This window comes from Triturus cristatus, chromosome 5_2 (genome assembly GCF_964204655.1).
Source record: "Triturus cristatus chromosome 5_2, aTriCri1.1, whole genome shotgun sequence".
NCBI lineage: Eukaryota > Metazoa > Chordata > Amphibia > Caudata > Salamandridae > Triturus > Triturus cristatus.
Window position 1 is genome coordinate 627,944,023 of NC_140588.1, and position 72,089 is coordinate 628,016,111.

Below are 72,089 nucleotides of genomic sequence, written 5' to 3' on the forward strand. Positions count from 1 at the left end.
CTAAGTTTCTTGAACCCACCCTACGTTCAAAGAAACATTTCTTGAATCATTATGATGTCACTAGTTGTCATGTATCAGTGTTGCCTCTGCATTCATCGCTTTAGAAGAGTATTCTATAAAAATGATGTCATTAAATGAAACACACTGCTGTTTATGTTGACAGAATGAATGCATTAAGTAATGCAATATATTGGAGAAATGTACAATAAGACTTGATATCACTATTTGAAAAGCTTCCAAAACATATGCCTGTTTCAGATATGTGTTACAGACGTTGATTACATTGATAATGAGTTAGCAAAATAGGGATTGAGGCCCCAAGGACTCAGACACATAATTTGTGCCTAATACAATTAAAAATGTTTAGTTTTATGCAAATAGCAGGTAAATGTCCCCATTTTGTTTAATAACTTGCAGTAGTTTTGCTTCATAGACACTGCACACATTTTGCAGTACTCTCAAGAGTCCAACAATATTAAGAATCCAGTAGCTAGTGTAGACAATGCATTTGATATGTTGTATGTCATGCAAGTGACCATTCAGGCATCCAAGGTTCTACAGCATTAATTAACTTGGAAGATCAACTTACTTGAAGTCAGTTCGGTTGACTTTATTTGTTCCTTCAAATCTGTCAGTAGTGCTCAAATTATGCAATTCCAGTCCCTGTGCAAACTTCTGTTAGAGTTACTAGGGGTTAGAGTTACTAGTTGTGAGATAATTACCAAACCACTTAGTTTTCCCCTGATAGTTTCAAGGAGGTTATTCAATCAATTAATCAATCAAATAGCATTTGAGTAGCACCGCATTGTCACCCCTAGGGGTTTCTGGGCGTTGAGCGAGCAACGGGTCTTGAAATTCTTTCTGAAATGCTCCAGGGAGGGTGCTGTTAGGAGATGGAGATTCAGGTCTTTCCAGGTCTTGGCAGTGAAGTAGGAAAAGGATTGGACCCCGCTGCAGCTTCGTCCGGTGTGGGCTGTGCGCACGGGTAAGCTTGGTGGAGCAGGGGTGTCATGCGGGTCGATGGAAATTCAGTTGATGGTTAAAGTAGACTTGTCCTAGATTGTGTACGGCTTTGTAGGCATGTGAAAGGATTTTGAAATAGCATCTCTTCTGGGGAGAGGATGTGGCCTAACAGATAGGGCAGTCGACATTGATGCTGGGAAATCAGCTTCAAGTCTTGGCAGGGACGCTCAACATCCTGTGATTTTGGGCAAATCACTTAATCTCTCCATACCTAACAAAAATAATGTATTTGTCCATCTGTAACGCAACTGGTGCTCATGTACAGCGTTCTGATACCTTCGCGTCTAGTTTGCACTATATAAAAAATATTTTCTCTTTTGGATGGGAAGCCAGTGGAAGTCTCTGAGGTAGGGGTGATGCGGGTCCTTTTTTTGGGGATGTTCAGGATGAGTCTGGCTGGAGCATTCTATAAGGTCTGGAGTCGTCTGAGGAGCTGGGCGGAGATGCCATTGTAGAGAGTGTTAGCGTAGTAGAGGCAGCTGAGTGACAGTTTTTCTGCTGTCGGTTGGGATCCATCTTAAGATTGAGTGGAGAGTGCAAAGAGTATAGAGCAGGCAGATGCAACTGCGTTGATTTGCCGTTTCATGTTCAGTACGCTGTCGAGCATTATGCCTATGGTGTGGTGTGGAGTCAAACAGGTCAAACCTATCAGAATGTATTTAGGGAAATAGTCCATAAAAAAAAAACATTCAGAATTTGGAGTGTAACATTGCAATTCTGCATGATATGCCTCATTTTGAAGTTGAAAACTCAAAATGTGAGGTATTTTCCACAAACACTGAATACCTCTTCCTAGAGTAATGCTATCTAGCATGCATGGTAAATACCCCAACCTATTCCACCCAAACTTAAAATAAGGGCTTATGTTTATGTATCCCTCTCCCAGATGTGGCAGGTCTCAGATGTCTATAGCCCCCTCTTTCAACATTACTTGCATAAAAACACTATCATGTAGAATGCCCACCAGGAAACATTCTTAATTTACCTGTTATACTCCAGTGTTCCTTTTGAAGTTGGTCACCTGCAATCAGCTCAGACTATCTTCAACCTCTTGCTTTTTGGCTTGTACAGGCTCAAAATCTCCTACCCATCCAAAGAGGTGCATGTTGCACTCACTTTGCCTGTACAGCCCTCAACTTCCACTGGTAATACGTCCCAGGACTGGATCAGTTTTTTCTCCCTGAGGTACTTACTCCTTTCTATATGTTGTGCTGTGCTTTCCATGGCAGCATATTTAACCACATCTCTTTTTTGGGTTATTACCTGTGTGTTGATTTCCAGCCCATAGCTATCCTTTGTTTGGCCAATAGTACATTGAAATCTACACATTTACAGCAATATTTCTATTTTTGAGGGTGCTCAATTGGTCTACAAGTGATGTTTAACCTTAATATATTTTTTCTTCTACAGTGATAAATGCTGTTATTTCCTCCCAACAATAGTTGGGCATGCCCACAGCATGTGATAAACATCAGATTCTTGATAGTTAGACCTTTGAACTACCCACTGTCGGCAATGAGTATATTTGGCTTACCTGCCATTTCTAAACATTTTGTGGTGTAGTTAAGTATTAGTGTCTAGGCGTTGTCTTCTAGGTCTCTTCCTATATATACTCGTGCAGTTCTTCCCACAGCATGATTGACAGATATACTACTCCATGTATTGGAGTTTCTATGCCTCTGTACTCTACAGCGTGTATAATGCCCTAACAATCTTTAGCATACATCAGAAACTGCCCTCCTGGATTATCATTATTCAGCATCAGTTTGAGAAATTGTTCTAACATACCAGCAGTATACAGCATTCCCATTGTGGCCACTCCTGCAGATGTCCCAGCTGTGAATGTTCAAGGTCCACCAGTTACTCTAAGCCAAAGAAGCCTAGGATTGTGACACTCAGGGAATATTTTGCTCTTGAGCCCATCTGTTTAATACCATGCTGGTGCACAATCTCCTGTCTAGGTGTTTGCATTTTCGTTTTCTGTCCCTGAGTTTGGAGGTATGCCAGTTTGCTTGTTTGGCGGGTCTTCTGGGTTTCGCGGGCTTGATGGATCAATTCTGTTTGCGCAGTCTGTGATCCAGGTGGAGAAGTTCTTAACGGCCTGCCTGGGGTTAGATGAGGGGTCGCACATTTTTCAGAGAAAAAGCCTCTTTTTCACAACCAACTAGTCCATGCTAAGAATAGACCCAGGGAGCTCTTCAACATTGTTAAAAAACAAACCACCTGTGCATCCCTACACAAAATAATAGCCACCAATGAATGCTGCTAAGAAATTGCCAGATCCTTCACAGATAAAGCCGCAAAAATTTATCGATCTTTCATCCAAGTCTCAAATCCACCTACCCTCCTAACCTGCCCCTCTGTGATCACTTATGACCAAATGGAAATAAATTATACTAAGGATAACTATGATTTCACCCAACTTAAAAACTGCCACTTGGTCTGATTTTAAACTCATATCTGAAAAAGAAGTCTTCAATATAAGTGCGAACTTAAAGCCTACTTCCCACACTACGGACTCCCTACCATCCACAATAGTACAAAATCTCAATCACATCATTGTCCCTTTCTGGACAAAAATCATTTGCTCATCTCTCCCCTCAGGCTGTGTCCCGGACTCCCTCCAACTTGGACAAATCACACCCATACTCAAAAAAACAGGGGCAGACCCTAACGATCTCAATAAGCTCAGACCTATCTCCAGTCTCCAAAACTATGGAGAAGTGAGTTCTCTAACAACTAAACAAAGATATAGGTGATTTCAACATCCTTGATCCCTTCCAATCAGGATTCAGAAAACGCTGTAGCACTGAAACTGCCATGCTCAGTATTTCAGGAGAAACAAACTTTGCATCGTGGTCATTACACTGCAATGCCATTACTACGCAAGTCATTACATCGACTTACAGTAGATGGCGCACTAACATTAGGAATAGTATAGTTTACTATTCCAACGCCTTCCCTACTGTTGCCTAGGCTGGAGTTGGAATAGTAAATTATACATTTCTAATGTCAGTGAGCCATCTACTGCAAGTCAATGCAATGACTTGCGTCGTAATGGCATTGCGCGGTAACAACTCGGTGGTTGTAACAACTGCGTTGTAATGCCACGCGATGTAATGACTTGCGTTGTAACGACTCATATTCGTATTTCAGATGATATCCAGAGAGCCTTAGATGAAGGTGAAGCATGTCTTCTCATCTTTTTTGACCTATCAGGGACTTTCAACACTGTAAATCACTCAGCTTTACTTGAGGCACTTAAGATGGGCTCTAATTTTAATGGTTCACATCTTACCTTCCACACCGATCGCAACAAATTGAAATCAACTCTTGTATCTCCAAGTCCATACAAGTCACTCTTGGTGTACCCCCAAAGCTCCATTCTCTCCCCTCCCCTCTTCAGTCTCTTCATGGAACCTCTTACAATCATTCTGAAGCAAGCAGGAGTCAAATATTACCTATTTGCAGATGACACACACCTCTAGTACAAAATCAAATCACCCAGTGACACCTTACACCATAATGCCACACTAACCAAGATACAAACTTGGTTTAATCTGAACCAAAGTTGAACCCAAACAAAACTAAATTAATACTGTATCTCTCCCAAAAGTAACCACCTACCAATCCAAGACTGGCTCAAAAACCTGGATGCCCAAAATTGCTCCCTCGTCCTTTTCGACTCAGTAAAGTCCTTAGGCATCACCCTGGACAAGAAATTGTCAACGAAGGATCACATCAAAAACTTTGCCAAATGAGCGCTTTACTCACTAAAACACCGCAGGATAATTAAACCTTTCATTCCCCCTGACTATTTCAAGACAATAGTACAATCCGTAGTCCTCTCTTAACTAGACTACGGGAATGCCATCATCACAGGAATGCTGAAAACTCAACTAGCCCCCCTATGTTTAGTACTAAACATGGCAGCCCGGCTCATAACAGGTGTTAAACGGTTTGAACACACACATCAGCCCTCAAGTCCCTCAACTGGCTTCCCATTGAAGGAAGATATATTTATAAGTCTGCCTGCATTACACACAAAGCCCTTCATACACATTCTCCCAACTACCTAAACAGCAAACTTATGAAATCAGGAAGATCCAGAACTCTGTGAAGCTCCAACCTACTTCTTTTCATTCCTCCCACACTGAAAAAGGAAAACCACCCAGACTTGCTCTTTTTCTGGAAATGTACAAAGGATTTGGAATGTACTCCCTAGAGACCTCAGATGCAACCCCCCTTCCCCTGCTTTAAAAGAGACCTGCAACTCCTTCTCTTCAACAAATACTTTGTTCTATGCTTCAATATCCCATTCTCTTCAGAACTCGACTGTCAGTGATTGTTGGTTATTTTTAATTGTTTCAACTATCTAACAAATCATTCAGCCCGTAATTTATGCTGTCTTAAAAGTATACTGTTATTTTATGCATCCTATGTTATGCTACACTATGCTATTTTCTTTCTTTTATGTAAAGCACTCTGACACCCCCGGGTTTAGCTAGTTCTATATAAATATATATATGTGATCAAGGCCTTCTTGAGGCCGAAACGCGTCATGGCGGTGTACGACACACTTTTGGATTAAAAGTTTATGCACTGATTCGACTGGGTCCGCTTCGTCCTTTCTGCAAGCTTGAATGGTGGGACGAAGTTCCTGCCCATATATATATTCACTGAAAAAACCATAGGTTTCACACAGGTTATAGTTAGGTGGATATTTCACTCGTAAAAAAACAATGAAATTCCCCCGTTATAGTTAGTTCAGATAACTAAAACTCGCGCGCTCGCAATCCACTGCTCATGACGTCACATATAACATCACTCATGACACGGTCAGTGGCATCACTCATGACATCACTGATGACATCATCCTTGTGATAGAGTGGTGGTCGCGCGAGTTATAGTTATCTGAAATTACTATAACGGGGGAATTTCATTGGTTTTTCACGAGTGAAATATCCACCTAACTATAACCTGTGTGAAACCTATGGTTTTTTAAGTGAATTTGCAAGGTTTTTTAAATGCTAATTCCTAACTATAACGTGTGTGAAACCTATGGTTTTTTAAGTGAATTTGTACGGTTTTTTAAATGCTAAGTTATGTATTTATTTATTTATTTTTTTCAAGGTTTTTCACCATGCGCGCATTGGGCGCACTGTGTGCTGCGCACACCGTGCGCGCACCCCGCGATTTTTTTAAACAAAAATAAAATGTTTTTTTGCCCCTTGGGGTTCCTTCTGGAACCCCCTGACAAAGGCTAGGGGGTCAGGAACTCTCTTCCCTGCCCCCTTTTCACGTTTTCCACCTTTTTTCCCGCTTTCCTTTTCAGTGCGAGAGACAAAATGGCAGTGACACTTCCTGATTTCAACCGATTCGAATGTTAACTGACATCTAACAACCAATCAGAATTTCGCTTGCGCACGGCACCGTGCACGCACGGTGCGCGCGTATAGATATTTATATGCTTTTAAATGCTATTTTCTCAGGAAATACTGAACAGATTGACACCAGACCTGCAAAAGGCACTTCCCTGACCTGAGGACTACCTCTCTGCCAAATTTCAAGTAATTCTGTTCAGCCGTTCGGGCTGTACCTTCGACTAAAGGTCCTATGGAAAAATGCATGGGGAAAACGTGTTTTGGGACCCCCCTTTTTTCTCGGCCCCCGCTTGACAAATCACCCCGAGACTTTCAGGGTAGGAGCCGAGCAGAGCACCCTATTTGTTTTGAAAATTTCGCGAGGATTTGTCAACCGGCGCCAAAGTTATTCAAAATAGAATTTTGAGATTTCCTTTGGAAACACGATCCTAACTATAACTATCTACTGGCGACCACCAGTAGATAATATATATAAGTATATTCACTGAAAAAACCATAGGTTTCACACATGTTATAGTTAGGAATTAGCATTTAAAAACCTTGCAAATTCAGTTAAAAAACAATAGGTTTCACACATGTTATAGTTAGCTAGACATTTCCCTCGTAAAAAACCAATGAAATTCCCCCGTTATAGTTAGTAAAGGGAACTATAACTCTCGCGACCGCAATCCACTGCTGATGACGTCAGATATTACATCACTGTATTTATTCACTTATTTACCCATTTTTCTTTCCTTTAACCTTTAGCTATACATATTTAATAAATATTTATTTTACAGAAAGACACATGTCATCAGTGATGTAATATCTGACGTCATCAGCAGTGGATTGCGGTCGCGTGAGTTATAGTTCCCTTTACTAACTATAACGGGGGAATTTCATTGGTTTTTTACGAGGGAAATGTCCAGCTAACTATAACATGTGTGAAACCTATGGTTTTTTAAGTGAATTTGCAAGGTTTTTTAAATGCTAATTCCTAACTATAACATGTGTGAAACCTATGGTTTTTTCAGTGAATTTGTACGGTTTTTTTAATGCTAAGTTATGTATTTATTATTTTTTTTAATTTTTTTTTTAAAGGTTTTTCACCGTGCGCGTACCGTGCGCGCACGGTGCGTTTCGCGCACCGTGCGCCCACGTTACGCCGTACGCGTAATTTTACCGTTTCTACCGTGCGCGCACGGTAAGCGCACTCCGCGATTTTTCGTAAAATATTAAAAACATTTATGGCCCTTGGGGGTCCTTTGGGGACCCCCTGACAATGGCTAGGGGGTCAGGAACTGTCCACCCTGCCCCCTTTTCATGTTCTTCACCTTTATTTTTCACCTCCCTCGGACTGCGAGAGACAAAATGGCGGCCGACACTTCCTGGTTTCGACCGATTCGAATGTTTACTAAGATCTAACAACCAATCAGAATTGCGCTCGCGCACGGCAGGGTGCGCTTACCGTACGCGCACGGTGCGCGCCTATAGATATATATATGCTTTTAAATGCTATTTTCTCAGAAAATACTGAACAGATTTACACCAGACCTGCAAAAGGCACATCCCTGACCTGAGGACTACCTCCCTGCCAAATTTCAAGGTTTTCTGTTCAGCCGTTCGGGCTGCAGCGCGGACTAAAGGTCCTATGGGAAAATGCATGGGGAAAACGCGTTTTGGGACCCCCCCTTTTTCTCAGCCCCCGCTTGACGAATTCACCCGAGACTTTCAGGGAAGGAGCGGAGCGGAGCACCCCACCTATTTTGAAAATCGACGCAAAAGTTATTCCAAATAGAATGTTGCGGATTTCCTATGGAAACACGGTCCTAACTATAACTATCTACTGGTGACCGCCAGTAGATAAAATATACATATATATATATATATTCAGTGAAAAAACCATAGGTTTCACACACGTTATAGTTAGCTGGACATTTTACTCGTAAAAAACCAGTGAAATTGCCCCGTTATAGTTAGTTCAGCTAACTATAACTCGCGCGCCCGCAATGCACTGCTGATGACGTCACATATTACATCACTCATGACATGGTCAGTGACATCACTCATGACATCACTGATGACATCTCAAATGACATCACTGATGACATCATCCAGTGAATGTGTGTTTTTCTGAAAATTAAATATGTTTTATACATGTATATCTCAAGGTCGATGGAAGAATAAATGGGTATATAAGTGTCTAAATGGATGATTTGTTTTTGAAAAATTGATTGTGTAACTGACTGATTAAGTGTATCATAGTGAATACATGACTTAGTGAGTAATGTTTAAACATATAAATATCTGTGACAGTCTCTCACTTTGTGTATAAGTGGCTGCATGGGTTGGTGAGTAGCTACATGGGTGTCTATATAGGTTATTAGTTGTTTTTTTGAGTATCAGTCTGAGTGTCTGCATGGTTCGGTGGGGGGTATTACGTAGTGCATAGGTGCATGAATGAGTGACTCACTGTTTGTATGTGTTGAACACAGCATGTCTGCAGGACTGTATGGGTGGATGAGTGTGTGTATGGGTGTGTTAGTGAGTGAATGACTGTCTCAATAGTGTCTTCAGGAGTAACTACATATGTTTTAAACTAGTATATGTGACTATTGTTGTATATAAGTGAGTATATGTGAGAGGGAGAGATTGAAAGAGTTCCTGTATGAATAAGTATGTGTTTCTATAAGTGATTGTTTAAAAGACTAAGTATGTGTAAGTTTCTGTAGAAGCAAGTGTGGTGGTGTGTGTATAACTGTATATGCAGGTGAATGCATGTTTGATTCTTTGTTAGCATGAGTGACTATGTGTGTGAGTAACTCTATGGATGAGTGGCATAATGTAACAGGATGTGTAGGTGTATGAGTACATATGATGAGTGAGTACATGTATGAGTGACTGTATAGGACTGTTGGTGAATGAGTGGATGTGTATGTGGATCTTAGAATTACTGAAGAGGTTGTTGTAACTGTTATTGGTATGTCCTTTTTTTTAAAAAATTTTAGTCTCTATTTTTGAATGTGTGTGTCAAAGGTTATATTAGGGTGAGAGGAGGTCTGCCACTTTATCACAAGGATGATGTCATCAGTGATGTCATCAGTGATGTCATTTGAGATGTCATCAGTGATGTCATGAGTGATGTCACTGACCATGTCATGAGTGATGTAATATGTGACGTCATCAGCAGTGCATTGCGGGCGCGCGAGTTATAGTTAGCTGAACTAACTATAACGGGGCAATTTCACTGGTTTTTTACGAGTAAAATGTCCAGCTAACTATAACGTGTGTGAAACCTATGGTTTTTTCACTGAATTTCTAAGGTTTTTTAAATGCTAATTCCTAACTATAACGTGTGTGAAACCTATGGTTTTTTCAGTGAATTTGCAAGGTTTTTTAAATGCTAATTCCTAACTATAACGTGTGTGAAACCTATGGTTTTTTCAGTGAATTTGCAAGGTTTTTTAAATGCTAATTCCTAACTATAACGTGTGTGAAACCCATGGTTTTTACAGTGAATTTGCAAGGTTTTTTAAATGCTAATCTCTAAATATTTCGTTTTTGAAACCTATGTTTTTTTCTGAGAATTTGTATGGTAAGTTATGTATTTTTAATTAAAGATATTTTTTTTATTTAAATAAAATTACTTTATATTCATTTATATATTATCTGTATTTTTTTATAAATTATTTTTTTAAATAATTCAATTTGGATATTTATTTTTTATAATTTTTTAAATTCTTTAATGTCCTCTTTTTTTTTTTATTTATAATTTCTTGGGGTGCGCGCTCTGAGCGCGCTCCTAGTACTATTTCGTATGTTTTTTATGAATTCCGGCGTACGTTATTTACGTACGCAAATATACTTGTTGGTGCGCGTTGGGAGCGCGCACCCAGTACGTATGCGTACGTACGTACGCATGCGTACGTACGTACGCATGCGTCCTACGCCCTCGACGCGGTTTACTTCCGCATACGCTAAAATTACGCGCAATAACGGTCGCGTATACGCGTGTTAAACGTATGCGCGCTAGGTGCGCGTATATGACGTATGCACCTGCGCGTTTACGCGTTCGTGCATACGTCATCACGGGGTGCGCGCTCGGAGCTTGCGCAGTGCGCGCACCTCGGGTTTATACATAATAAAACAACATTTCTTATTGGTTATCATTACTTTCAGTTTCTAATTGTTTCAATACCACACCCAATCCCCTCATGGCAAGTCATGTGATCAAGAATCATCACTTTTGATTGGTTTGAAGTACTTTCTGTTCCAGATTCTTCCCAAACCACACCTACTCCCCTCATTATTAGTTCTGATTCCTTTGGAGAAGGAGCTATTCTGTTGTTGAGAGACAATGGCTGAACAGCAACCTACTTCAGACAGTGAGCAGGACACTCTTGAGAGGCAGAGGAACAGGAAGCAGAAAGACAGCTTTATATGGCAGTTTTTCACTTTTCCCAAGAATGAGAAAAAGGTAAATGCACCAAAAGTTACTTGTTTACTTTGTGGCAAAGTCTTATCTCGTGGGAATCCTAATAAGAAATATTCTTTTAGCATTCACACTATGTTAAGACATGTTGACAAAATGCACCCAGTATCTTTTCGTCGAGCTTCTGAAGAAAACTCTTCACCTGCTCAGCCGACGACATCAGCAGCAGCTCAGCCGAGCACATCTTCGGCAGCTCAGGGGAGCACTTCAGCTGCGGTGGTGCCTTCACCTGTTTCTTTACCTCTTGTTGGTCCACCTTGTTTGGCGAGGTTGTCTACACGGTGCACTGATTGCGGTTCACTTATTTCTGTGGGGGAGACCAGTCTTGATCTCCTTCAGAGAAAATTTGATGCACATTCATGCACTAGGCCATAGATTTTTTTTTCATTTTTTGCGTTTTTCTCTTCCTGTTTCCCTCCATTAACTCAAGGGCTCTTTTAAGAGCCACTTATAAACTTAACCAAAATTTTTTTTTTTTTTTAATTTTTTTTTAAATTTTTTTGAGGTGCGCGCACCCTGCGCGCACCCAAGTTTTTTTTTTTTTTGTTTTTTTTTTTTTTGAGAGACTCCCCCTTTTTCCTACTAATGCAACTGTGAAATCACCAGAGCAAAATGCAACAAATCTCTTCCTGTAATTCCTATTTGCACACAGAGTCATGTTTTCACATTAGTCACAAAACGAAAAATCTTTGCCAATTTGAATGCACACTTACTGCTCTTTTTTGTTGGCAAGTGAAAATCACTTTTACAGACTGACACATTATGAATCCACTTTTCACATTTTTTTAAATGCACATGTCCAGACTGCATTTTCAGACCACAAACCATGTGTATGCTGGCTGACTGCCTACACTCCAGCAAGGGCAACCAGCCTTAGTGATGCTGAATGTATTTGTATTACAGACTGAAACCTCAAAACCCCACAGCACATTATCAGAGCCAGGGCCTTTGTTCTCTACACCTCTCTCCACTCAGCAGAACCAGATAATGGCAATCTTTCCCTCTATTGTTCCACACATATAGATGTTAATTTCAAATCACACTGCTTCCCCCTTTTTTACAAATGTAATCACACATTTCTATTGCTTGAAAACCAACCCTTTTCCAAAAGTACCCTTCCCCCAACTTGACTTCTGCCTAGTACCCTTCCCCCAACTTGACTTCTGCCTGCTACCATGGCAACAGCTCATGGAACACTGCTGTGTGGAGTTAGGTCAGAAGTTCGCCACACAATGTTTCAATTCCACAGAGCAAGAGTGCTTGACTTTTCAAACCTTACAGCAAATCCATAGTACTGTTCTTTGGTAACACATTTTTCTGAACCAATACAAAACATGCTTCTATTAATTTACACATACAGCCTAGTTTTTAGTGTAGAATGGTATGAAACAGCCAATCAGTTCTTTTTTTTTTATAAAAAATATGTATGCCTCCCATTCCCAAACTGTCTTTCATTTCTTTTTACCATTCTACTGAATTACACCTCCTGAGTGCATCCAGATCTCCTTTGAAGATGTTCACAGTGTGGATTGTAGGACACAGCTATGTCTTCTGGAGTGAAAAATTTGCAGAGAAAAGAGGTATGGTGAGAGACCTTGCTTTGCCAAATGTAGACATCAAGTGGATTGGTCAGAGAGGGTTAAAGTGGCACCAATTAATGCCTTTGGTGAAAACCTTTCTACATCTCCCACAGCCTAACCTTATTATTGTGCACTGTGGTGGTAATGATCTAGGCACTTTAACTGGGGTAGGTTTGGAAATGCTTATTAAGGACACCTTTGTGCAATTGATGTCGCTTTTTCCTCAATCTGCCTTTGTATATTCTAACATATGCCAAAGGCAAAAGTGGAACTGGTCCAACCAATTTTGTCCGCAGATTGACAAAGCAAGGAAGCACGTCAACAAATCTGTTTCTGCTTTCCTCCGTGACTATGGTATGGGTTCCATTTACCACAACAACTTGCGTTACGACATGCAAGACATTTATAGAGGAGATGGTGTGCACTTCAATGATGAAGGGAACAGAGTCTTCCTCTTGAACCTCAGACTCTGCGTCGGTACTTACTTGTAGGTACCGAAAAACAAACAATAAACACAAGGGCTCTTTTTAGAGCCACCTTATATCTAAACACTTAAATGCAATTTTTAAAAAAAAATTTTTTTTATTTTTTTTTTCCGGGTGCGCGCAGGGTGCGCGCACTCGGCGATATTTTTTTTCAAAATATTATTCTTTTTTTTTGCCCTACAAGGTCCTACTTTGACCCCCTTACAATGCCTACTGGGTCTATTTCTTCCCACTCTTCCCCCTTTTCAAGTGCTCCCCCTTTGTTTATCACCCCCTCTTTATGCGATAGACAAAATGGCGGCCGCCGCTTCCTGACTTCCACCGATTCGAATGTTTACTAAGATCTAACAACCAATCAGAATTGCGCTCGCGCACGGCAAGGTGCGCGCACCCAGCGCGCACTCTGCGCGCATACAGATATATATATTGATTCAAAGGCTATTTTCTCAGAATCTACTGAACAGATTTACACCAAACCTACAAAAGGCACTTCCTTGACCTAGGGACTACCTCTCTGCCAAATTTTGAGTAATTCTGTTCAGCCGTTCGGGCTGTAGCTCGTTCTAAAGGTCCTATGGAAAAATGCATGGGAAAAACGCGTTTTGGGACCCCCCTTTTATCTCAGCCCCCGCTTGACGGATCCCCCCGAGACTTTCAGGGTAGGAGCGGAGCGTAGCGCCCCACCTATTTTGAGAAATTCGCGAGGATTCGTCGACCGGCGCCAAAGTTATTCAAAATAGAATGTTGAGGTTTTCCTATGGAAACGTGGTCCTAACTATAACTACCTACTGGCGACCGCCAGTAGGTAATATATATATATATATATATATATATATCCGTAAATTAATCCTTTGCTTGTAAAAGATTACGCCGAGCCCCAATTTTGATGATAACAGCGTGATTTATTCGATCAGGTTTGTGGCAAACAACACCCGACGCGTTTCGAAACCCTCCGGTTTCTTGGTCACGGGTCGATATGATGTTGACACTCGTCACATGATATAGGACACAATTTGAAAAAATAAACAAAGGACTACATTGCTGCCAGGTTCACATAGCTCGCATAAGCGCCATCTTGGAATAGTAAAATGTTACAGGATTTCAATGAATAATTCACAGCAAAACACAATTCAACACATTTAGTTGGACAGTCAATTGATGTGTAAATTAAATAAAATTACCAGTGTAAATTTATCGAATTGTCCAATGGTTACCAAACAAAATTGATACATAATTACCTCATCGTAATTGTATTTGTCATATCAATGGACCCAAGTGGGTATGCAATGATCTATAGTTGATTTAACAGCCCAAGTGGGCAAACAATAATCGAATTTTCCAATGGTTACAAAACATAGATAATGAACGACTTCACATCTAATTGGGACTGGTCGTGTCAATGAACCCCGTGAGTATGCTGTGAACTGTGATGAATTTAACAGCCCAAGTGGGCCATCTGACATGGAACCTATAAGATTTATTACCACCTTTAGTAACCAAGCGAATGACGTTAGAAGATGTCTGAAAAAGTATTGGAATGTATTAAAGGTTGACAGTACCTTTGAAAAGAGTTTTAAAAGCTATCCCAGTATTACATTCCGACGATGTCCAGCACTGAAAGATCTCTTATGTAAAAGTATGTTAACTGATGAGAAGGATCCCTATTTTAAAATTCAGGGATTCTATAAATGTGCTTCTTGTAAAGCCTGTAAGAACAGTTTGAATTGTAAACAGATAGTTTTGTCAAAATCATTGAAACCATTTGTCATTTCTAAACATTTAAGCTGCAAGTCAGATTTCTGTGTCTATGCCCTAATATGCCCTTGTGAACTGGTTTATATTGGTAGTACCATCAACCAGGTGAAATTGCGCATTTTAGAACATATGCGGGCAATAACAAATGAAGATAAACAGTATCCAATCGCACGGCATTTTAAGGAATGCCACAATAAAGATACCAGCCTATTGAGGTATTGTGCCCTAGATAGAATTCCTTTATCCGAACGGGGAGGGAATAGAATACAAGATTTGCGCAGGCTGGAATCTAGATTGATTATAAAATATGACACGGTACATCCGGTGGGCATTAACAAAGATGAGGAACTGTCAGTCCATCTTGGTTGACAAAATTCTTTCTGGTTTTTTCTGAAGTTTATGAACTGTTATGTAAAAAAAGTGTAAATAGAATTATGATGAAGTCACGTTGCCTCCTGAGATATGATGTTTTAAATGTCTTTTAAAAAAACAAAATTTTTGGTATATACTATACTATTTTATTGATACACATTTATTATTCTTTATAGGAGACGGAGCTTTTGCCAGAGGTTGAGAAATATGCAGCGTTAGCAATCTGTTGAAATAGGAACTAAAGGATTGATTGACAATTGTTGGCCCACTTGGGCTGTTAAATTCATCACAGTTCACAGCATACTCACGGGGTTCATTGACACGACCAGTCCCAATTAGATGTGAAGTCGTTCATTATCTATGTTTTGTAACCATTGGAAAATTCGATTATTGTTTGCCCACTTGGGCTGTTAAATCAACTATAGATCATTGCATACCCACTTGGGTCCATTGATATGACAAATACAATTACGATGAGGTAATTATGTATCAATTTTGTTTGGTAACCATTGGACAATTCGATAAATTTACACTGGTAATTTTATTTAATTTACACATCAATTGACTGTCCAACTAAATGTGTTGAATTGTGTTTTGCTGTGAATTATTCATTGAAATCCTGTAACATTTTACTATTCCAAGATGGCGCTTATGCGAGCTATGTGAACCTGGCAGCAATGTAGTCCTTTGTTTATTTTTTCAAATTGTGTCCTATATCATGTGACGAGTGTCAACATCATATCGACCCGTGACCAAGAAACCGGAGGGTTTCGAAACGCGTCGGGTGTTGTTTGCCACAAACCTGATCGAATAAATCACGCTGTTATCATCAAAATTGGGGCTCGGCGTAATCTTTTACAAGCAAAGGATTAATTTACGGAGTAATAAGGGTCGCGCCCTTGCCGGCAGCCCGCCACCATCCTGAGGCAGAGGATACCGCGAAACATGGTTTGAACTTTTTTATATATATATATATATATATATATATTCACTGAAAAAACCATGGGTTTCACACACGTTATAGTTAGGAATTAGCATTTAAAAAACCTTAGAAATTCAGTGAAAAAACCATAGGTTTCACACATGTTATAGTTAGCTGGACATTTTACTCGTAAAAAACCAATGAAATTGCCCCGTTATAGTTAGTTCAGCTAACTATAACTCGCGCGCCCGCAATGCACTGCTGATGACGTCACATATTACATCACTCATGACATGGTCAGTGACATCACTCATGACATCACTGATGACATCTCAAATGACATCACTGATGACCTCACTGATGACATCATCCTTGTGATAGAGAGGCAGACCTCCTCTCACCCTAATATAACCTTTGATACACACATTCAAAAATAGAGACTAAAATTTTCAAAACAATGGACATACCAATACCAGTTACAACAACCAATTCAGTAATTCTAAGATCCACATAAACATCCACTCATTCACCAACAGTCCAATACAGTCACTCATACATGTACTCACTCAACACATGTACTCATACACCTATACATCCTGTTACACAATGCCACTCATCCACAGAGTTACTCACACACATAGTCACTCATGCTAATAAAGAATCAAAGATACATTTACTAGCATATACAGTTATACACACACCACCACACTTACTTCTACAGAAACTTACACATACTTAGTCTTTTAAACAATCACTTATAGAAACACATACTTATTCATACAGGAACTCTTTCAATCTCTCACATATACTCACATATATACACCAATAGTCACATATACTAGTTTTAAACATATGTAGTTACTCATAAAGACACTATTGAGACAGTCATTCACTCACTAACACACCCATACACACACTCATCCACCCATACAGTCCTGCACACATGCTGTGTTCAACACACACAAAGAGTGAATCATTCATTCATGCACCTATGCACTACATAATACCCCCCACCGAACCATACAGACACTCAGACTGATACTCAAAAAACAACTAATAACCTATATAGACACCCATGTAGCTACTCACCAACCCATGCAACCACTTATACACAAAGTGAGAGACTGATACAGATATTTTCATATTTAAACATTACACAGTAAGCCATGTATTCACTATGATACACTTAATCAGTCAGTTACACAATAAATTTTTCAAAAACAAAGCATCCATTTAGACACTTATATACCCATTTATTCTTCCATTGACCTTGAGATATACATATATAAAACATATTTAATTTTCAGAAAAACACACATTCACTGGATGATGTCATCAGTGAGGTCATCAGTGATGTCATTTGAGATGTCATCAGTGATGTCATGAGTGATGTCACTGACCATGTCATGAGTGATGTAATATGTGACGTCATCAGCAGTGCATTGCGGGCGCGCGAGTTATAGTTAGCTGAACTAACTATAACGGGGCAATTTCATTGGTTTTTTACGAGTAAAATGTCCAGCTAACTATAACATGTGTGAAACCTATGGTTTTTTCACTGAATTTCTAAGGTTTTTTAAATGCTAATTCCTAACTATAACGTGTGTGAAACCCATGGTTTTTTCAGTGAATTTGTACGGTTTTTTAAATGCTAATTCCTAACTATAACGTGTTTGAAACCCATGGTTTTTTCAGTGAATTTGCAAGGTTTTTAAAATGCTAATTTTTTTTTTATTCTTCAATTTTTTCTAACATATTTTTAATTTAATTTTCTTACCTTTTATAAAGACTATGCTTAAATTTTTAAAATTCTTTAATATGTTTTTTTTATATATTTTTTAAAATAAACATGTAAAATTTATTTCCAGTTTTTTTTTTTTTTTTAATTTTTTTTTAGTACGCGTACCGTAAGCTCACGGTAAGCGTACGGTTTACGCAACGTCCGTAATCTTTCTACGCTGCTTGCGTATAGTTACGCACTTTGCGTAGCCGCGCGTACTGCGCGTGGGACGCGTGCGCGCTTACGCCAAGCGCGCACGTTACGCGGAAGTGTCGGGGAGTGACTGTTATGCGCATGCGCGCAAGCGCGTGTCTTTTTTACGCGCATGCGTACTTTTTGCCGTAAGCGTACCGTAAGCGTACCGTAAGCGTACGGTAGGTCATGTGATCATGAAACACAACTTTTGATTGGTTGAAACTACTTTCAGTTCTAGAACTCTCCTACACCACACCCATTCCCCTCATTTCTGCTTGTGATCCCTTGGGAGAAGGAGCTGGTTTGTCTTTGTGATACGATGGCAGAACAGCAGAGCCCTTCTGAGAGTGAGGCTAGCATCAGCAGCACTGTCTTGAGGCAGAGAGCGAGGAAACAAAAGCCTTCTTATGTTTGGGATTATTTTACTTTTCCTGAAGGCCAGCAAAAGATGAATGCACCCTTAGTTACTTGCAGGCTGTGTCAGCGTGTACTTTCTAGAGGTAATCCTGACAGGAAGTATTCCTTTGGGAATCACACCATGAAGAGACACCTCCAGGATGTACACAGAAGGACACATGGTCATCTTTTTGGAGGTAACTCTTCAGAAAGACGAGCCAGTACATCCACAGCAGCTCAGCCTGGACCATCATCTGCAGGGCTGACTCCTTCTTCTGCAGGTCAGGTGAGCCCTTCATCTGTGGGGGGAGAATCTCCTTTTGCTGGCCCTCTGGAAATTAACCCTCGGTTTGCGAGGGTTGAAGTACGGTGCGCCACTTGTCACGATCTAATTACTTATAGGGAGACCAGTGTTTCCCTGGTGAACAGTAAAATAGATCAGCACACTTGTCGTACCGTCTAATATTCCCAATCTTTCTTTCCTCTGTCCCTGCATGAACACAACGGTTCTTTTAAGAGCCAACCTTATCTTTCATCTTTTTTTTACATATTTTTTTAAAAACTTTTTTTTATTTTTTTTTACCGTACGCGTACGGTGCGCGTACTTTTTTTTTTTTTTTTTTAAAAAACACTAAAAATCATTTATGACATTACATTGACCTTGAGAGACTACAATTATTATTATTGACTTACCATACTCACTGAAAAAATATTTATTCATTTTTAAAAAAATAGTTTTAAAAATGTTTGTAGTTTTCGTAAATTTTCTATATCTATCTGGAAAAAAAGGAAAAAGTATTAATATTTTAAAAACTTTTTATAATACAGTACACATATTTACATTTTTTCCCAAAAAATATTTTTGCCTTATTTTTGCTGTTTTCAGAATATATTGCATTTCACTATAAATTGTGAAAGCAATTGCATTCATCATTTTACAGCGGGCAAAAAAAAATACCAATCACAAAGATTGTATTAAAAAAGCCCTGATTCTTTTTTTACTTAAACTTAACATTATAGAAATGCATAATATTGTAAAAAAATATCATCTAATACCAATACTTATTCCTTTAAAATACCATCTGATATGTTTGTTTCAGAAGTATAATCACAATATTATATCTCAAATAACTCCAAAAAACATCTGATTTCATTTCCTTTAGGCCAAATAGTAATTTTAAATTTTTGTTTGGATTAAATTACCAACGGTAATCCAATAAAATTCTAAAGTTTAATTTGTCCAGATCTCACAGATTCTCTGTAACATTTTGGTTCATGAAAATTTTTTGATTAATTTATTTAGTCCACAATAGAATTGGTTACTTTTCCACATGGCCAAATAGTAATTTTTTAAATCATTTTTGAAAAAATTTCCAATGGCAGTCCAATAACATTCCAAAATATAAAATGTGCAGAAGTTACCGATAATCTCAAAATTATTGGTTTTTCAAAATTTCATTAAAAATTAAAAAAGTCCACATTACAATTGGTTATCTTTCCATTAGGCCAAATGATAATTTTAAAAAAAAGTTTTTTACAAAATTGCAATGGTAATCCAGTAAAATGGTAAAATTGTTTTGTCCAGATCTTGCCAAGTCTCTCTAAAATTTAGGTTTCAGGAAGATTAGATATGAATTTGCTAAATCAAAAGGCAAACGTTGTTTGAAAATCAATTGAGAATCATTACACAGTGTCCAGCCTTTTTCACATTTAAGATAAACTGTGTAATGTCCAGAAGTAACAGTAGGTCCATCATGGAAAATTATTGCAACAGTTACAAAAGTTTTTCCTGAAATTGATAATTGCTGTCCTGTAAACTTCTTTATTAAAGTATCCAATTTTGAACCATCAGCTCTACATCGTTGCATCATTAAAATTACATACTGTCCGTATTCCTTTAAAATTAATGTTGAAAACATGTCAGAATTACACTCACCACATTTCATGCTATGATTAGCATCTTTAACTAATTTTGCAAAAGTGACTGTTTTACTCTCTGGCAATGTCAAATAAATAAACCTTTCATTATCAACAATAGAGCCACTTATATTATAACAATTATCACAACTATGTTCCCATTTATAAGAGAGACCAAAAAAAATGTCAATGGGAACTCCTTCTTCTTCCACTACCTGAAGAAAATACATCAAAAATTCATGTGCATCTTGCTGTTCATTTTGAGAAAACTGTGTTCGTCCTGAACATACATCTAAAAGTTTTCTAATGTCAGTAGCACTTTCTATTTGAGTTTTATCTTTACTCAGCTTTTGAAAAAGGAGACTCAGCTCTGAACAGAATCTTTTTCCCTGATTTACTATTATCTGCTCTTGCAAACTTTCCAGATAAAATGCAACATTCAGCACTACATTTGCGTAGCAGTTGACACCAGAGCTATTTTCAAAATGACATCCTACAACCTGTTCTTCATTTTCCTTTTTCTTTTTGCTTGCAATTACATCACTCCTCTTTTTTTTCCTCTTCTCTACATCTTCACTACAGATATTCTCATTTTTCCTTTTACGAGAAACTACACGTTTCTCCAACACAGGATACTGACCTAAATGAGGAGCATAGCTTCTTCTTAATCTATTATACTCCTTTACACAATTTGTATCAGCACTAACTTTTGATTCTTCAAAGTCTATCATGAATAAACCTGATAATGTTTTGACTCGTGACAAAGCAACATATGCCATACCTTCTTTGAACACAGTTGAACCAATGTTCACAAATGCACAATCTACAGTCAATCCTTGAGACTTGTGAATAGTTACAGCATATGCTAGAGAAAACGGAAACTGCTTCCTACGTACATATAAGTCTTTCACAAGCATAAAACGAACTGTACAACGACAAATATCTTTTACTTCATCTATCTGATCAAATTTTATTTTTAAACATTCAATTCCTTCTTTTTTCTGATAATTAATAAAACCCACAACTCTTCCCATCGCTCCATTAACTAAACCTTTCTCAACATCCAAATTTCTCCTTAAAAACACTCTACAGTTCATGCAAACATATAGATTTTTTTCTAATCCAGCTGTTTTGGAGATGTTCTTCTCTAGTGAGTCCAATTTATTTTTCAGTTTGCCTGTTACTGTGACAGTAATTCTTCCATCCTCAATTTTGTCCACTGCTTCCAATTTCCTGATCTCTTCCTTTTCCAATTTCAAAAGCTCCTCATTGAATATTGAGCATTCACGTAGAGTTGGCATTAAGCAGATGACACTTTTGTTTTCTGCAATATTCTTGTATATTTTCTCTGCAACTATTTCTTCCTTTGGAAATAAATTATGTAGCAGCCGACTCTGTAATGCTTTTTTGCCAACTTCTGTGAGTAGTCCAATTCTGATATCTTTCAGAATACTTCCATATTCTTCATCGTTTGCTTGCCTCATATTAGTTGTAAGTTCCTTGTACTCAAAGAAGGACCAAATATTTGTATTTCCGATGCTTCCCAATGACTTCTTTGTGTCTTCATGTGTCACAGTATTAAACACTGGTTGTCCTTTAACTGGAGTAAGTTGCAAAAGATCTCCAAAAACTATGACGTGTTTTCCACCAAATAACACGTCATAGTCTGTCTTCAAAATTTGCTGCATTCTTAAATGCACAAAGGCAAGCATTAAGTTTGATACCATGCTCACCTCATCAATAATGAGAACTTGCATCTTCTTCAATACTCGTGAAACTTCCAAGGATGCTTCTCCAGTTAGCTTGTTGAATTGTATTTTGTTCTCATGCTCCACTGGTAACATTAGCAAACGATGTAAGGTGATTCCTTTTCTGTTATATGCTGCTAACCCAGTTGGAGCAGTAACCACACAAGACAAAGTAGAATCCGTTATTTGCTTTAGGTAGCTTCTGATGACTTTAATTAGGAAACTTTTTCCAGTGCCAGCTTGTCCGCTTACATACATCCTGATTGGATGAAATGATGTGCATGAGCACTCTTTTTTTACATGTAGAAATCCGTGATCAATTTTGTTTTTGATCTCTTCATAAATTTGTTGCTGCTCTTGATTCAGTTGTCTTTCCAAATTTTCTAAGTCTATAAATTCTTCTTGAGCTTGATTCATAGCCGTTTCCACTTCATTCATGGCTATTGATGCTTCATTTTCAATGATTGGTTGTCCTAGGGGATCTTGACTGTGTGTTCCTGAACTTTGGCTGTCCTGAGAACTGTCTCTAGCTATTTCTGCTGCAATTGTAGTTTCCTGTTCAATTTCTTCATTTAACATTTGCAGATAAGTTGTGAATGTATTGCATTGTATGCTGTCTTTGCAAGCATTAAATGAATCCTCATAGCTTTGAAATTCTCCCAGTAGTTCATCCTCTGTACGCCATGGTTTAAACAACTGTAAAAGAGCCAAGTAGTAAAATTCTTTCTTGTCGGTAGTGTCGCAACTCAGCTTCCGGTGATTTATCAAACTTCCTTTGGTTTGCTTCACCAAACATCCTTCTTCACCAACAACTTTATATTTTCTATTATTAATGTCTTCTGCAGCTTTCCGTGAATAAATGTAGTTCTGCAACACTTCATAGAGACACATGTTCTCCAGATGATGACTTCTCTTGGGATAATATGTGTCCAACATGTTTGTTTTCAATATATCTGTACTTTCTGGGTCATTCTCGGCCAAATATTCAATTTCTCCAACAGATTTCAGTACCCGATTTCTCATTGCTGCAAGGCCTAAACTTGCCCAAATTATTCTTCTTGACTTCGAGTAGAGACTTGCAGAAGATAACCTATCTGAACATTCGTAGGATCCAATTTCTCGATGCGATAACATCTTCAAACTGAAACTGTACAGCTTCTTACTGACAGTCTTCTCGTGAGAAATCTCTTCCCACATTTCCTTCAATTCTGTTTTTACTGATTTCGTAATGTAAGACGTTACATATCGTGCAACAGCAATGGAATTGTCAGCTACATACTGTATATCCATGTTAGCGTTCCACATGGATAAAATGACTGGGTTGTAGTCATTTATATTTTTTGATTCTTCTTTTCTTTTAAGGTTGTAGGTATTCTTAGGTGATTTTCTTGTGATAGTATGTCTCACAGCTGACATAAAACTGTTTACTCTTCCATTTGAAAGAACAGGTCTAGGAAATCCAAATCGACATTTAGAGTAGTATTTTTCTTTGCTCTTGTATTTCCGTCGACAGTATTTTCCACACCGATGACTTTGGAAACGTAAAACTTGCTCCTTTAACTTGTTCTCTTCTGTGCTTTTTGGTATACCACATGTTGCATATTCTTCAATGTAAGATAACACTGCTTCATCAGTATCTGTTCCAAACTTTGGGGCATCCTTGATCCACAACAGCATATGAATATGAGGAGCACCTCTTGCCTGGTACTCTTTTCTCCAAAAGAAATCCACTACTTCTCCAAGGGGTGGATTTTTTTTATTGCAGATGAAGGACATCATAGCCTCAAATCTATGATTGAAATATCTGCAAACATTAACCGGATCCAATGAGCACAGTTCTCCTGCTGTCTTGTATTCGATGTTTTTAATGTTTGAATTGGCCTCTCGTAGAAAATCCAGTAAATCATCCCAAGCGTACTCGGCACAGCTTAGGGTAAGGAACCATGTTGGTGTTCCTAAATTGCGTAACATGCATTTTAGTTCACCATGGCGTCGGTACCAATATTCATTTGTCCCACGCTGACAAGCCATCAGATTGATCAGTTGTGTTTCCAAATGATCATCTCGGTGCTGCACTTTCTCCATAAAATCCTTAGCAGACACATTTTGTAAATGTACTCCACTTTTTAAAATGTGATTTACTGCATAAGACAGTGCAGACAAGTCGCTTTCAAATAAAAGATGGAACAAATAAGGAATACTTTGTCGAAATCTGGGATCTTCAGCATATAGTCTTGTAGTCCGATACTCTGAAGCTGGAATCTGTTCTGGACGTTCATCGTATCGTCCTCCTTTTCCCGTAGGAAACAGCTGGGGAAAACATCGAGCTTCCAAGCTCTCCTCCCATACACTCACGGGAGTTCCTTTTGCTTTCTTCATCTGAAAGAGATCAATATTGTCTCCCATAACTTCTTTCGAATGAAGAGGATGTATGCTAAAATGTTCATAAATTTCTTCTTCCTTTGTCTTGTCCACTTTTTCAATTTGTCCAGTTGGTGTTTCTGTGTCTTCTTGAAAATCTTCGTCTTCTTCTTCTTCTTCTATATAAATTGATTCATACCATTTGTTATTTTTTTTCAAATACAAATTTGCTCTTTGTACTTTCCGCACATCTACCAGCTCCTGCCAAATCTTCTTATTCTTTGTAGGTACACCATTAACCAGAATAATTAATGGTTCAGTTTCCAAAGTATCCGCATCAATAGTTTCCATATTTTTTTTCAAATCCAAGGGCAAATACACCACTCTACCTTTTAAACCTCTCAGTAAATCTGAAGGAGGTAATTTACCAGTTTTGGGCTCCATACGTACTATGGTCTGGAACGGATGAACACATTGAATGAGTATAGACTCATATGTATTTAATTCAGAAAGTTCAGCAGGAATAGCATCCAATTCTAAATTATTATGTACAGCTCTGGTCGGCATTCTATTTTCCTCTAACTTGTTGTAACAGTATTTACAAATACGCTGATCTTCACCCAATTCAAAACAATTTTCAAGAAATATATATGTGGCAAAATCCTTCCACTTATAATTATCTTCATTTTCACTCTTTCTGTAGAGATCAACATTCCTAGTTTGTTTTCTATAATGAGTTCTGCGGCAACAAATACAAGTAACATTTGGTCTTTCATTAGAGACTATTGCAAATTTTGTTATGTGATCATTAAATGTCTTACTTACAGAAGGTTCTACATTCTCTTCCACTTCTTCCTCATTTACTGTGTCCTTCTCTGCACTGTTTTGTTCAGGACCAAAGTAACAAAACTGAATTTCATCAACAACCTTCTCTACATCTGATACCGTTCCTCGGAACAGAGCCCTATTCAATTCATTTAACTTTATTGCTGGACTTTTGGCAAAATACAACCGTCTCACAAACTTTCTCATTTCAGTATGATGAACAGCCAGCATCCTAAAATGATGGAAAACACTATTGCACACTTTTCTAGATAGACAAGCCAGAGAATGACCCTGCAAACCAGTATTCTCTCTCACTCTGCATGGATCCAGACTTTGAAGCACCTTAATCTTCTGTTTTACACTTTTTTTGCTATATTCTCTTAGAAACTCTCGAAATCTGTCAATAGATTCCTGACGCACAGTGCAAATACTACTACGATTCCAAGTGTACACTGGGGCTTTAGGACGTCTCCCCATTGCCTCATCTGCCATCACTTGTACCTCATCTCTTGGAACCATTATCTCCTTCTCCATTATGCAACCATTTTTTACTTCGTATGAACGACCTCTGGTGTCAACTGCATGCAGCAAACTATTACTTTGAAAATAGCTCTCTTCATTAAAAAAAGGTTCACTACTTGAACTATGCATCCACTTTCCTAAAAACACTTTACAAAAGTTTGTTCTGTTCACTACTCTTTTGCTTTTGCTTTGTGATTTCAGTACATTAACCATTTTATCTAATGTACGCATCCTATTCAAAATTAAAATGAATAGTTTCCTTTTTAATTCTAATGCTTTTGCTGCAATGGCTTCAATTTCTTTTTTTCTCTTATAAAATTTAGCCTTTTGCTTATATTTCTTCACATCCTTTATCAAATTGGACATAACTCTTCTCTGAAACATTTTTCTACGTATCTCTTTAAACGCCGTTTTTCTGTTTATGTAAAACTTTTCAGTTGCAGAAGGTATATTTGCATTAACTAAATTCTCAATTTTTTGCTGTTCTCTTCGTTTTGTTACATTCTTTCCAGGACAGACATTTTGTACATTTTTCTTTGTTTTGAATATTTTTTTAAGAAATTGTTTTTTCTGCTTACCAGAAGATTTTTTCTTTTTCCCAACATGAGCATCTTCTACTAACTTTGGTCCTCCAGTTGTCTTCAAATATAGTTTTTTTTTTAGCGTTTTTTGAACTCTAGATTTTGTAGGCATCTTAAATTTTGTTCACTGTTCTTCAGCAATACCTGAAAAAAACTAAAAAAAAATCCTTTATTGTATTTAAATATATTACTACATTTCTTTTCACAATAGTCACAAAACGAAATTTCTTTGCCAATTTGAATGCACACAAACTGCTCTTTTTTTTGGGCAAGTGAAAATCACTTTTACAAACTGTCACATTATGAAACCACTTTTCAGATTTTTTAAAAAGCCCATGTCCAGACTGCTACACTCCAGCAAGGGCAACCAGCCTTAGTGAAGCTGAATGTATTTGCATTACAGACTGAAACCTGAAAACCCCACTCGCTTGTAAATACTGTGCATGACTATACATGGCAAGCACATGGGTGTGTGCTAATACTCTGCTTCTTCCCCCAAAAATTCGCTCCCCCTTTCCATCTAATGCAACTGTGAAATCACCAGAGCAAGACGCAATAAATCTCTGCCTATAATTCCTCTATGCACACAGAGTCATGTTTTCACATTAGTCCCAAAACGAAATTTCTTTGCCAATTTGAAAGCACACTTACTGCTCTTTTTTTTTTCGGCGCAAGTGAAAATCACTTTTTACAATTGGAAATCACTTTTACAGACTGACACATTATGAAACCACTTTTTTTGATTTATTTAAATGCACATGTCCAAGCTGTTTTTTCAGACCACCACCATGTGTATTCTCGGTGACTGCCTACACTCCAGCAAGGGCAACCAGCCTTAGTGATGCTGAATGTATTTGCATTACAGACTGAAACCTGAAAACCCCACTCGCTTGTAAATACTGTGCATGACTATACATGGCAAGCACATGGGTGTGTGCTAAGACTCTGCTTCTTCCCCCAAAAATTCGCTCCCCCTTTCCATCTAATGCAACTGTGAAATCACCAGAGCAAGACGCAATAAATCTCTGCCTATAATTCCTCTCTGCACACAGAGTCATGTTTTCACATTAGTCCCAAAACGAAATTTCTTTGCCAATTTGAAAGCACTCTTACTGCTCTTTTTTTTTCCGGGCCAAGTGAAAAACACTTTTACAGACTGACACATTATGAAACCTTTTTTTTAAATTTATTTAAATGCACATGTCCAAGCTGTTTTTTCAGACCACCACCATGTGTATTCTCGGTGACTGCCTACACTCCAGCAAGGGCAACCAGCCTTAGTGATGCTGAATGTATTTGCATTACAGACTGAAACCTGAAAACCCCACTCGCTTGTAAATACTGTGCATGACTATACATGGCAAGCACATGGGTGTGTGCTAAGACTCTGTTTCTTTCCCCAAAAATTCGCTCCCCCTTTCCATCTAATGCAACCAGCCTTAGTGATGCTGAATGTATTTGCATTACAGACTGAAACCTGAAAACCCCACTCGCTTGTAAATACTGTGCATGACTATACATGGCAAGCACATGGGTGTGTGCTAAGACTCTGCTTCTTCCCCCAAAAATTCGCTCCCCCTTTCCATCTAATGCAACTGTGAAATCACCAGAGCAAGACGCAATAAATCTCTGCCTATAATTCCTCTATGCACACAGAGTCATGTTTTCACATTAGTCCCAAAACGAAATTACTTTGCCAATTTGAAAGCACACTTACTGCTCTTTTTTTTTTCGGGGCAAGTGTAAATCACTTTTACAGACTGACACATTATGAAACCACCATGTGTAACTACAACAAAAACAATTCCCATTTCTATTATTCATTTCTTAAGTTACCACATACATCCCCTCTCAAACTGTAAACTCACCTTTAAAATTAGTTAGTTGTGAAAGAAATGTGACACTCAAACAGCAGATTATCAGAGCCAGGATCTCTGTTGTGTTCACCTCTCTCCTCTCAGCAGAACCAGATAATGGCAAACTTTCCCTCTTTTTTTCCACACATATACTTGTAAGTTTCAAATCTCAGTGCTTCCCCCTTTTTTTCAAATGTAATCACACATTTCTATTGGTTGAAAACCAACCCTTTTCCAAAAGTACCCTTCCCCCAACTTGACTTCTGCCTAGTACCCTTCCCCCAACTTGACTTCTGCCTGCTACCATAGCAACAGCTCATGGAACACTGCTGTGTGGAGTTAGGTCAGAAGTTCGCCACACAATGTTTCAATTCCACAGAGCAAGAGTGCTTGACTTTTCAAACCTTACAGCAAATCCATAGTACTGTTCTTTGGTTACACATTTTTTTGTACCAATACAAAACATGCTTCTATTAATTTACACATACAGCCTAGTTTTTTTTCTAGAATGGTATGAAACAGCCAATCAGTTCTTTTTGTTTTGTTAAAAATATGTATGCCTCCATTTCCAAACTGTCTTTCTTTTCATATTGCCATTCTACTGAAAGACACCTCCTGAGTGCATCCAGTTCTCCTTTGAAGATGTTCACAGTGTGGATTGTAGGGCACAGCTATGTCTTCTGGAGTGAAAAGTTTGCAGAGAAAACAGGTATGGTGAGAGACCTTGCTTTGCCAAATGTAGACATTAAATGGATTGGTCAGAGAGGGTTAAAGTGGCACCAATTGATGCCATTGGTGAAATCCTTCATTCAAATCCAACACCCTGACCTCATAATAGTGCACTGTGGTGGCAATGACCTAGGCACTTTGACTGGGGTAGGTCTGGAAATGCTTATGAAGGACACCTTTGCACAACTGTTTACACTTTTCCCTAAAACTGCCTTTGTGTTTTCCAACATATGCCAAAGGCAAAAATGGAACTGGTCCAATCATTTCTGTCCGCAGATTGACAAAGCAAGAAAGCACGTCAACAAATCTGTTTCTGCTTTCCTCCGTGACTATGGTATGGGTGCCATTTACCACAACAACTTGCGTTATGACATGCAAGACATTTATAGAGGAGATGGTGTGCACTTCAATGATGAAGGGAACAGAGTCTTCCTCTTGAACCTTAGACTCTGCATCGGTACTTACTTGTAGGTACCACTAAAAAAATGACTTCATAAACACAACAGCTCTTTTTAGAGCTCCCTAATTTCTAAACTCTTAATTCGTCATTTCATTTATTCATTTTTATTTTTTTTAACCGTACGCTTACCGTAAGCTTACCGTACGCGTACCCCGTGATTTTTTAAAAAATCAATAAATGTTTTTTTTGTACTTTTCTGTCCTTCTTTGACCCCCTTACAAATGTTAGGGGGTCTGTAACTCTCCTCCTTGCCCCCTTTTCTTGTTTTCACTCTTTTTTTTTCAGAGTGAAACACAGAAAATGGCGGCCGCCGCTTCCTGGTTTCGGCCGATTCGAATGTTTACTAAGATCTAAGAGCCAATCAGAATCGCGCTCGCGCACGCCACCGTACGCTTACCGTAAGCGTACGGTAAGCGTACCGTAAGCGGGCTCAGATATATATATTGATTTAAACGCTATTTTCTCAGAATCTACTGAACAGATTTACACCAAACCTACAAAAGGCACTTCCTTGACCTAGGGACTACCTCTCTGCCAAATTTTGAGTAATTCTGTTCAGCCGTTCGGGCTGTAGCTCGTTCTAAAGGTCCTATGGAAAAATGCATGGGAAAAACGCGTTTTGGGACCCCCCTTTTATCTCAGCCCCCGCTTGACGGATCCTCCCGAGACTTTCAGGGTAGGAGCGGAGCGTAGCGCCCCACCTATTTTGAGAAATTCACGAGGATTCGTCGACCGGCGCCAAAGTTATTCAAAATAGAATGTTGAGGTTTTCTTATGGAAACGTGGTCCTAACTATAACTACCTACTGGCGACCGCCAGTAGGTAATATATATATATATATATATATATATATTCACTGAAAAAACCATAGGTTTCAGGCCTGATATAGTTAGGAATTAGCATTTAAAAAACCTTAGAAATTCACTGAAAAAACAATAGGTTTTAGGGGTGTTATAGTTAGCTGGACATTTCACTCGAACAACACCATTGAAATCCCTCCGTTATAGTTAGTTGTACTAACTACATCTTGCGCGCCCGCAATCCACTGCTGATGATGTCACATATTACATCGTTCATGACATGGTCAGTGACATCACTGATGACATCTCAAATGACATCATTGATGACATCACTGATGACATCATCCAGTGAATGTGGTTTGGTTCGTTATTTAAATATGTATTATATACATATATATAGCAATTTGCATTGAAGAATGAGTGGATATATAAATATAAATATCTGGATGGAGGATTTAGTAGCAGTGTGATTGACTGTTTACTTGACTAATTTATAGTGTGTCACTAAATATATTGGATAGTGACTAAATTGTGGGAATATCTGTATCACTTTGTCAGTTGCTGTGTAAACTGCTGCATCAGTTGGTTACTAGCTACGTGAAAGTCTATATTAGTTATTGATTAGTTAACTGAGTATTTGTATGGGAGAGTGAATGTGTGTGTGGTTCGGTGGGGGGTGTGTGACTGCCCAAAGATGTGTGAATAGTTGATTCAGTAGGTATATGAAGTTAAAACTACATGTTATAACAGTTGTTTGGGTGAAAATCTGCCTGTTTCCTCGAGATGTGTGCGGCTCACTCCTTCTCGTTGAGAGGGGTTTTCTTTATGTTTCACGGCTAGGTCCTGCCGCGAGCGACGCACCACCAGCCAGAAAGAGCGCCATCACTGCCCGAAAATGGACCAATTTTGTGGAGTGCGAGAGCAATTAAGGACAGCGGCGCCACCAAGGACTGGATCTTGGTTTTTGGGCCCCAGCTACTCTAAAGTTAGTATGCAGGGGGATCACAAGGAACACACATTTTTTAAAGAGCATAATATTTTAAGCATCACCCACTAAAGGGTATTTATTGCGGGACTGGGAACAGACTACAGGAACCATAATGCTTGGGGAAAAGCCTACTGTGGCACCCACCAGGGGGCAAACAATTTAAACAGCAGCAATTGGTTTCCATTCGTTTTGCAGCCTCTTGGATGCTCCTGGCTCCCCCTTTGAAAAAGGTCTAGGCAGACCGAAAGGCATCAGGGACTAAGAAATGCCAGTGCCTTCGAAAAATGAAAATAAAATCTGCCTGTTTCCTCGAGATGTGTGCGGCTCACTCCTTCTCGTTGAGGCCTGAAACCTATGGTTTTTTCAGTGAATTTCAAAGGTTTTTTAAATGCTAATTCCTAACTATATCAGGTCTGAAACCTATGGTTTTTTTCAGTGAATTTCAAAGGTTTTTTAAATGCTAATTCCTAACTATATCAGGCCTGAAACCTATGTTTTTTCAGTGAATTTCAAAGGTTTTGTAAATGCCAATTTTGTATGTAATAATTGTTATATTGATTTTTTTATACTGATTTACTACATTTTTTAAACTATTTATTTTTAGATTTTTTTTATTACATTATATTTACATTATACATTACAATACAAAATAAACTTTCTCAGAATGAATTACTTTAGTTTAAATACTATGCAAATAGGCAATAGACTTTTAAGTACAGTAGTTACAGTTCTTGCAATGGACAACACTATTTCAAACACAAAGCAACATTGAGCTCAATGTGAATTTCTAGTCAAATGCAATTATTTACTTTATGGATTGCTTTTCTAACCACAGGACTGGATCCTAGATTCAGTCCTTGGAAAACTCCTGTAAACAGTTGAGTAAAAGCGTTTTGGTTACAGTAGTGATTTTTAAGGAATATTATAGTATTTTAAAAGTGGACACTTAGAAATTGTTTCACATAGAATCACCAATGTTATCCTAAGGCAGAAAGTTCACTAAGCAGGTAAGTAGTGTTATTGTTACTTTTTCTTACTCACAGTTGGATCCTGGATCCAGCATTGGTGAATCTCCTGTAAACAGTTGAAAGAATGTGTTTAAGTCATACAGACGATTTTTAAGGAATATTTTTAGTTTGTGAAAATAAACAGAAACTTTTCTGCTGAAAACCACACAATGGATTTCTATGGAAGGAAATACAAGTTACTGGTAAGTGCGCTTAGAATTACTTTTCAGGGTCAGTGCTGGTCTAAAAGATGCAGCACTGGGTTCTCTCCTGATAACAGGTGAGTAAATCGGAATTCGTAGTTCGGCTGATTTTAGAGGAATATTTGTACGTTTCAAAAATGGACACTTAGAAACTTTTCTGGTGAAAACCACACAATGGATTCCTATGGAAAGAAATACAAGTTACTGGTAAGTACGCTTAGAATTACTTTTCAGGGTCAGTGCTGCTCTAAAAGATGCACCACTGGGTTCTCTCCTGATAACAGGTGAGTAAATCGGAATTCGTAGTTCGGCTGATTTTATCATCTGGGGAATAAATACCTCTTCAATCCTGCGGTCCCCTGGGGGCCAACTAGCCCACCAGGTACCTCCAGTATGCGCCAGGGAGCTGCGTTGCAGAGAGGTGTTCATAGGCCACCCCCCTCTTTACAACACTCTGCAACGCAGCTCCGTGGTGCTTACTGGAGGTACCTGATGGGCTAGTTGGCCCCTAGGGGACCTCTGGATTGAAGAGGAATTAATTCCCCAACTTAAAAAGCGCCACAGGGCGTGTTTGCACATATATCACCTCAGGCCCCGCCCCCTACCTTCACCACTGTGCAAACGTGCCCTGTGGGGTGTTTTAAGTTGGGGGATTGAGTCCCCTTGAATCCTCAGGTCCCCTGGCGGCCAACTAGCCCACCAGGTACCTCCAGTATGTGCCAGGGAGCTGCGTTGCAGAGAGGTGTTCAGAGGTCAGGCCCCTTTTTACAACACTCTGCAACGCAGCTCCGTGGCGCTTACTGGAGGTACCTGGTGGGATAGTTGGCCCCTAGGGGACCTCTGGATTGAAGGGGGATGAATTCTCCAACTTAAAACGCGCCACAGGGCGTGTTTGCACAGTATTACCTCAGGCCCCGCCCCTACCTTCACCACTGTGCAAACACGCCCCGTGGTGCGTTTTAAGTTGGGGGATTAAGTCCCCTTGAATCCTGCGGTCCCCTGGCAGCCAACTAGGCCACCAGGTACCTCCAGTAAGCGCCACGGAGCTGCGTTGCAGAGAGGTGTAAAAAGGGGCGTGGCCTCATTACACCTCTCTGCAACGCAGCCCCCTGGCGCATACTGGAGATTCCTGGTGGGCTAGTTGGTCCCCAGGGACCCCCAGTATTAAAGGGGAATTAGTTCCCCCTCTGCAAACGCACCAGGGGGCGCGTTTGCAAAGTGGTGTAAGGAGGGGGCGTGGCCTCCGGCCCAATCCCTTTTTTTTATCTTCTTTTTTTTAGAAGGCGGGCTGTGTAGCCCCCTTCTTTTTCTATATTTTTGGTCCTGGGGACCCCATCCCCCTGGGCCTGCCCCCAATTTTAATTTATAAAAAAAAAAAAAAATCGGGAAGGGGGCCGCGTGGTCCCCCTCCCGAGGCCATAATATGCCCCGGGACCCCATCCCCCGGGGCATGGGCCTTTTTAAAAATTTTTTTAAATCTATTATGCAGAGGGGCTGCGTAGCCCCCCTCCTCTGGCCACTTTAAGGCCCCGGGGACCCCTTCCCCCGGGGCCGGTCATTGTTTGTAAAAAAATTTTTAGATTTGTTTTTTAATGGTGGAGGGGGGCCATGTGGCCCCCCTCCCAGGCCACTTATGGCCCAGGTGACCCCATCCCCCAGGGCCTGGCCTCAGTTGGGGTCGTAGGGGGGGTCCCCAATCCCCCCACGGTCCCAGCCTGCTCCCCGCTTCCTGCGGGAGCTGGCATTGCTTTTCTACATGGGGAGCAGCTAACATGCTGCTCCCCATGTGGAAAAGCAATCAGCTTTGCTTCATTGAAGCGAGAGCAGGTTTCCCTGCTCTCGCTTCAATGAAGCAAAGCAGTTTGCAAAGGCAGGGCGGGAGCCGCGAGGCTCCCACCCTGCCATTGCAAACAGCAGTGTCCCGGGGGTGGGCACCCCAGGACACTGCAGGAGCCGGCCCTGGGGGGTGGCGGTCCCCAGGGCCTATACAAGGCTCCAGGAGGGGGGCCGTGTGGCCCCCCTCCTACAGTTACAATTTGCCCCAGGGGGTGGTGGTCCCTGGGGGGCCTGAGAGCCCCCCACCCCAAAATATTTCAAGCCCCGGGGGTGGCGGTCCCTGGGGCAGTGTGGGGGGGATTGGGACCCCCCACCCATGCTCAAGAAGCCCCAGTGTGTGGCGGTCCCCAGGGCTGCGGGGGCCATGTGCCCCCCGCATTTACTATGTTCGAGCCCCGGGGGGTGGCGGTCCCTGAGGCAGTGTGGGGGGGATTGGGACCCCCCCACACTTTTGTTTTTATTATGCCCCCGGGATTTCCCCCCGGGGGAAAATTAGCATATTCAGTGCAGGAGTCCGTGCTGATTTTTCTTTATTTTGAGGCCGAAATTTGCGCTGGGTGCTTGAATCTCGCCGATTTAAAAAAAAAAGAATTATCTTTTTTTGGCCCTGGGGATCCTTGTGGGACCCCCTGAGCAGGCCTAGGGGGTCAGGTTGTTTCTACACTGCCCCCTTTTTGCGTTTTTCACGTTTGTTTTCTAGGTGTTGACAGGCAATTAGCATACAGCCCGTGCTCGGGAGGGTGCGGGGAGGGTGCGAGGATCCTCCAAGGTCATAGATATATATGTACTTTTACCTCTAATTTTCTGAGGAACTACTGAACGGATTTACACCATTTAAGCAAAAGGCACGAGTCTGAACTGAGGACTACCTCTTTGCCAAATTTGGTGTAATTCCGTTCAGCAGTTCGGGCTGCACTTCTGTTATTATTACTAGGATACAGTAGGTAGTTATAGTTAGGACCTATTTTCCATAGGAAATCCGCAACATTCTATTTGGAATAACGTTGGCATCGATTGATGAATCTTCGCGAAAGTTTCCAAACTTTTGGCCATCTCCGGTCCGCTCCTATCCTGAAAATTTCACGGTGAATCGTCAAGCGGGGGTCGAGAAAAAAGGGGGGTCCCAAAATGCGTTTTCCCCATGTATTTTCCCATAGGACCTGTTGACGCAGCTACAGCCCGAAGTGCTGAACGGAATTACACCAATTTTGGCAAAGAGGTAGTCCTCAGTTCAGACTCATGCCTTTTGCTTAAATGGTGTAAATCCGTTCAGTAGTTCCTGAGAAAATCAAAAGTAAAATCACATATATATCTGGGCAGAGCCTAACCACACATCTCATCGTGAGATCTGATTGGCTGTCAGCACTTCATCCAAGAAGTGTTGGCAGCCATCTTGGGACCAATATACATTATAGAACCTCATTAAAAAGCATTGCAGTTAATAGAAGGTTTTAAGACTTTAGTTACATTATAAATCATTTGTTGATGGTACGATACTCATTTTAGGAATTGTGGTGTGTTCTAAGGTGATTTTACCATGTGAAAAAGCCTTCTGCTGTGATATCATGAATCATGTTTGAGAGAAAACTATTTTCTTATGCTTTTCCCACAGAGGTTTGGAAGGTGATCTATAAGCTAAACTGAGAGCATATTTTCTCTAAATTCACATTATCTTTCTCAGTCATGTGAGAATGAAGTCTGACATTCTCAGTGAAATATGTACATCCAACAAGGGCAGATACTGTCATTTGATTCCTTTGTGTTCTACTGCAGCTTCACAGAGTGTTCTAAAGAACAACTAGAGCGCTAACAGTCCTACTTATGACAAACGTATGGCACACCTGAAGTCATCTTGGTTGGAATAAAGTGGTAACTCTTAAAACATTTAATTTAAAAAGGAACAAAATTAGGGGGTTCATTTTGCCACAGAAATTATGATTAGTTCTGCAGAAAGAAAAATTAGGGCGCATTTTGACTTCTCAAATCCTCTTCTATTCCATAAACAAATTCTGACATGCAGACTGAAGCATGCACTTTGAATACCAGCAGCAGACTTCCCTGGTGAGCAGTAGTTTTACTACAGTGATCTAATGTGCAACTAGAGTGCTAACATTCTGAATTTATGGCAAATGTGTGACATATCTGAATGCCTTCTTGATGGAACCAAAATAAAAACCTGAAAGTATTCCCACTGAGGAGACTGCAGTAAATGAGGAAATTAGGAAACTTCATAACAAATAAATCTCCCAAGATGGCCACCAGAGACAAAAGAGCCCAAATGTAGCCCAAATATCACCCAGATGTAGCCCAAGTATATCCCAATGACAGAATGTCCCAGAGTGTTCTTAAGAACAACTAGAGGGCTTACTGTCTTACTCATGACAAAAGTATGGCACACCTGAAGCCATCTTGGTTGGAATAAACTGGTAACACTTAAAACATTTAATTTAAAAAGGAACACAATGAGGGGGTTCATTTTTCCATAGAAATTATGATTAGTGCTGAAGAAAGAAAAATGAGGGCACATTTTGAGCGACTTCTCAAATCCTCTTCTATTTCATTAAAACATTCTGATATGCAGACTGAAACATGCACTTTTAATACCAGCAGCAGACTTCCGTGGTGAGCAGTAGCTTTACTACAGTGATCTAATGAGCAACTAGAGTGCTAACATTCAGAATTTATGGCAACTGTGTGACATATCTGGATACCTTCTTGATGGAATCAAAGTAAAAAACTGAAAGCATTTCCTACTGAGGAGACTGCAGTAAATGAGGAAATTAGGAAACTTCATAACAAATAAATCTCCCAAGATGGCCACCAGAGACAAAAGAGCCCAAATGCAGCACACATTTCACCCAGATGTAGCCCACATGTAGCCCAATGACAGAAGTGTGCAAAACACGTATTTTTTGTGTATTTGCAGTTTTATATAGTGCAGACTTGTCAGGTATTGGAGTGCTTTACATGAGCATTGGTTACTTCACACAAGATCAAATTCATTTTGGTTGTAGACATGGGGAGATTAAGTGATTTGACCAGAATCTCAGAATGTTGAGCTGAAGCAGAAACTCCAAACTGTTTCCCCAGTTGCAAAGTCTGCAGCTCTGGAAGTAACACCACATCCTCTCCTCTAGGTGCAACATTTAATCAAGTGGTCAACTGGATAAAAAAACATAAAGATTATAAATAATTTAAAAGTTATTTGTCGCTATTTGAAAACTCAGAAAATATGTCCTCATTTTAGTTTTTTAGAGCACTAACCATAATTTTGATGCAAATAAGACCCTCTCATATATGTAATTTCTAAAGGAAATTCTCTAGGTATTACAGTTTTGATTACATCAAGATGAAATCAGGCGTTCCACACTTTTGTAATGAATATAGAATGTTAGCAATCTAGTTGTTCATTGGGATACTGTTGAGAGGCAGAGGCCAGGGGCACGGACTCTGAAAATTGAAGGCAGGTAGGAGAGTGCAGAGGCAACAATTTGACCACACTGGGCAGGCAGGAAGGGCAGTGGCAGCACAACAGACTATGGAGGGCAGTGGAAAGGGGGGCAGGGGCAACAAACCAACAATACAGGACTGGCAAGAGAGGCTGTGGCAATATAATAGACCATTGTGGGCAAAAGGAAGAGGCAGTGGTAGTACAACCATACGTGCCAACAGACCCGTTTCAGCCAGGAAACGTCCAATGTTTTTAAGCTCAAATGGACTTTATTTGATCTGCCTCCTGTCTACAATCTCCTCTTTTTCAATGTAACTCAAAGGGGAAAATCAATACCCCAGTTTTCTTTCAAAATCTCCCTCTTAGCAAGTTCAAAATGTTTGCAAGTATGGTACATTGGATCATGGTAGGCAGGAGGAATTGGGGTAGGGACATGGACTTGGATAACAGAGGGCAGGAGGGACATGGAGAGGTGCACCAAACTGACCCTACAGGGCAGGCATCAGGGTTTGCAGCAGCACAATACAACACACAGCGCATGCGGGATGGGAGTGCAGCACAACGATCCATAGAAAGCAATAGGGAGGGGACAGGACCATGCACATGGACAACAGAGAACAGAGGGGAAAGAGGCAATGGTAGCTAGCTGACCATAATGGACAGACAGGAGAGAAAGCTGCAGCATAACAGACCATAAAGGGTAGGAGGGACGGATCAGGGGCATTACAATGGAACAGACAAGCAAGGAGGGAGGGAATAGGGGTCTGCACATGGAAACAGAGGGCTGGGGGCCAGGGGGCAGGGCAGGAGCATCAAGATGACCATGGAGGTCAGGCAGGATGGGCACTAGAAGCAAGACACACCATGGAGATTAACAATGAGTCTATGATGGCATTCACACAGACCATGGAGGGAAGGTGGGAGGCGGTCAGGGGCAGCTAGCTGACCACACAGGGAAGGTGGGAGGGGCCATGGCAGCACAGAAGACCATGCATGGCAAGCGGGAGGGTTAGTGGCAGCACAATGGCTATGATGGGCAAGAAGGAGGGTGCAGGGGCATGCACAAAGGACCATGGAGGATAGAAGGGAGGGTCAGGACCTGGGCACAGACAAGAGAGTTCAGGGGAAGGGGCCTCACAACAGACCGCGCGGGGCAGGCAGGAGGAGCAGTTGCAGCACAACAGACCAGGGAGGGCAGAAGGGTGTGGCAGTAAAATGGACCATGGAGGACAGGAGGAAGTGGATAGGGGCATGGCATGTGGGCAGGCAGGGTGGAGGTGGCTAGGACAGGTTACAGTCATCTGACAATGCTAGGCAGGTGGGAGGGGAGTGGCAGCTCAACAGAACACTCAGAGTAGATAGGAGTGGCAGGTCCATAGGACATGGTGGGCAAAAAGGATTGAGCAGGGGCATGCGCAAAGACATCAGAGGGCAGGGGGAAGGAGAATAGGGGCAGCAAGCTAAGCACAGAGGCTAAGCAGGAGGTCAATGATGGGCCATAGAATTGGGCAATGGAGGGCAGGAGGAGTGGACTGGTACATCATGCTAAATGGAGGGCAGTGGCAGCACATCAGACCATGCATGGCAGGAGGGAGGAGGCTAGTCCATGGATTCAGACAACAGAGGATAGGGAGGAGTTGGATGGGGCAGCAAGCTAACTGTTCAGCGAAGGTGGGTATTAGGAACTTTATTGTTTTTAAAATGTGAGTCTGTGCGAACTACTTAAAATATGAACAAGTATGCAGCATAATCTCACTTTTATTCAGGAAGAAGAGGACGTTTGTGACTGTGACTTCGGGCTCACTTGGCAGAAACACCCCCTGACCCTCCACCCCCCATCGTAAAATGTAATGCCCGTGAAAAGGGTAGGTGGATGCAGTGTTATATAGAACATAGTCCTGAGAGCGCGATTGAAAATGAAAACTAGATATAGTATATGGTATAAACTATGCACCAAAAAGTGTGATATAAGCTGAACTGGGGCGTGAAATATAACATGCAATACATTGTGCGCAATGACAGATTCATTGGAGAGCGCGAGATAGCACAGGCACTAGTGCGTGCTATGCGATATGCGCCTTGGAGTGTAATATGCACGGGGCAGTGTTGTGTAACCTAACTAGTCTCGAAAGTTGTAATATAAAATATGTGCTGGGGAGTGTAACATTGCATATGCACTGTGACAAAGATATGGATCCGAGATTGTAATATGTATGGCATAGCGCTGTGCGTTATAACATAGTCATCGAGGAAGGCACGTTAGATGGGGCAATATAACCTGTGCGAAGGTACGTGTGGCATGACATATTCACGAGGTGGTGTTACAGTGCACATGGGCTAGAGAGTGTCATAGCATACGCACTAGCTGGTGGAATACAACACAGAGGTGTGAGGCACTCGGCGGGCACTGGTGGGTGTAACACAGCATTGGGCTCAGCCAGGAGCACGCTGTGACTCTCAAGTGAGGTTTGTCTCCTTTCCAGAGAGTAAAATAAAAAGTATTACACATCCGGCGGTGGATGTGTATTTTATTAACCGTGAGTCGAGTTTGGTCGAGTTTTTGTCGAATCCCCTTTGAATGGCTTGGTGTGCGTATGTATTAAATGTGCCCGTCAATAGCTACCCATGTTTGTATAAGTAAACGACAAGGGTGTCTACTTGGAGAGTACCCACCGGCGGGGGCGCCGGGATTAGGCACGGTAGGGCGTCAGACACGTCAGAGCTTCACTAGCGGTGTAAATACATTCCATGTGGATTCATTCTATGCATGGTCGCCTTTTAATGAATATCACGCAAATCGTCATGGTGATAGGTACGTACTGTTTGTCCAGCATGTCCTAGGTGTTTCTATAAATATATATATTTTTTAAATAATAAAAAACAAAGGCCGGCCCCGGGGGATGGGGTCCCCGAGGCCATAAGTGGCCTGAGGAGGGGGGCAACGCAGCCCCCTCCTAAAGAATTTTTTTTAAAAAGCCCATGACCCTGGGGTTGGGGTCCCCGGGGCCGATTAAGGCCTTGGGAGTGCCAAATTAATTTTTTTCAGCAAAAAAAAATAGAGTGCAGGCCCTGGGGGATGGGTCCCCAGGGCCAGTAAATTAGAAAAAGAAGGGGGGCCACACAGCCCTCCTTCTTAAAAAAATAAAATAAATAAAAGACCGGCATCACCCCGGAGGCCACGCCCCCTCCTTGCAGCACTCTGCAAACGCACCCCCTGGCCAGTTGTAAGTTGGGGAATTAATTCCCCTTCAATACTGAGGGTCCCTGAGGGCCAACTAGCCCAACAGGTATCTCCAGTATGCGCCAGGGAGCTGCGTTGCAGACAGGTGTTCTGAGGCCACGCCCCTTTTTACACCTCTATGCAACGCAGCTCTGTGGCGCTTACTGGAGGTACCTAGTGGGCTAGTTTGACCCTAGGGACCCTTAGGATTCAAGCGGACTTAATCTCTCAACTTAGAACAGCCACAGGGCGCGTTTATAAAGTGGTGAAGGGAGGGGACGGGGCCTGAGGTGACGTGTGCAAACACGCCCTGTGGCACGTTTTAAGTTGGGGAAATAATTCCCTTTCAATCCTGAGGGACCCTGGGGGTCATCTAGCCCACCAGGTGCTTCCAGTAAGCGCCACTGCTCTGCATTGCAGAGAGGTGGTGCAGGCCGTGCCCCTTTTTACACCTCTCTGCAATGGCGCTTACTGGACGTACCTAGTGGGCTATTTCGCCCCTAGGGATCCTCAGGATTCAAGGGGAATTAATCTCCCAACTTAAAAAATGGCCACAGGGCGTGTTTACACAGTGGGGAAGGGAGGGGACGGGGCTTGAGGTGACGTGTGCAAACACGCCCTATGGCGTGTTTTAAGTTGGGGAAATAATTCCCCTTCAGTCCTGAGGACCCCTGGGGGATAACTAGCCCACCAGGTGCTTCCAGTAAGCGCCACTGAGCTGCGTTGCAGAGAGGTGGTCCAGGCCGTGCCACTTTTTACACCTCTCTGCAACGCAGCTCTGTGGCGCTTACTGGAGGTACCTAGTGGGCTAGTTGGACCCTAGGGACCCTCAGGATTCAAATGAACTCAATCTCCCAACTAAAAACGGCCACTGGGCGTGTTTACACAGTGGTGAAGGGAGGGGACGGGGCCTGAGTTAACATGTGCAATGAAGCCCTGTGGCGCGTTTTAAGTTGGGAAAATAATTCCCCTTCAATCCTGAGAGACCCTGGTGCCCAACTAGCCCACCAGCTGCTTCCAGTAAGCGCCACAGCGCTGCATTACAGAGAGGTGGTCTAGGCGGTGCCCCTTTTTACATCTCTCTGCAACGCAGCTCTGTGGCACTTACTGGAGGTACCTAGTGGTCTAGTTGGACCCTAGGGACCCTCAGGATTCAAGGGGACTTAATCTCCCAACTTAAAATGGCCACAGGATGTGTTTACACAGTGGGGAAATGAGGGGACGGGGCCTGAGGTGACGTGTGCAAACACGCCCTGTGGCGTATTTTAAGAGGTAGTTTTAATCCCCTGCCCTATTATATACTAGGGGCTTACAGAGGAGGTCATGCTGATCACAGGGGGACCCCTAGTGTATGTAGGTGTTTTCACAGTATTCTGAGTGTCGTTTAACATAGCACTGGCTCTAGGACTGGTTAGTCAGACTCAGTTACCACCAGTATCTGTCTGAAAAAGTTGAGGGTACAGGATGATTTTGCAACAAGGCTTCTTTCTGCTCTTCTGTTTGTTCTTTCTGCACGTTATCCTTCTTCCTGCACTTTTCTTCGTCTTTGAGGACTTCTGTTGATTCTTTCTGCATTTCATTTTTTTCTTTCTGAGCGTTTTTCTTCTTTCTTCACATGTCCTATCAATGTAGGCATAGTTAGAGATTAGCATTTAAAAAACCTTTGAAATTCACTTAAAAAACCATAGGTTTCAGGCACTTTATAGTTAGGAATTAGCATTTAAAAAACCTTAGAAATTCACTGAAAAAAACATAGGTTTCAGGGGCGTTATAGTTAGCTGGACTTTTCACTCGTACAAAACCATTGAAATTCCCCAGTTATAGTTAGATCAGCTAACTATAACTCGCGCGCCCGCAATGCACTGCTGATGACGTCACATATTACATCACTCATGACATGGTCAGTGTCATCACTCATGACATCACTGATGACATCTCAAATTACATCACTGATGACATCATCCTTGTGATAGAGTGGCAGACCTCCTCTCCCCATAATATAACCTTTGATACACACATTCAAAAATAGAAACTAAAATTTTCAAAACAATGGGCATACCAATATCAGTTACAACAACCTATTCAGTAATTCTAAGATCCACATACACATCCACTCATTCACCCACAGTCCTATGCAGTCACTCATACATGTACTCACTCATCATATGTACTCATACACCTATACATCCTGTTACACAATGCCACTCATCCATAGAGTTACTCACACACATAGTCACTCATGCTAATAAAGAATCAAACATCCATTTACTTGCATATACATTTATACACACACCACCACACTTACTTCTACAGAAACTTACACATACTTATTCTTTTAAACAATCACTCATAGAAACACATACTTATTCATACAGGAACTCTTTCAATCTCTCACTCTCACATATACTCACTTATATACACTAATAGTCACATATACTAGTTTAAAACATATGTAGTTACTCATAAAGACACTATTGAGACAGTCATTCACTCACTAACACACCCATGCACACACTCATCCACCCATACAGTCCTGCACACATGCTGTCTTCAACACATACAAACAGTGAGTCACTCATTCATGCACCTATGCACTACGTAATACCCCCACTGAACCATACAGACACTCAGACACTCATACTGATACTCAAAAAAACAACTAATAACCTATATAGACACTCATGTAGCTACTCACCAACCCATGCAGCCACTTATACACAAAGTGAGAGACTGATACAGATATTTACATATTTAAACATTACTCACTAAGCCATGTATTCACTAAGATACACTTAATCAGTCAGTTATACAATCAATTTTTCAAAAACAAATCATCCATTTAGACACTTATATACCCATTTATTCTTCCATCGACATTGAGATATGCATGTATAAAACATATGTAATTTTCTGAAAAACACACATTCACTGGATGATATCATCAGTGATGTAATTTGAGATGTCATCAGTGATGTCATGAGTGATGTCACTGACCATGTCATGAGTGATGTAATATGTGATGTCATCAGCAGTGCATTGCGGGCACGCGAGTTATAGTTAGCTGAACTAACTATAACTGGGGAATTTCAATGGTTTTGTACGAGTGAAAAGTCAAGCTAACTATAACGCCCCTGAAACCTATGTTTTTTTCAGTGAATTTCTAAGGTTTTTTACATGCTAACTCCTAACTATAACGTGACTGAAACGTATGGTTTTTTCAGTGAATATATATATATATATATATATATATTCACTTAAAATACCATAGGTTTCACACATGTTATAGTTAGGTGGACATTTCACTCGTAAAAAAACAATAAAATTCCCCCGTTATAGTTAGTTCAGATAACTATAACTCGCGCGCCCGCAATCCACTGCTCATGACGTCACATATTACATCACTCATGACTTGGTCAGTGGCATCACTCATGACATCACTGATGACATCATCCTTGTGATAGAGTGGCGGTTGCGCGAGTTATAGTTATCTGAACTAACTATAACAGGGGAATTTCATTGGTTTTTTACAAGTGAAATGTCCACCTAACTATAACATGTGTGAAACCGATGGTTTTTTAAGTGAATTTGCAAGGTTTTTTAAATGCTAATTCCTAACTATAACGTGTGTGAAACCTATGGTTTTTTCAGTGAATTTGTACGGTTTTTTAAATGCTAAGTTATGTATATATTATTATATTTTTTATATATTTATTTTACAATAAACTACGTATTATCCCACAATTTTTTGAAAAAAATGTCAATGTTTTTTTCTGCCTTCGGGGTCCTTGAAGGACCCCCTGACAAAGGCTAGGGGGTCAGGAACTCTCTACCCTGCCTCCTTTTCACGTTCGCCACCTTCCTTTTTCACTCTCGCACTCAAAACAAACAAAATGGCGGCCGACACTTCCTGATTTCGACCGATTCGAACGTTGGCTGACATTTAACCACCAATCAGAATTACGCTCGCGCACGTTAGGGTGCGCGCATGGTGCGCGCACGGTGCGCGCACTGTGCGCGGCTCTAGATATTTATGTGCTTTTAACTCAATTTTCTCAGGAACTACTGGACAGATTGACTCCATATATGCAAAAGGCACTTCCCTGACCTGAGGACTACCTCTTTGCCAAATTTCAAGTAATTCTGTTCAGCCGTTCGGGCTGTACCTTCGACTAAAGGTCCTATGGTAAAATGCATGGGAAAAACGTGTTTTGGGACCCCCCTTTTTTCTCAGCCCCCGCTTGACGAATCCCCCCGAGACTTTCAGAGTAGGAGCTGAGCGGAGCGCCCCATTAGTTTTAAAAATTTCACGAAGATTTGTCAACCGGCGCCAAAGTTATTCAAAATAGAATTTTGAGATTTCCTATGGAAACACGGTCCTAACTATATATATATATATATATATATATATATATATTTATTTATTTTTGCACTGAAAAAAACATAGGTTTCAGGTCCGTAATAGTTGGACATTTGACTCAAATAAAACTAGAGAAATTCGCCTGTTATAGTTAGTTGAGCTAACTATAACTCGCGCCCCCGCAATGCACTGCTGATGACGTCACACATTACATCACTCATTACATGGTCAGTGACATCACTGATGACATCTCAAATGACATCACTGATGACATCATCCACGTGAAAATCAGGTGCACCTGATCAGACCCTAATATAACACTTGATACACCCAGTCTAAAATACATACTTTACTTTTCGTTTTTAGTTGAAATGTAAGCAGTTCCATGGTTTGGTTAGCAACTAAATGAGGATCTATATGAGCTATTCATTGCTTGTCTGAATACCTGTATGAATACCTGAGTGTCTGCGTGGGTGGGTGGGGGGTGTGACTCTCTGCATAGATGTGTGAGTGGCTAATTCACTATGTATATGTGTTCAAGTCTGTATCTATGAAGGCCTGTATGGCTGAGTGAGTGTGTGTATGAGTGTCTCGGTGAGTGAATGGATGCCTCAGTGGTACATGTGAGTAACTCCATATTGTGAAAGGCAGTATATATGAGTGATGCACTATATAAATGACTGTATGTGAGAATGAGTGATTGTGAGAGTGCCTGTATGGATCAGTGTATCCTTGTATTAGTTATTGTATTAGAGTGTAAGTATGTGTTAGTATATGTTTAAATAAGTGACTTGGTATGTGTATATCTATACAGGTGAGTAAATGAAAGTATTATTGATTATTTCCATTACTGACTAGGTGTGTGAATAACTCTAGAATGAGACACAGTGTCAGAGTGTCTGTATTGATATGTAACTGGATATGATAATGCTGTATTGATGGCTGACTGTATGTATGAGTGAGTGTATAGGTGAATGAATGTATGTGTGTAGATCTACAAATTAGAGAGTGGATGTGCACTACCTGGTATTGGTGTGTTCACGGTTTCGAAAATTATAGTCTGTATTTTAGACTGGGTGTATCAAGTGTTATATTAGGGTCTGATCAGGTGCACCTGATTTTCACATGGATGATGTCATCAGTGATGTCATTTGAGATGTCATCAGTGATGTCATCAGTAATGTCACTGACCATGTCATGAGTTATGTAATATATGATGTCATCAGCAGTGCATTGCGGGGGCGCGAGTTATAGTTAGCTCAACTAACTATAACGGGAGAATTTCTCTGGTTTTATATGAGTCAAATGTCCAACTAACTATAACGTCCCTGAAACCTATGGTTTTTTCAGTGAATTTCTAAGGTTTTTTAAATGCTAATCTCTAACTATAACGTGCCTGAAACCTATGTTTTTTTCAGTGAATTTCAAAGGTTTTTTTAAATGCTAATTTCTAACTATAACATCCCTGAAACTTATGGTTCTTTCAGTGAATTCCTAAGGTTTTTTAAATGCTAATCTCTAACTATAACGTGCCTGAAACCTATGGTTTTTTCAGTGAATTTCAAAGGTTTTTTAAATGCTAATTTCTAACTATTCCGTGCCTGAAGCCTATGGTTTTTTCAGTGAATTTCAAAGGTTTTTTAAATGCTTATTCCTATTTATAACGTTCATTAAACCTATGTTTTTTTCTGTGCTTTTTAATTATCATCCCATTCTCAATTTGGTGAAAACTGCATATCTCACGACTCCTCCATCAATACCTTACATCAACAAAATCACCACAAACAAGAGCCACATCTAACGCTAATGAAATGCACAGTAGGCGTTCCAGTGCAAAAAAAACACGAAAACACCACTTCCCCATATTTTCAATGACAAGCCAAATCTGCAATATGATCCAAAAAGCAGGCGATAAGCCGAGTTAACAGTTACAAATTAACTTCAACCTGTGAATGGTGTAAGGAGGTTGAGTATCTACTCCGTTATTTCGACCCAACTCACAGCCACATCTAAAGACCAACACCTGATACAGCTACAGATCATGCAGCTCCAACACCCAACAATGCCACAACACCCAGCCCCACCACCACCAGAACCTCCCCCACTGGTCCACCCCCCCTACTACCACCGAGGCAGCACAAAACAGAACAACGGACCTTTCCAAAACGCCTTGCCCCTCAGCCACACAATAGCTGAATGTTGGGAGATGAGCAACAAACTATATATGAAGGAGGCAAGTCACCCATCACTGATAAAGCACACAATGCCAAGTGTAACGCTCATGTGCTGCACAAACCTCACTATGCAAAGCACAAACCTCTCCATGTGGAGATATACTATTGATACTTGTAGTGTACTGCACAGTGGATGCAACTATGTTACCTCAGCTAGTGGGGAAGATCTCGGTCATGTAGCTGTGTTGTCCCCCCTGGAAGCGGAAGTGGAGTGGGCTGCTCCAACGTACGCCACTCCAGCGTAGGAGTATGAATAAATAGACCAGGCCCTATGCGTGGTGCACTTGTGGGAATACCAACGAGTCTGTCAGAACGGCAGCCCTCATCCTGGCACGTGGCAGCCACCATAATCGCGGGCCTCCTCACCACAGGGCCACTGCGAACCCAGCGGCACAGCACCTCAGACTTATGTCTGTACCGACTACTGCCTTCGATCTACACTACAGACAGCACAGCTCACAATTCAGATGTAGGGCCGATTGCAGATATAGCAGTCCACTTCGCAAGACACGTTGCTCCCAGTGCGGCCTACCCAGACCATGCATCATCGCAGGGTGCACACACGCTGTGTGCTTTAGGTAATACTAGCTCACTGCACCATAATCATCGCCACGTGGCCTTATCTATGCAGAATTCTTTAGACAAAACACATTGATCCCAGTGCTGCCCGCCGGGACCACGTCTCATCGCAGGGTGCGCACACGCTGAGTACTCCAGTTGCCACTAACTGTGCAGCTCAACTCAATGCCATGTGGCTGTGCGCCCATCCTGACCACTGCCTCCACCCTACACTGGAGCTACATGCTTCACAATTCAACATTAGTAGCGACGCAAATTGTGTAAGAGACTATAATGGGTTACGAAGACCAAATGTTCCCAATCTGTGCAGCTCAAGTCAACCTCACCTGCCTGTGGGCCTTTGCTGACCACTGCCTCTGGCCTACACTGTAGAAGACCGGCAACACGTGGTGGCAACTAACCCTGTTCAACACAAGCCGATCCCACATGTGTAACTGTGTGCTGAGTCCGGAATGGCAGCAACCACAGCACCAGACTCCCTTCGATCAGTGAGGGGTATTTCCATATGGAAGGCTGGCGACACGTTGTGCCACTGAACCTGCACTACACAGGCCGGTGGGGCCACCAATGTATGCACGTGGCTGTGGAGCCTGGCTCACCGCTACCTCTGCCCTACACTGTGGCCGACCGGTGACAAATGGTACCACTAACCGTCTTCAACACAAGCTGATCCCACATGTGTAACTGTGTCCTGAGTCCTCATTGGCAGGAACCACAGCACCAGACTCCCTTCGATCACCGAGGGGTATTTCCACATGGAAGATTGGCAACACGTGGTGCCACTGAACCTCTACTACGCAAGGTTTGTTTGGGTCGCCAACGTATGCACTTGGCTGTGGACCCTAGCTCACCGCTACCTCTGCCCTACACTATGGGCGACCAGTGACAAATGGTACCACTAACCATCTTCAACACAAGCCGATCCCACATGTGGAACTGTGTCCTGACTCCTGAATGGCAGCGACCACAGCACCAGACTCCCTTTGATCAGTGAGGGGTATTTCCATTTGGAAGGCTGACGACACGTGGTGCCACTGAACCTGCACTACGCAGGCCGGTGGGGCCACCAACGTACGCATGTGGCTGTGGACCCGACCCCAAGTCCGTGGCAGCAACCACAGCAGCATACTCTTTTTGATCAGTTAGACATATTTCCATATGCAACGGCGGCGACACATGGTGCCAATAACTCTGTTCAACACAAGCCGATCCCACATGTGTAACTGTGTCCTGAGTCCTGAATAGCAGTGACCCCAACTCCGTACCACCACACTCCCTTTGATCAGTGAGGGGTATTTCCATATGCAACTAAAGACTCCAGTAGGCAAGTAAGTATCACAGTCGTACACCCTACATATTATCCTTTTAGTATCCTTGCTTCAAGAATTTTTTTTTAATATCAGTTATAGCTTTACTACAATGACCAAATTAATCTTCAAATGAAAACTAAAATGGAATAGCAGTCTACACTGCAGGCAGTACAGCTCGCAATTCCATTTTTAAATGCTAATTTCGAACAACAAGATTGCACTCAGAAAATACAACACTTCGTCATTGTATTCTATACTTATTTCATCTTTTCATCATATGCCTACACTGCACTCACTAAGGCTCCCAATGGAAATTATTTCTTCATTCATTAACTACAGAGTCCACTAGGCAAGTAACTATTACAGGCCTCAAATCTACATAATATACTTTTAGTATCCTTTCTTCTTGAACATTTTTTATATCAGTTATACCTTTAGTACAATCACCAAATTCATTTTCAAATACAAACAAACACTCAGCAGTCTACGCTGTGGGCAGCAGACCTTGCACTTTGAATTTTGGACACGTGGTGCCAACTAACACTGTCCAACATAAGCTGATCCCACATGTGTAACTGTGTCCTGAGTCCTGAATGGCAGTGACCCCAAGTCCATGGCAGCCACCACAGCAGCAAACTCTCTTTGATCAGTTAGACATATTTTCATATGCAGTGACCCAAACATTCATGGCAGCGACCACACCACCACACTCCCTTCGATTAGTGAGGAGTATTTTCATATTGAAGGCTTGCGACAAGTGGTGCCACTGAACCTGCACTACGCAGGCCGGTGAGGCCACCAACGTATGCACGTGGCTGTGGACCCTTGCTCATCACTACCTCTGGCCTACACTACGATCAGCAGGCCTCACAATTCAGATATAGTCGTAATTCCACATGACGCAGTCCTAATGCCAAGACACATTGCTCCCAGTGCGGCCCGTCCACACCAAGCATCAACACATGCTCACACACTCTCAATACTTCTGGTGCCACTAACCCTCTTTAACAGAAGCCGATCCCACATGTGTAACTGTGTCCTCAATCCTGGATGGCAGTCATCCCAACTTTGTGGCAGCGCCCACAACACCAGGTTCCCTTCAGTCTTATTTGTTGTTATTTTCTTTAAATACATTTTTTTATATGTAAATCTATGCATGTCTAAGACTCTTCTTTGTCCAACCGCACAGGGACACTTCCGGGCCCAAGAAGGTTATTGGGGGTATGATGGTAATGTGGGAAGAGGGTGCGTTGCCTGCTGATGTGGGGAGAGGCAGCGTCAAAGGGGTATCATTCACAGAAAGAACTCCGATATGTTTTCACAAATAACTCGGACAAATGCCAGCTGACGGACTGAATCACAAAATGATTTTTCAATACTTATGTAGAGTGAGTTATGAACAGTTCGCACCCAGGCTCACAGAGGGACAGCTGCAGCCAATCCACTCCACTCACAGACACAGTACCACAAGCGGTCCGTGCCATTGTAGCTATCCCTGCCCTGTTCCATCGTACACCACGCCACACCACGCCATGCCACTCAGATTACATTCCGACGATGGCCCGAAATACCTACCTGTCGCAGGCGTACTCGCTGTTGGTGTGCAGGCCAGTGGTCTAGTTCTCAACATCTCACGGCCACTCCCTGAGGGCAGGTTTGCACACACACCACACCCATCCGGCACATGCGTCACAGGCCATGTGCCCACGCAAATATAATAGATCGACAACTTCACATCCTTTTTTGCCGGTGCTGACTAGATGCCGGACACTCCACGTGTCTCAACTATAAAGAGTCTTTCAAAACTTGCGCAGAAGGTTACTCGCACCCTAATCTGTATACCCCTCAGGGGCCTTCCACCCCTTGGCGCGGACTTCACATGCACAGGGTTAGTGCCACCCAAAGCTCAAATGTCAATCAGGGGCCTACCACCACGTGGCATTAACTTAACTTCCTCAGGCTTAGCGGCCCCAAAAGATGATGTGGTCTCTGCCATTGATGACTCAGGATTCAGCTACATGTGGGAGATCTGCCGGGCCATGGAGAAGATGATGTGGTCTCCACCATTCATGACTCAGGACTCAAAGACATCTGTGCGATCCACAGAGCACCTGATGTGGTCTCCGCCATTCAGGACTCAGGACTCAGTGACATATGACATATCTTGGATGCGCAGAGTTTTGACGGGCACGTGGAGTGCCCACTGCTGCACACTCCGGTGGCACCAGGTAATTATTTACTCATGGATGCGCAGGGGCGGCAGTGTCTCTCTCTCTCTCTCTTTCTCTCTCTCTCTCTCCCCCTCGCTCTCTTTCCCCCCCTCTCTCTCCCTCTTTCTCTCTCTCTCTCTTTTTTGCTTCTATCTCTCTAACTCTCTCTTCCTTCTCCCTTCCTCACTCCCTTTCTTTCCTTCCCTCTCTTTTTTTCTCTGGCTTTTTTTTCCTTCTCTTTTTCTCTATGTCTCTCTCCTTTCTCTCTCCTTTGATATGCGAATTACACACTTCCTTATTTTGTGCTTCATTTTCCAGGCTCTGTTGTCCACATCCATGGTCCCCACAGCAGTGTTCCACCTTGTTATTTTGTATTTTTTTTGATAATTTTTGTTTATTACTTTATCGTTGATATATGTTAATTAAAAAAGAAAGTTTGAAAAAAAAAATGTATAACGTTTCTGGTTGTTTTCTTAACTGCAGTGTAACTCTTTCTTCTTCTTATTACTGTTATTGGATGAAGTCCACCATGGTCTTAAATTTTGGAGGACTTATCGCGGGAATACTGGTGATGTCTGCAGTTTCCACCAACTTCTGAATAGTGTGGTAGATTTATCTCAACTTTACTTCCATTAAAGTGCTGATAATGAAATGTAGACTAGCCGTTCCCGTGCAAAAAGTCACGAGGTACACCTTTGCGATTTATTCTAAATACTAAAATCCTGGATTGAATTGCACTGATGTAGTGGCTGCTCTCACAGTGTACACACAAAATCATTTACGAAACCTCATTGTATTTATATTGATTGGGAATCGGGCGTCAGGTGCTGGATCTTGACGAGATACACTGCCCAGTTCGTATATTGTCCTGCACACCCAAAAACTCACATCACAACTTTCACACCAACTGCAATGCAAAACAAATTCCGGCGATAAGCCACGTTAGCACCAGGGATTTTACACCTGCTTTCTGATGGTGTTAAGCAGGACGACTACCTGCAGCATGAAAGAGAACACAGCCAAGAGCCACACCAGAATACCCACAGGTGCCTTTGAATAAATGAGCATGATACAGGGATACCCATGAGGGCCACAAGACTCTTCGGAACAACTCCGGGACCGCCAACGCCCCCCAAACCCGCATCTGAGCAAGTGTGTCCCTCTGGTCATTGTGTTAGCATGATAGGCACCAGCTTTGCAACATCACAGTGTGCTATCACCTTAGCGATGGCAGTGAGCCTGGACATGTAGCTACGCACGCATCCTCCTGCATGCACAACCGGCATGTGCTGGTCCGGGGTACACAGGTCAGCGCAGGGGTGTGCCTATCCGGCAAGGAGAACGGGATGTCTCGGACATGCCCGTGTACAGGAAGTGCGGTAAGTGTGTCTCTATGTTCTGGTGTGGCCTGCCACAAGGGCCGCAGCAGTCGATGTTGTAAAGTGGCATGCACCACCTCCAAACGGCACTGTGATGGTGTAGTTGGAATGCAGCACATACGCAAATAGGCATTAAAATGATGTGCCGTACGAGTGCACGAGATACAACAGCGCACTGTACAAAAGTGTGGGAGCTCGTGGGAGGAAGGAGCAGCTGTTTGCAACATAACAGACAGTGAACTCGCCCATGTACCATGTGATGCGCATCTCATCCATGATGACCACAGTCGCAGACATCCCACAACACCAATGACCCGCATTTGTACACATCCTCTATGAATGCAGCATGGTTTTCACTTCTTTGCTCGTTCACTGCTGTGATGTTGGCGAGTTGTGTAACTTGTGTTCCTTGTTGGTGTGTTTCATTTTGGCCATTGTTTGTTTATACTTGTGCTATACTTAATTGTGCATGTCTGCCATTCTGCCCATCTCCCCCATCCCCCTACTCCCTGCTTCTTCCTCTTCCTGGCGCCGTTCTGTCTATAATTTTGTTGCTCCACACATAAATACATGTAAAGAACAAATGAGAATAGTTCCTTGATTCTTTTAGGTTTCAAAACTTCTCTCTCCTTTTAATTTTCCATATAAACAGTTTTATTTAATATTCAACAACACATAGAAGTCAGAAGTGCAACGTATTCTATCAACACACTTTCTAGAACATTCTACAACACATGCAGGTTTCAAAGTTCATCAATCTTTTTAAACTTAACCATATTTATTTGCAACATTTTCTCGAACATTTAACGGCACGTGCAGGTTAAAAGTTCACGATTGTTTTAAGTTCGAACAGTGCCTTCCAAATGCAAGTAGCAGGTGTGGTTGAGTTTACAACTTTTATCCTATGATATGTACTCCACGTTGAAACTGCTTTTTCTTAACCAATCACAAAGATGCTTTTCCACAAAACAAATGTGCACCCTACTTTTGAAAAACAATGCTTTTCATCTCCCAATCAGGTACCGCTTTGTATGCGAAAAGACAGTAGTTCCCCATCTTTAAACATATCTCTTATTCTACGAAGGAACTGCATGAGCTACAGACATCTTTCCATACCTTCCAGCCATACCTTCAAAATGCTAGTGTGGATCATAGGACATAGCTATGTTTTCTGGTGCAAGAGGTATGCAGAACAGAGACGTATTGACTTAGACCGAGGTTTACAAAATGTGGACATTAAATGGTTTGGACAGAGAGGATTGAAGTGGCACCAATTGTTGCCTTTGGTTAAAACCTGTTTGCATCTCCAACACCCTGACCTCATGATTGTGCACTGTGGTGGAAACGGCCTAGGCACATTGACTGGGGTAGATGTGGAAATTCTTATGAAGGGCACCTTTGGACAATTGATGTTACTTTTGCCTCAAACTGTCTTTGTATATTCCAATATATGCCAAAGACAGAAGTGGAAATGGTCCAAACAATTTTGTCCTCAGATTGAAAACTCTCGGAAAAAAGTCAACTAAGCTATCTCTGCATACCTCAGAAACCACAAAATGGGGTCCATATACAACAACAACATACGTTTTGATATGGTGGATATATACAGAAGTGACGGAGTCCACTTCACAGATCGGAGAAACCAAGTTTTCCTGAATAACTTGGAGCTGTGCATCCACACTTATATGTAGCTCCAACTAATGAACACAAGGGCTCTTTTTAGAGCCACCCTATAACTTACAACTTAGGCCCCCTATTTTAGGGCCATATAACGCCAACTCCCGCACCCTCGCCAAAATTTATTCTCCACACAGCTGTGGCGCAGCGGCCAGACCATCTCACTTTGCAGCACAGACCTCTCGCTTTGATCCCCAGCTCTACTCACCCATAGGGGTGAGTAGTTTGCGCTCTACAAACACCATATTGATTTGCCTTCGCATTCCCTATACAACACCACCTTTTGCACCATACACAAGCTACAATGTTCTAAACAAAAGTTCATCCAAGTACCTTTAACTACATGCTGACACTACTTGCACAGATGTGGCTCAGCGGCCAGAGCACATGACTTCACAGCATATGACACACAGTTTGGGCTCACGCTTTAATCCCCGAATCCGGCAGCAGCTCAGCTTAGCAACATGAGACTCTAGACAATACCTCACATATATTCCGTACCCCAGGACTTTCATACAAGTACGGGTCAGTAGTTTGTCCTAGTAGTTATAAACACATCCGGACACTACTTCCACAACTGTAGTGCAGCGGCCATGGCACATGACTTCACAACATAAGACACACAATTTGGGATCACGCTTTAATCCCTGAGTCCCGCACCAGCTCACCTTACCCGCATCAGACTCTACCCGATACCTCACTTAATTTCCATAGCCCACTACTTACACACTGGTAGGGGTAAATACTTTGCTGCGCACCCCCTCTATAGCACACCCTAAACACCCCACAGAGGTTACAGTGCTCCTTTCCTCCTATTTCCCACTTTTTTCCCCCTTATTCCCCCTTTTTTCACATTGCTCGCTTCAACGAAATCACAAAATGGCGGCAACACTTCCTAATTGCACCCGCTCACACCGCTCGCAGCCAATCAGCAACAAGCTTGTGCTCATAACGCCTCAGCCAATCAGATGGTCGAATTCCCAAATATCGATATCCGTAAATTTCAATATTTCTAAAAAACTACTGAACGAATTTGCACCAAATAAACAAAAGCGTGCTTTCTAGACCAAGACCCTTCTTCCTGCCAAATTTGGGGTAATTCCGTTCACCCGTTCGACTGTCCTGCACCCTTGTCTAAAGTTTCCTATAGAAATTAACATGGACAAAACATGTTTTGGGACCCCCCTTTTTTCTCGGTCCCCCCTTGACGAATCACCCCCAAACTTTCAACATAGGAGATGATCTCAACAAAGAATTAGTTTTGAGACTTTCGCAAAGATTCGTTAATCGGCGCTAAAGTTATTGCGAATAGAATGCTGTAATTTTCCTATATTAACTAGGTCCTAACTATAACTACCTACTGGTGACTGCCAATCCTGATTCCAAGTATACAAAGCAGGCGCTGACACCGTGGGACGTTCTGTCAAAGAGAAGTATTTATTCCATAAGATCGCCTAGACGCGAATGCTCACTATATCTATGTATATTTTTTTTTTCAAAGAAATAAATCGATCAGATTAGGTGGTTTTGAGGGCGTCCATCCATTGGTTCTCTGTCACCTTCTTCCAACTGTGGTAGGAGGGTCAGAGAGGCTTGGTGTTCTTTCTATGGTGAAGTGGATGACAGGGTAGTCGGTCCAGGTAAGCTTGGTGACATGACTCTATTTGAATGTGTTACCAGCATTGAAGATGGGGTCAAGTGTGTCCTGCATTGTGAGTGGTACTGGTGATCATTTGGGTGAGGCCAACATTGCCCATGCTTTCAAGGAGGTTGGTGTTGTTCGTGTTGTTGGGTTCATCGAGGCAGAAGTTGAGGTGACCAAGGAGGATGTAGTGGTTAGAGTGAATGGTGAGGGGAACGATGAAGTACAGTATGGCATTGCAGAAGCCGGGGTGAGGTCCTGGAGGTCTATAGCTGAGGTTGCCTCTGATAGTGGTTGTGCTGGTAGTCTCGATTTGAAAGTTGAGGTTTTCCATGATTGGTGTGCTGTTATCTTCTGTGGAAGTGCAGTGGGTGGATTATTTGTGGATGATAGAAATGTCACCACTGTGTTTGTTGGGGGTAGTCCCGGTTTATCATCTTGTAGCCATTGGGTGTCATGGTGGCGCTGTCAGGAGTTGAGATGAAGGTTGTGCAAGGTCTATGCGATGTAGATGAAGTCGGCGGTGAGTGAGTTGATGGTGTTCCAGATTTCTGTGGCATGCTTGCAGATAGATTGTGCATTGAGCATGAGGCAGTGGAGATATACCGGGGTGGACATGGTTGAAGAGGTGGGTGTGGTGGAGGTTTCCAAGTAAGCAAAATGTCCTGAGTTGCAGGAGAAGAGACAGTCTGACAAGCAAAAGGACCTATCGTTGATTGAGGAGAGGCAAGGCATCAGTTTTTGTTTTGGTATCTGGGGTCCATCGCTCGGTGCTCAGTGGCGGTGTATCTGTGGGTGGTGGGAGGGTCCGAGTCCCTGCCGCTGGGTGCCATCCAAGTACAGAAGGCTTGTCTTTGGTATGTCAGTGGTGCACCTGTGGTGTGGCCATGCTGTGGCCTCCGTTAAGGAGGCCCAGGGAGTGGGGAGGAGCGCTGGGTCAGAGAAACTGCAAATGGGTGGGAAAAGGAGCATGGCGGCCAGCTCCTAAAGGCAAAGAAAATGGCACAGTACAAAAAGGGGAATAAGCAAAAAGGGGGTGCAATATTGCAAATTTAATGGCAAAGAATTTGAAAACATTTTCAAAAAATGCAACTAAACTTAAGAGAATGGACGTAAAACAATAAAGTGACAACAGTAAAAGGACAGAGCTGACAAAATACAGAGCGGGTGAAAGGCAATTCAGCAGGCAACTAGCGATGCAGACAATCAAAGCAACCAGGCGGGAAAGGCAGAAGTCGGCAAGAGAAAGCGAACTGCAGAGACAGGGAGACCTGCTGAGCAAGAGAAGCAGCAAGAGGAGGGGATCAGAGATTTGCTTAATTGGGTCATAGTGGGGCCTCCATTAAGTAAGTCCTCAGAGGGGAGAGGAACGGTGAACGGGTGGGAAAAGGAGCCAGGCAGGTCGGCTCCTAAAGCAAAAAATGGCACGGTAGAGCAAAGATGGAATAAAAAAAAGGTAAGTACAATATAAAATACTTACAGGTAAAGAACTTGACAACATTAGAAAACTACAATTAAACTAAAGAAAATGGACCTAAAACGATAATGTGACAAAAATAAAACAACAGAGCAGACATAATGCAAAGCAGGTGAAAGACAATTCAAGCTGGCAAACAACAGTGCAGACAAGCGAAGTTACCAGACAGGGTAGCAGAGTTCGGCAAGGGACAGCAAGGGGCAGAGTCAGAGAGACGTTTCAATTTAAAGGGGGTAGCTGTTCCTAAAGAAAGGGGATAGAGAGAGATATGCTATGTGTGTTATAAGGATTTTGTTAGGCTGGGTTGAGTGTGGGGAATTTCTCCTTTAGATTTTAGTGCCCTCACACACCCTTTCAGGTGTCCTGCTTCATCATAGGGCGTTGCTCCTCGTGGGGGTGGCGCTGCAGTCCCCCACGGGCCCCGCAAGAGGGCTCTTTGTCGGAGTTCTTTTTTCGGAGACGCCGCAGTTGTGCATGTGGGTGTGTGGGTGTGTCTATGAGGGATGTGAGTGGTGCGTTAAAATAGCTGGGTAGAAACCAAGACCTTTATTCGCGGCTCTATCCAGCATGAATTAAAAATAATCCTGGAGGTCCTCGAGAACAAATATAACGAGGGCAGATATAAAAAAATTATTCCGCAACTCTCAGGATATGTGAGTGAATGGGGGGGTGAGAATTCAAAAAAATAATAAGGTCAACATGTTTCGCGCATATGAATAGGTCCTTAAGGGATCCGATTGCGCTTCGTCAGGACCAAAGAAAATAAGTGGGTCAAGAAAGTAAATAAACAAATAAAGGTTCCAGAGAAAGTAGGGTACTAAGAACCAAATTTACCTTTATAGTTAAGGGAATTGCGTCGTAGCGCTTATAGGTGCTCCTTCTTAAAGGGAAACCTAAATCCAACCTGAAAAAATAAATAAATAAAAAGATGGACAAACACACATATATAAACAGATCAAGAAAATACAACATCTGTCATGTAGAAGTGCCAAAGAAATGCAGTAAGTTCATTATATAATGGCACGAGAAATAAACTTAATGCACATGCTTCTAATTTACACATGTAGGTTCTAGTAAAGTTATTCACCCAAGAAATTGCTTCAGGAGAATATAGCCGCTATCCACAGTGCACATATAAATTCGTCGAAATACTTAAATGTGCCCATGTGATGTGAAAAGACCGGAGTGCAGGTCTTTTTTACAGCGGCGATTAGAACAACGAAAAAGAAACACCCGGTGTGCGTATGGGTGTCAGTGGTATGTCATAGACATAAGTAAGAATATTTAACAAACATAATAAAGCTACTAAGGACGAAACAAGCCTACCCTCCGAGTTGAAAGGGAAGGGATCCGTCAGCGGTTCGGGTGCTGCGAGCATGAAACTAAGGGGAATCAAAAAGTATTCTCAGTCTACCTTGTCCAGGTCGTTTCTACGTCGAGCGTGTTGCCATGGTGGCGGAATACTCACAAGTGTTCAGTCGCCTGCAGGGTGGTAACCTACCCCTCCTCCGTAACACGCCGGAATGGTAGATAAGTGGTGGACACGGAGGGCTTATAAGTATTCTAAACAAACGTAAAAAAAGTGCACGGTCAATAGGATACGGAGAGTGACGGAATGACGTCGAGTGATGCTATAGGGTGACGAGCGGACGCTCTCCGCAGAGTAGTCATGGTAACGCGTTCTAAATCGGAAGCACCACGGATGCTTGGAGGTGACGTAGTGACGCTCTCTACTGGGTATCCATGACAACGTGATCCGTCACGGACACGTCCGGAGGTACCGTGGTAGGTTGAAACAATGTGGGAGGAGCGTTGTCACGACGATCAGTTAGATCGTAACAGCGTTAGGCGAAAAGAGGGGTGAGAACGAAGGTTGCAAAAAGTGAAATCAGAATGTTGTAGCGCAGAAAATATAATGCGCGAAGGAGGTACGTTCATTCACTTATTAAACGAGAAAAAAGAAGAAAAAAGGCCAGAGTGCATTGGCCAAATGTCAGGCAGCGATCAAAAAGAAGAAAGGGGTGACAGTTGATGAGCAGCCGCAAAAGTATTGGACGTGTTGCTAGTTTGGCAGGTATAGCAGATGGAGAACGAAGGTTGCAAAAAGTGAAATCAGAATGTTGTAGCGCAGAAAATATAATGCGCGAAGGAGGTACGTTCATTCACTTAGTAAATGAGAAAAAAGAAGAAAAAAGGCCAGAGTGCATTGGCCAAATGTCAGGCAGCGATCAGAAAGAAGAAAGGGGTGACAGTTGATGAGCGGCCGCAAAAGTATTGGACGTGTTGCTAGTCTGGCAGGTATAGCAGATGGAAAACTCACAATGTGATGGTACAGTAGTGAGTCTCGTAACACGGTAGTGGTCTCTGATCACGAAGAACAGTATGCCAAGTCGGAACCTGGGTTGATTCAGCTCAGAAATCAGCAAGGGGTTCTCTGGGAATTATGTTAGTTCGGCCCACGGGATTTCATCATTTAAACCCGTAGAGTCACATCTCAGTTTATGGACCCACCGTTGTTCTTGTATAAACAAGGTCCGTTTATTCCAATGGGGATTAGAAACTATGATGGTCCATCGCAGACTTTCTGCTGGATGTCCAAGTTCAGAAAAATGAGTTAGTAATTTGGTATTGGTCTTCTTGCGTCTTATGGTGCTTTTGTGCTCCCCTATGCGTATCTTGACTGCTCGTGTGGTCATACCCACATACCTCTTGTTGCATGGGCAAACTATAGTGTAGACACAATTAGTAGTATTACAGTTTGTGTGTCTAGTTTGGCGCCAAGGTGTCGTTAGACCTAGGTCGATTTCTTTCGAGATCGCAGTTTCTGCACATGTTGAGCAAGAGCCACAGGGATAGTGTCCCACTACAGGTGGTAGAGACCACAGTGTGGATTGGTGTGTGGGTTGTGGTTTTGGTCTTGTATGTACCAGATGGTCTCTTAAGTTCTGCGTACGTTTGAATGCAAACAAAGGTGGGGGACCAGGTTCGAATGTTCCTGAGTTCAATATAGTCCAATGTCTCTTGATTGCCTTCTGGACAATGTTGGAGCCGGGGGTGAACGTGGTGACACAGGTGATTGTTTCCAAATCGGGTCTCTCTTTTATTTCCAAAATTCCCCACACTCAACCCAGCCTAACAAAATCCTTATAACACACATAGCATATCTCTCTCTATCCCCTTTCTTTAGGAACAGCTACCCCCTTTAAATTGAAACGTGACTCTGAGGGAGCATGGGTACTGGACCTATTTTCTAATTATGCTCCCGGTCCCCCCCTCTCCTTGTTGATAATTTAATGAACGGCAGTTAGCCGTGGGACCTTCCTATCTTCTTTTCCTCTATTTATTCTGGGTTCTTGAGAGTACTCTCTCAACACAAACGAACATCTACTATGGACAACGCAGGCCTGAGCTTCGATGATGAAACCATAGCGGAGATCCTTCGGGCACCTTCACTCCTAGGAGAAGATGGCAGTGCAGCAACAGGCAGCAAAGCAGACGACTGGAAGTCCTTACAATCACTAAGAAAACTACAAATAAAGACGGCTCTCCACGGGTTGATGATGACCGAATACCTGAGAGCCAATGTCGCACCTAACGGTCTCCTAGTCACTATACCCCCAAGGATTTTCTTGGAAGACCTGACATTTCGCACAGAATGGTCACAAATTGCTTGGAAATGTACACGAGACTGGCTTGTTTTAATAATAAACACAGCTAAACGCCTCTCGGACGAACTCCTCATTCAAATTACCATGGCTGAAAATGGTTTAAAAACAGGGATCTCCATTACCTCATTCAAATCCAGATTAGCGGAAATTAACGAAGAAATGAGTGAACATAAAGACTTTCTGACTAAACAAAAGATCACCAAGTTACAGAAAGACTTGAAAAGATTCAATAAGGAGAAAGTATACCCCTACACCAAAGAAGACTACGTATTCCCTAACAACGAAACAACATCTGATGAGGGGAGTAGCAACAGATCTAGTAGGACAGGATCTGTGGGGAGTGATTCAAGTTATGAAGGGCAACAGTATTCATCATATGCTAGAGGAATACAACAACCAACACGCCCCCCTTTATTCCACAATCCCCCACCACCATTCTCACACTCCTCCTTTCAACCACCAGCCTACCCAGGCCAATGGATGGGACCACCTCCGATGTGGCATGTACCTCCTACCCATCATCTCCAACCGCCTCATTTTCAACAATACCAGAACCCCCCTTTTCAGAACAGAGGCAGGGGCAAAGGAAGAGGAAGAAGGAGAGGAGGCTTCAAGAAGGTACAGTGGCAAGATCAGGAACCAATGACACTACGGAGCCAAGCAAGAGGACAGAGACCCTAGTGGTTAATCTTTCATCCAGACAACTGACAGCCAAAGAAACCACACTACTGGAAAAGGGCCTGGGATTTGTCCCTACACCTAAAGAAGATCCCTTTCGGTTACATCAGGAACTTCAACAGTTCTTCAGAAAAATCAGACTGAAGGCCTTCTTTCAAGGAAAACCTGACAACCCCCCTACTGAGACAGGTTTGAAGAAACCTTCCAAATTCACTCCAACAGCAGCAATGACCCCACATGAGATCCTGACGTTTGAACAAGCTGTCCTTAAAGACATAGGAGCTCTGAACCCTAAACGATCCTATGACAACCTATCAAGAGACGAAAGAACAATTCTTCGAACTCTGACAGAAGACCACAATATAATTATCAAGCCAGCTGACAAGGGCGGGGCCATTGTTATTCAGGACCAAGATGCATATGACAGAGAATGTGACCGACAATTGGCTAACACCAGGTATTACGAATTGATCACGGTGGACCCAACAAAACGCCTTCAGACCCAGATCAAGAGCATGACCAATGAGGCAGTAACGGAAGGCTGGATTTCACCACAGGAAGGGAATTTCCTGACCACAGAGGAACCCCGTACTCCATACTTCTACACTCTACCTAAAATCCACAAGGGGCTCACCCCCCCACCTGGCCGGCCGATCGTATCCGGAATTAACTCTGTACTGGAACCTCTGAGTAAGTTCTGCGATTTCTATCTACGACCTTTGGTCAGTAAAACTCCGACCTACCTGAGGGACACTACCGAAGTCCTAAATCTGATAGAACTCTTCCCGGATGCGGACAAGATTGACTTCCTGGTGACCATGGACGTGGAAGCACTTTATACCAACATACCACAGGATGCCACTTTGGAAGTGCTGGAGAACACACTCCGGAACATTGAACCATGGCCCTACGAAACTCCAATTACATTCATCTGCGATTGTGCTTCCCTAGCTCTGAAAGAGAATTTCTTTGCTTTCAAATCACAACTGTACCACCAAATACAAGGTACGAGCATGGGAAGCACATTCGCGCCGAGCCTGGCATGCCTTTACATGGCACATTTCGAAGATAGGCATATCCTAGGAGCAACTAACCCCTACAATGAACACATTCTACTTTGGCGTCGCTACATCGACGATGTGATCCTGTTTTGGCAAGGAAATGAGGAACAATGCATCGCTTTCTGTGATTGGGTCAACACTCTGAACCCATATTTGAAATTCACCAGCACTAGATCTCAACACAGCATCCCCTTCTTGGACCTTCTTATTTCACTGGAGAACGGCTGTCTGCACACTACTAACTACAGAAAACCTACAGACAGGAACAATCTTCTGATCTATGAGAGCCACCATCCCCGTGCTCTAAGGAACAACCTCCCGGTAGGTCAGTTCTTACGCTTACGAAGGAATTGTGACACTACCAAGGAATTTGAGACACAAGCAGCTCTGCTCGAACGCAACTTGGAGGTTCGACACTATCCTAAGAACATTATTCGCCAAGCTCACAAAAGAGCAAAAAACAGCCCAAGAGCAGCCCTTTTGGAAATAAAAGAGAGACCCGATTTGGAAACAATCACCTGTGTCACCACGTTCACCCCCGGCTCCAACATTGTCCAGAAGGCAATCAAGAGACATTGGACTATATTGAACTCAGGAACATTCAAACCTGGTCCCCCACCTTTGTTTGCATTCAAACGTACGCAGAACTTAAGAGACCATCTGGTACATACAAGACCAAAACCACAACCCACACACCAATCCACACTGTGGTCTCTACCACCTGTAGTGGGACACTATCCCTGTGGCTCTTGCTCAACATGTGCAGAAACTGCGATCTCGAAAGAAATCGACCTAGGTCTAACGACACCTTGGCGCCAAACTAGACACACAAACTGTAATACTACTAATTGTGTCTACACTATAGTTTGCCCATGCAACAAGAGGTATGTGGGTATGACCACACGAGCAGTCAAGATACGCATAGGGGAGCACAAAAGCACCATAAGACGCAAGAAGACCAATACCAAATTACTAACTCATTTTTCTGAACTTGGACATCCAGCAGAAAGTCTGCGATGGACCATCATAGTTTCTAATCCCCATTGGAATAAACGGACCTTGTTTATACAAGAACAACGGTGGGTCCATAAACTGAGATGTGACTCTACGGGTTTAAATGATGAAATCCCGTGGGCCGAACTAACATAATTCCCAGAGAACCCCTTGCTGATTTCTGAGCTGAATCAACCCAGGTTCCGACTTGGCATACTGTTCTTCGTGATCAGAGACCACTACCGTGTTACGAGACTCACTACTGTACCATCACATTGTGAGTTTTCCATCTGCTATACCTGCCAGACTAGCAACACGTCCAATACTTTTGCGGCCGCTCATCAACTGTCACCCCTTTCTTCTTTCTGATCGCTGCCTGACATTTGGCCAATGCACTCTGGCCTTTTTTCTTCTTTTTTCTCATTTACTAAGTGAATGAACGTACCTCCTTCGCGCATTATATTTTCTGCGCTACAACATTCTGATTTCACTTTTTGCAACCTTCGTTCTCCATCTGCTATACCTGCCAAACTAGCAACACGTCCAATACTTTTGCGGCTGCTCATCAACTGTCACCCCTTTCTTCTTTTTGATCGCTGCCTGACATTTGGCCAATGCACTCTGGCCTTTTTTCTTCTTTTTTCTCGTTTAATAAGTGAATGAACGTACCTCCTTCGCGCATTATATTTTCTGCGCTACAACATTCTGATTTCACTTTTTGCAACCTTCGTTCTCACCCCTCTTTTCGCCTAACGCTGTTACGATCTAACTGATCGTCGTGACAACGCTCCTCCCACATTGTTTCAACCTACCACGGTACCTCCGGACGTGTCCGTGACGGATCACGTTGTCATGGATACCCAGTAGAGAGCGTCACTACGTCACCTCCAAGCATCCGTGGTGCTTCCGATTTAGAACGCGTTACCATGACTACTCTGCGGAGAGCGTCCGCTCGTCACCCTATAGCATCACTCGACGTCATTCCGTCACTCTCCGTATCCTATTGACCGTGCACTTTTTTTACGTTTGTTTAGAATACTTATAAGCCCTCCGTGTCCACCACTTATCTACCATTCCGGCGTGTTACGGAGGAGGGGTAGGTTACCACCCTGCAGGCGACTGAACACTTGTGAGTATTCCGCCACCATGGCAACACGCTCGACGTAGAAACGACCTGGACAAGGTAGACTGAGAATACTTTTTGATTCCCCTTAGTTTCATGCTCGCAGCACCCGAACCGCTGACGGATCCCTTCCCTTTCAACTCGGAGGGTAGGCTTGTTTCGTCCTTAGTAGCTTTATTATGTTTGTTAAATATTCTTACTTATGTCTATGACATACCACTGACACCCATACGCACACCGGGTGTTTCTTTTTCGTTGTTCTAATCGCCGCTGTAAAAAAGACCTGCACTCCGGTCTTTTCACATCACATGGGCACATTTAAGTATTTCGACGAATTTATATGTGCACTGTGGATAGCGGCTATATTCTCCTGAAGCAATTTCTTGGGTGAATAACTTTACTAGAACCTACATGTGTAAATTAGAAGCATGTGCATTAAGTTTATTTCTCGTGCCATTATATAATGAACTTACTGCATTTCTTTGGCACTTCTACATGACAGATGTTGTATTTTCTTGATCTGTTTATATATGTGTGTTTGTCCATCTTTTTATTTATTTATTTTTTCAGGTTGGATTTAGGTTTCCCTTTAAGAAGGAGCACCTATAAGCGCTACGACGCAATTCCCTTAACTATAAAGGTAAATTTGGTTCTTAGTACCCTACTTTCTCTGGAACCTTTATTTGTTTATTTACTTTCTTGACCCACTTATTTTCTTTGGTCCTGACGAAGCGCAATCGGATCCCTTAAGGACCTATTCATATGCGCGAAACATGTTGACCTTATTATTTTTTTGAATTCTCACCCCCCCATTCACTCACATATCCTGAGAGTTGCGGAATAATTTTTTTATATCTGCCCTCGTTATATTTGTTCTCGAGGACCTCCAGGATTATTTTTAATTCATGCTGGATAGAGCCGCGAATAAAGGTCTTGGTTTCTACCCAGCTATTTTAACGCACCACTCACATCCCTCATAGACACACCCACACACCCACATGCACAACTGCGGCGTCTCCGAAAAAAGAACTCCGACAAAGAGCCCTCTTGCGGGGCCCGTGGGGGACTGCAGCGCCACCCCCACGAGGAGCAACGCCCTATGATGAAGCAGGACACCTGAAAGGGTGTGTGAGGGCACTAAAATCTAAAGGAGAAATTCCCCACACTCAACCCAGCCTAACAAAATCCTTATAACACACATAGCATATCTCTCTCTATCCCCTTTCTTTAGGAACAGCTACCCCCTTTAAATTGAAACGTGACTCTGAGGGAGCATGGGTACTGGACCTATTTTCTAATTATGCTCCCGGTCCCCCCCTCTCCTTGTTGATAAAGCAGAGTCAGAGAGACCTGTTCAAAGAGAGATGCAGTAAGGGGAGAAAATCAAATGGTGCCCTTGGAAGTGGTGCTAATCCAGTACTGTGCCCTTGGATGTGGGTATAAAGTACTGCTCTAGCAGAAATCCATGGATCGACACCGTTGCACTACTTGGAACAAGTACATTTCAATAGATGCAGACACATCACCTTTCAGAATCGAGTACATCGCATCACCGACTGTGCAGTGCATTGCCTCCGTTCACAAAGCATTTGACTATGACTATGCGCCTCTCGGAGCTGACGCATCACTTTCATCCTGCAGTTCAACAACTAAGCATTGACTTTTGCTTCTCGGATGCCGGCTCTGACCATGACGCATCGCCTCTTTGCTTTTCGCATCTCACCTCCGTCGATGACGTAACTAAGGTACTTTGCATTGCACCAAGGCGGGTCCCTGTGTCTGACCAGGTCTCCATTGACGTCGGCCTGAAGTCTTGGATTTGACCTAGTCAAGCAGGACTAGAACTTTATGCTTTTAAGCACTATATTTCAGTTTAGTCTTTAAAAATTCATAACTTTGTTTCTACTTATTGGATTTTAGTCATTTCAGTCTTGTTTTGTTCATTACATTAAGCTATATAATTGTAATCAGGTGTGGTATCTTTTTGTGTGGTGTGTTTGCTGTTTTTCTGTGTGAAGGCTTGCACAAATACATTTCACATTGCCTCTTAAGTTAAGTCTGAAAGCTCCATGCCACTCTACCAGGGAATGAGCACCAGTTAAATTATGGTATATTTGTGACTTACCCTGTACAGGATTGTGGCTCCTGCTTGGGACGTGTGCACACGTCTGCCAATCAGAAACACAATTCTTAACACATGCTTATCTTGATGTCATCATTTTACTCTGCACAGTAGATTTATTAATTCTTAAAATATCCCTAAAGGAAATTATTGGTTGGTGATTGAACTACAGGCCTTAATAGTACCGGAAAAAATTGCTTCTTAAGCCTTTTTGGAAATCAAAGTACTGTTGCTCAGGATTTTCCCACATAGCTGAAATTCCAATATAAAAAAATCGCCTGTTCATTTTTTACCTTTTTTCATGAAGAAATGAGTCCTACGTATAGTTGTTGTCAGGAACTTTGAAAGACCTTCCATTTGTTTCAAAAAAATGTTTACTTAGAAGCTCAAATCAATTTTGTCAGAGGCTGACCTCACTTGCAGTAAACATTTTCAATTAAGAAAAACATGAATATTGTTAGCAAGTTGTCATTCAGAAAACGCCTTTTTAAATTAAACAGATGGTGATAACAAATAAATTAATGAACACATACTTGTTTCCCTCCTCTGCTAATTTGCATTTTTAAATTATTCAGGTATTGCAGCAATTAAGCTTTAATTGCTTTAAGACAAATGAATATCTCAGGAAGAATGACAAAGTGTGATAGGATTCCTTTCAGACATATCACAAGTCCTAATGGCTGTAATTGTATCTGGGGACAGCTCCAGTATCGGAAATCAGGAAGCAGCAGAGACAGAGGGCTGACATGGTCTGCACACATGAATATTACCGCTGACTCCCTACGGAGGGAGTCATTTGCGGACAAAGATAACTTACTAAAGTTCATGAGAGTGCAGGGACACGCGTAACGAAAATTAGTCGAATTTGAACATGATGTTGCTTCGATTGTCAAAGGTACGTATGCATTGGTCTTACTTAGTCAAAATCCATCAGGAAAGTCAGAGAGCTCTGTGTATGCAGAGAAAACATTTACGGATTTTCCACAATGCGGTGGGGGTACAGTGTGGGGTGAAGAGAAGCTTGGGACCTTATTACGAGTGGTCCAGTTAATTGTGATGTTTGTACTGGGATCAAATTGTGACTGGTGCATTTTTTATCACACCTGGGAAATACTGGATGCGATAACCCCTGGTTAAATTTCAGCAGGCCAAATCTGCCGGATTTAAAGTGGGGGGAAATGCCCTATAATTGCCAGGGTATGCAGAATGTGGTGCAGTAAGCATCAAATTCCACCAGTTATGCTCTATTTCATGTGAGAAGCTTGTAATAGTTATTCTTCATCAAACATTGGTGTTGCATTTTATCTGATGAGATAATTAGTGAATCCCATAGCAGGCCACCCATAGGAAGAGCCATTGGGGCATATTTATTGAATAGTGCTGTGGTGCAGCGCAGCAAGTCACCTTGTTGCACTGCAGCACTGGGAAAGGACATAAATGCACCGTATTTAAGAAGTGCAGCGCATTCCTCACTTTTCCCTCTGCGCTGGCATCCTTTTGGCAGCTTTGCGCCAACGCAGGCACCCTTGCACCATGGTGCAAGGGTGCCTGCGTTGGAACATCTTCCTGCACAAAACAATCCTGAAAAGCATCTTCCTCTGTCTGTCTGTGCTGCAGAATGCAGGACAGATAAAAAGAGACAGTAACGAGGAGAAATAAAGATATTTCCCCCTGCTATGCCTCACCTGGGGAGGCGTATCTTTTTGGGGCATTCCTAAGTTTAAAAGATGTGGTAAATCTGGTAAAGCATGAAGAAAAGTGAGAGTTGTGTGGGAGTACCCACGCAATGCCCATGGAATGTCTACCCAGGGCATAGTAACAAAACGCAGTGATTTGTGCTGCGTTGCATTACTCCAGATTTTTGGAGCCACGAAAAGTGGCTTTGCATGGCTTCAAAAATCTGGTGCAAGAGCGATTCAAACCCGGTCATAAATATGTCACATAGTGTTTCTTACAGATGGAGTTGAAGGGTACTTTAAAGAAATTCCTTACAGATAAAGCCGAATTGTTCTTTGAAGAGATGTTCTTTCAGCTGGAACTGGAGAAGTGAGGAAACAAGCATGACATCTGTGAGGATATGAAGTCTGATGCAGAAAGCGTTTGCAGATCACAAAATAAACAGTGATTGCAAAAGATAACAAAAGATAACAAAAAGGTAAAAAAGCAATCAAATCATAAAATGAAAACAATTATATACAGCTATGATTTTAAAGTGGGGAAAACTCAAAATAATGTTAAGAGCAGAATAGATGAGGAGCAGGAAGAAGAAGAAAACTTATAGAAAAGGGCAGCATGTTTATGCAGTACAAGAAGACATATGTTGGAGATATCAACTCACCAGAGAGGTCACTTTTGACGTCATACTTTCCATTGTTCAAGAGAAGCATCCACTTTCTGGCCCTGTCAACTCATGTACAGGTTATAGAGGTGGAGTTGTCACTGCGCTTTCTGTCATTTGCAATAACCAGTTAACAGTTCTAAAGCCAAGTGCCAGGCCAGATGGACAATCTCAAGTTGTTGTTCCAGGGAGTTTCATGATATGCAGGACAATTATGCCATTGTACATTGAAAGACACACACACACACTACCGTAAAATATGTGCTAAGTTACAACTTATCAGATGGAGCTGACGGGGCTGGATTCCACGTTCGAGATTTACTCTGGAACCCCTGGTCGATAGCTCGTTGGATCCTGCTTAAAAGTATAGAGGGGAGAAACATAATTTGCCAATCGTATATCACAATTCCAATAAACCATGACTCCGAAGAATCACTGACTCCCAGTTAGTTTAGTACAAAGCCAAGAACAATTGGATGTACAAAGATCTCAAAATGAGAGTGTAACAAATACATCGGAAATAATACAAAGCCACATCAATGGGTAAAGTTGAGTCTTTGCAACAAGCAAAGAATGACCAGTTCTAGAATCAGGATGCAGAATATTACTGCGCCAACATTAAGAGTTCTCCTTATTGGAGGTTCGGAAGTAAAAAGCATCTCCCAAAGCCTAACTCCTAAAGCAAAAGCGTTATTCTAACTAACAAAGAGGAATTTCTCCACCTGCAACAGAAACGTGAGAAAGAGCAGATTCTGCCTACACATAAATATTGGCAATAACTCATCTAAAGAGCCAGGGAAAAAATACACATGAGGCCTACAAAGTATACGTATACATGAACATTATTGTTGTGCACATTTAAATCAATGCATTACATAACAGTAAATCAGCTTATCATTAGTCACTTATAAAGTCGAACATTAAGAATTCATCACGTAGAACACGATTACAGTATTAATTTCTCCATATTGTCCGAAAATCTCTAGAACTTCACTTTATACGTTATTACATTACACATTCTAGAACCAAATGTTAATACAACAAAGGATTATATGTGCAAGTGCGAACTACTCGTGATTATAATACACCCCTACAAATTAAAGAGCACAACACCTCTCTATATCAGAGCTCTGAGATCGATTTGTCCTTCCACACACCATTTGAAGCTCTCCATAACAGCCAACGCAACCAATGCAGCAGATCAACTGGTTGAGGATAAATATGGAATCCTTAATCAAGATCCAGTTGTCAATTTTAGACTGAATGGAAATTTTTTCTAATCCAGAAGCATAACGCAAGATTATATTAGCCTGGGATGTTTCCCTTCTTATGAGTTGTCTCCCGGCTTCGGGGAGTCTTGAATTTTTTGGAGACGTGGCAAGGAACATACCATGACGTCATAGCATTGGTACCATGCAGATGACTTCTGAATAAAATAGAGAAGAATAGACGGGGACTGGTCAGTTGCTGCAAAACCTAGTTGGGCATATGGTACCATTATATGATATATTCCACATCACACCACTAGCTAACCTGATCTATATTACACTTATTGATTCTGGAGGAAATATACATTGCGAAGCACTGACATCGGCATATACTGAGAGCTTTAGATATTCCTAACTACTACTTATGCGAATCACAGCATGAATTACATTCTGTGGGAGAGTACATCTTGTCTGCTGCAACATTACTGTCTATGCCCATCGCGCATTACCATTGCTTTCACATGTCGTGAATACATTCGGCAGATATGTTTATTTTGACTAAAGGGTGTGCCTGGCGGGCTTGCCCGTGAGTGTATCAGTATTCTCGCTGATGTTCTTTGCATGTTCCTTCTAGTACAGCCTCATGTGTTATAGAGGGCTCAGCGCAATGCTATCTTTCAGCCTCCTTGTTTAAAAAGACCAGCCAGCCACATCTATCAATGCACCTGCACATCATTCCAGCATTTCCCACTGCACTGATGGAAATTCAAGTGACAGCTTGTCAAGCTCTACACCATGGTCCTCCTTAAGGATGCAGCGCTCCTCCATTCACAAATGTCTTCTTTCTCTTTCTTTGTCTCTCTGCACCAGCTGTACTATCCTGGTTTGCCATACTACACTTTTCTCTGTATTTGGACCATTCAGAGTTCTTGTCACCTTTACTCCTCACTAGTGTTGCATATTCACTGAGCAAGTATGTGGTACAATATGAACTTTCACGTGGACTTGTTAAATATTTGGATTTCTATCTGATTACCCACCAAAGTTATTGGCGGCACAATTTATTTTTGAACGTCAGATAGGCAGGTGTCTTCTAATGGCCATAATGGTAAAAAAAATATGTTATTTATAAGGAAACACCCGTCTAAATATTTATATAACGCTTG